The sequence below is a fragment of the Grammomys surdaster genome, unplaced genomic scaffold (genome assembly GCF_004785775.1).
Source record: "Grammomys surdaster isolate TR1022 unplaced genomic scaffold, NIH_TR_1.0 126059, whole genome shotgun sequence".
In the NCBI taxonomy this organism is placed as follows: Eukaryota; Metazoa; Chordata; class Mammalia; order Rodentia; family Muridae; genus Grammomys; species Grammomys surdaster.
In genome coordinates this window covers 551,139-623,227 of record NW_021620869.1, presented here as the reverse complement: position 1 = coordinate 623,227, position 72,089 = coordinate 551,139, and the positions used below count along the sequence as shown (strand labels likewise).

At 34.5% G+C, this 72,089-nt stretch overlaps 1 pseudogene; it reads left to right on the top strand.

Annotated features, from left to right (window-relative positions):
- The first annotated feature begins 12,541 nt into the window (after window positions 1–12,541).
- LOC114610729 lies at window positions 12,542–44,943 on the top strand (annotated as a pseudogene).
- The last annotated feature ends 27,146 nt before the right edge of the window (window positions 44,944–72,089 follow it).

Below are 72,089 nucleotides of genomic sequence, written 5' to 3'. Positions count from 1 at the left end.
ATAGAAACATTCAGGTATTTACATGGTAATATAGTTATGTTATTAACATGAATTACAGCCTATAGAACATTCATTGAATAAAATACAGCTCATAATTTTAAGAACTTAATTAATAGAACAATATTACATTTCCAAGGTTGTATTTGCATAGCTTAACATTTGAGATATTTACTAAAATTTTATCCTGTTTTTCTGAGTGTTAAGATTTCAGTTAATGCATTAATTCATTATGTTTTAGCGTCATGGTTTATGTACTCTACGTGCTCTCCAAATCTATATTTCTATATCTTGCTTTATGGTGTTCAAAGAGAAAATGTAATCATTTTATAGGTTTTTAAATTCTGGTAAGTGCAAACTGTGACTGTTTGCCCAGCAGCTGTAGGATTGGTTGCTACTTCCAACATTGACATAATACTATTGGTCTATTTTCTATTGGAGAGGTACTTTTACCAGGACAGTTTAACAGAGACAGGTTACAGAGAGTACAAGGTAAACATAGGTAAAGATAGAATTAGCCAGAGAATGAGAAGGAGACAGAAGATAAGAACATATTGTCAAAGTTACTATGAGGCCAAGCAGAACAATTCAGTCAGAAGCTGAGAGAAGCTGGGTTGATTTAGTCAGCTTTGCAGGTTAGATTGTATGGAGGCTAGAAGCTTCCAGGCCTAGGCCTAGTGATAGTTAGAAGAGAGAAAGAAGTGCTCTGTGGTCAGCCCAAACTGAGCATTTGTACCGTTTGGATAAGCTCTCATCTCATCACTTCATCTGACGAAATAAAAGCGACATTTACATTTTACAGTTTTGGTTGTTTGATGTCTGTTTATAGAATCAGTTTTCTTGAAGTAGATGTACTATAGTGTTATTGATGTTTCTTATGTTCTTTTTTCTTTGTCTAGACTATGAAAGATAAAGGCAGTATTCATCTTTACTATTAGCAGTTACAAACTATATATTTGGAAAATTACTAATAAATGTGTTTCAAATTAAACACCCCAAGAGAATATATCTTGAAATTTAGCCTACCTTTGTGTTATTAAGAATAAAAAATAACACCAGGGATCAAGAATTGTCCATTTCACTGTCTTTCAATTTTATGTATTTTACTTCTTTTCGTGGGTTAAAGAGGCTCCTCTGTTTCTGTCCTTCTTCCTCTCCACCCAATTCACTATTACTGAAATATGTTGATTGTTATATGTGGTGTTTTAAGTATACTTTATATCCTGTTTTCCATCCATTTTGGAGGTCATTGTGGTGGTTTGAATGAGAAATGTTTTGAAAGATTGAATGTTTGGATTCAGTTGCTGGAGCTGATTGTGGAGGTTTCTGTGCTGTGCCTGCTTAGATTTTTTTAAAATCTGCTTTTAATAAGGCTTCTCAAACACATTGATCCTCCTTCTAGTCCACTGTCCAAAGGTAGTGGAGAAAAGAAGGTAAATAGGACAAAGGGATGTGGATCCGTTGAGAAGTAATTCTTTGGGGTGATCCCAACCTCCATTTGTCTGGGTGCCAGCAGTCTAGCTAAGCAGTGTCAAGATACCAAACACGAATCAGCAGAATCAGCAGCATTGGTACAATCCAGCAGAGACAGCCAGGCCTCCATAAATCAGCCTGAGTTAGCAGTAGCTACCAGATCCAGCCTGGAGGCAAGGAGAAGCTCTTTACCATGCCTATCTCAAGGAAGTGAAGATCAGGGAAGACCAATGAAGCTTTGCAAGGCTAGCTATGTAAGTACCTGTCACTGTCCATTGAGTCCTATTTATACTCTCTCCAAATACCAGGTGTCTTTCCATGGGTCTTGTCTCAGCAAAACACCATGTGAGTCTGCCTTAGCAAGATACCACATGAGTCTGCATCACATGATACAACTTCCACTCAGGGCTACAGCACTGCAAGAGGAAAAAGTCACTAGTCTAGGGCATCAAAGTTGTAGGACTACAACTTTGACATACTTTCACTGTTTCATGGCTGGAGTTGAATTATTTATTTCTCAGCTTCCTGACATGGCCCTTATCCCTGCTTGCTGCCATACCTCCCTGATATTGAAAGAATGTTGAAATTCATAGAGGAGTTTGGGACCCCTCCCCCCCGCATTTGAATTAAGTTTAGCAAGTTCATAAGCTCACAGGTTTCAGGAACTAGCTGGCCACAAGCCAGAAGGCAGGTCAGGTAGGCCATTCCAGGAATTGGCTTACCACAAAGGATAGCAGAACTAAAGATACAGGTTGGCTGAGTTACTCCAGGAAATGGCTGCTTACAATGGTCAGGTTAAGGTCACATTCCTGAATAGAATGTGTACAGGATGTTTCCCACTCCCCATCCTGGTCTGTGACTAGCTGAATAATAGGTTAAAACTTTATACAGGATGTTACTCCCTCCCCACCCTGGTTTGTGACTAGCTGAATAATAGGTTGAAACTTTCCAACTATTTTTATGATGTAGGTTGGAATTTCTCCACTGTCCCCTCCTAGTTTCCCCCTTCACCCTCCCTGGTTTGAGGTTTTCTCCTTTAAATACCATTTGCTCCTGAGCCTCGGGGTCAACACTCCTCCTGGGAGTCTCAGCTTCAGTCGACTGATATCCTGAAATCCGGAAATAAAGCCTTTTGCGGTTTGCATCAAGTTAGGTCTCTTGCATGATTCTGGGTAGTCGGAATCTCCTGTGGCTTGAGTGGGCTTCTCCCCACTCCAGGGGGCCTTACAATATTGATGGACTCTTAGTGTTTGCTCTATTGTGTTGTGTTCTTGCTTCTTTCTGGTGTTACCTCATGATATCCTTGTTGCTTCCTTTTGGAATGGTATTTTATATGCTATTATACATTGTAAATATGTGATTTGGGTTTTTAAGGAAATTGGATACATTGATAGAGATCTTGAGTCTCAAAAGACTTTAGATGTTGAAATATAAAACAGTATTATAAACCACTAACAAGTCTAAATTTAGATTAAATGCGTTTTGCATTATAATATGGCCATGAGCTTGCAGGAGGCAGGGAATAGAACATGGTGATTCAAATGAGAAACAACCCCCATAGTTGAGGTGTTAAACAGTTGGTTCCCAGTGGGTGCCACTGTCTAGAGATATGTAGGTGGTACAGTTTTGTTTAAGGTAGTATGCCACTGGAGTATGCTTTGAGATTATATAGCTTCACTCTATCCTCAGTTGAGTTTCTCTGCTTCCTGATTATAGCTGAGGCTATGATCTCTTATGTTCATATTCTAGCTGCCATGCCTGCCTGCTACCATATCTCCTTGGCATGATAGTAATTATACCTTTGAAACCATAACACCAAATAAACTCTTTCCTCTGTTAGTAGCTTTGATAATGGTACATTATCACAACAGAAATGCAATAGTTCTAGCAATGAATTGGAACAGAAAGATCATCTGTGAAAATATAACCAATTCAGAAATAAGGTGTATGTAGTAGATGATATATTAATGTAGCTGAAGTACTTTCAAATTAAATCATCAAATGCCAATTAGAAGCTGGAAGCTGACTTTGGAAGATAGGAGGATATAGAGGCATCTAAACAAATTTCTGAACTAAAAGTAACCTTAGTGTCTATCAGATTGTAAATATAAAACTGATAAGACAAATAAAACATACTCAGAAATTTGTTTCAAAAGATAATTTATGCTGCATAATTATGCCATGATTTGTATTTTTAATAAATATGTTTGACATGTTCGGTGTTAATTTATTCTACTGGCAAGCTTTTCAGTGTTTAATAATTCAGAATTCTTTTCATGTCTTCTATCTGTCAGACCCTGCCTGTTCTATTCCTGTGAAGAGACAGTATGACCAAGGCAATTGTGGTAGAAAAAGCATTTAATTGGGAACTTACTTGCTTAGAGTTTCAGAGGTTTAGTCAATTATCATCATGGTGGGGGGCGGTGACAGACAGGGAGGTGCTGGAATAGTATCTGAGAATTTACATCCTGATCCACAGGTGAAGAGACTGGTCCTGGTATGGATTTTTGAAACCTTAAAGTCTACCATCAGTCATACACTTCCTTCAAAAAAGCCACACCTACTCCAACATGGTCACACCTCTTAGTTATTGTCATCATTTCAAACAGTTCTACTTCCTGGTGACACAGCATACAAATACATAAACTTATGAGGATCATTCACACTCAAACCATCACAGAGCCTAAGCTAATCACTAAGTTTTAAATAGTAAGGAGGATACTGTCTCATGGAACTTACAGAATGTAATAGTGAAAACAGATGTTTTATTCTCATATATTAATTTTGCTCAGGCTCACAAAGTTAGTTGATGTTTCATTCCATAAAGATTTTCTATAAATGGGGGCACTGGAAAAATACTGAATATAAGAATAAAATTCCTTAAGGTAGCAGATTTGGAATTTTAAAATAAATAAAATATAACATAGTCAAATGTTGACATCTAAGTTCCAGAATAAGAGTTGGATTTCTTCTACTAATAGGTATTTTCTTCAAGGTGTTGGACTTTTACCTATATTCAATGTTATCCTTATGCACAAAAATAAAAATAGGATCCTGATAAGTTGTGTAGAAATTGAAAATAAAATTTATAATTAAAAACAGTTTAATATTTAACAATTAAATATCTGAGTAATTATTGTGAATTTGGTTTTATGCTTACATTATGTTAATTGGGTTCCCAGCATTGTATGAGAATCTGCATGTAAGATGCTAAAGGACCCTGTCCTTTCCCCCAGTTGGTTCAGATTGGTAAATAAAGTTGCAATGCTGGGTAGGGAGTCAGAGGGAGGACTTTAGGATTTTCTGTCAGGCAAATGAGAGGAAGAAGGATTTAGAGCATCCATGCTGGTAAAGGAGTAAGGTCCAGGCTTGAGAGCTGCAGAAGAGAAGGTCCAGGCTTGAGAGCTGCAGAAGAAAAAGCATAGCAATCAGGTAAGTGTTGGGGAAGAGCAGCCAGGCTCTTGCCCTCATCCCGCCCCCATAGGGTCTAGGGCAGCAAAGATGGAATATAGGTTTAATAATAACTCAGGAGTATCAGAGGAGAGGTTTTAGCCACATGGAGGTTTGGGAGTGGCTCAGCCATTGAGCTGTTTAAGGCATGTTAACATATAAGGCTATGTGTGCGTCTTTCATTCTGGAACCTAGAACACTGGGGCAGGTAGCAAGGAGTTCCTGCTGCCACTGCCTGGGTGGTTTGGGTAGGATTAATCACCTACTGCAACAAGTAATTTCAACAATATACCAACATCACAGCACAACATTTTAAACAATTGAGATAAATCAGTAAATATCTCGAATGGAAATTCATGTCATGTTTAACGATTGGTGGAAAATATTTTAAGCTTTCATTTTCCTAATGATGGTTTAAAAGAATGAAAAAATAACAAAGATACAAAAAATTTTAGTTGAGGTTAACAATCAATACATAAGCTTGTATAGAATATAAAACTATGGAGACTGAGGAGAGCAAGGAAAGTCAAGTAAGAATGTAGGGTAGAAGGTGATGGCTTATATTACTAAATGAAATATAGTAAAGGCAAGAAGGCAAGTGATTGATAGGGCAGCATTGGTGGGAACGCACACACTTTGAATCCTGTAAAAGGGAAAGATGTCTAATAACACACACACACACACACACACACACACACACACACACACACATTCAAACATGCTCTTTATGACTTCCTGAAGACAAGTACAAAGAGATTCTGTATTTTTTACAAGAAACTTACAATAAGCATCTATCAATAACGTCACTGTGTAACCAGGATGGTCAGAGTACCTCCACCCTAATTACATGGTATGTTTATTGGTGACAAATGATCCTTCTTATCAATAGTCGTTTCATCTGGAATATTTGCTCTTAAATAATCTATCATCAATATAACTACATATTCTTTTTAACCCCTGGACACTCCTTCCAAATTTAACTCATTTTCTTTGCCTTCAGGCCTGAATTCTCATTTTTCCTCTAAAATAAAGTGGAAATAAAATAAGTTCCCTTAAGCAACATTTTTTCTGTCTTTAAAATTGCTTTGTGAAATATGACTCTTCTCACTATTGGACAAATTTGTTCATTATATGGCTTATTTTGACATTTATCTATTTCTGAATATTGTATAGATACTATGTTTAGAAACTTCTGGATGATTTATATAAATTATTAAATAAATTGTAGCTCAGGACATTTACAATAATGTCAGCAGCAATAATGTTTATGCACTTTACACAGAGATGCAAAATTTCAGGGCCATACAAGAAGTATCACTCCAGGAGACCAACACATTCATCCTAAAGATAATAGAAAAGATAATTTGCCTCTAAAAGACACTGACTGTTCATACTCAGTCCAACTATGTTTAAATATTGCATTTTTCATGCATGTGAACAGAGGTTTCATGTAATGATCTCTGTAGTTCTTATGTGATTTCCTACATTTCTTAAAATACATTGCAATTTATAAAATACTTAATATTTGTATGACACAAGATATGATGATAAGATAGCAGCCTGTGATTGAAGGGAAAAGCAATTATCTTTGCTAGGGATGCTTAAAAGCGTAGTGATATCTGGACATTCTATTTAATCCATTTCCTATGTAAAAACAGAACTGGTCATCAAACCTGATAACCAGACCAAAACTAAGTTCGTGACCAAAATATTTAATTTTCACCCAGATTTCCATGACAACGAGGCTACATGTGTATTGATTTATCTATTTATATTACCTAGATGTCTCCAAAAATCAAATTATCTTCAAATTGGGTTTAGAGACATTTTGAGATTGGTGTGCTTCACAAATATAAAATAGCATCTGTCTTTCAACACAGATGTTGCCAACCTAAAGTTTTATTTTAAATGGACAAGTACAGGAATTGCAAACCTGAAAATCAGACAGCATTGAAAAGAACATACAATTCCAAGCAACTATTTCAATCCATTGCACACAAGATTGTTAATGCATTCAATTGATTTCTATTGCTCTCCAACAAAATTGCTATTCTATTTTACTACCCACTAAGACAGAAAATAAGGTGAATATAGTAAATCTGAAGGAACATTCATTCTACCAATCATACAGTGAATGCTCCACTCAAATTTAGCCTTCCCACCAAAATTTCATATTCATTTAAGTATTCATCCTGATGCAACAAATAAGGTTATTGTTTTTCTGAAAGATAATGTGGTTCACAAACAACTGCATTTTTATTTATAACTGCCATTTTCTAGAAATAATAAAAGAAAAATAATCATTTGTTTAATCATAATATTTATATGTGTGTATATATGCATATAACTATACATTAAAAAAATCAATAAATAGTGATTTTTTTTTTTTTTAGAAAAGACAAATCACCCATATTGGACATAGTTGTTTTGTGGCAAAAATGGGTAAGATTGAATAATGTGAACTGCTCTAACCTCTGATAAAAAAAGACTGCTTTACTTGACTAATTTATTTGGTCACTAGATTTTAGATGTGTAGAGCAGTTTTGTAATTTAATACAAATATGGTTGCATTTTGAAACCATAACTTGAAGGTAACTTGAAGCCTTTCAATTTATTTGCATATTGATTTGTAATAGTAAGTTTTTTCTTAATCCCAGATTCCCAATGTCACATCTGTCATTTCTACTGAAGGAGGATCTCACATCATCCCATAAAGACAAGGTAACCAGTGCGTTAGGGCATAATTGTCATTTGCTATCTCTATTCAGATCCTTCAATATGTGACATTAATACTTATTGTACAGACAAAATTGAAACCATCTCTTCTTGTAGAGGGAAAGGAAGCTTATAAGACTCAGGAAGTAAACAAACCTTTTCATTCAAAGTCAGTGAAAGCTGAAACTGAGACGATTTACAAATTTTCTCTGTAAGCTTAAATAAGCAACAGTCTGTGGGCAGAGGATGCTCTGCTCCAAGCTTGTCCTGTAGAGAGCACCAGGAGGGTAGCTTGGGTGAGTCTTGAGTCATCCATCAACCCCTGCTCGGGTGGGCTTTTAGTTATGCAGTTGCCTTTGAGCCACCCATGTTTCTGCAAGCCAAGCCTTACCCATATCCCTGTAAAGCCAATAACTCACTGTACAGTAAACTAGCTTTGGGTGGAATTAATTATTTGGTCTGTCTTCACTGCCTTATTTACGGAAAGTAGACATTTGTTCAAGTGTCCCCAGGAAAAAAATCAAACAAAAATCAAAGATCTTAACACACACACACACACACACACACACACACACACTTCATTTGAACTTTATCTGAAAATTGAAAATTCTTATTTAGACACTTACTTTCTGTTTCTGTAGAGCCTTACATGTTCTTGCTTCATGGTTGCTTCATGGTTTTATTTCTATTATAATGGCTATGATTTCAAGCATCAGCTTGTTCATTTACTTAGTGATTATAGTCACCTGGAAGGATACCCATAAAACACGCATATGTGTGAATTGGTTGTACCTAGTTGTAGATAGATTTTATTAACACAAGAAAGTGGAATTTTTTGGTTGAGTTAATTCTTTCCTTCAATTATGTGAGCTATTCAAGTACACTGCAATTCAGAGTCAAGCTTCATTGTTTAAACCACCTGATTGTCCTATGGACCATTCCCTAGGACAATCCAAAATGTCTGCAAAGGAGCCATTTATTCTAACTTTTTTAAAAAAAATAAAATTTATGTCTATGGGTAAAACTTACTGCTCCTTATCTTGCTGGAGAGAATAAAGTATGACTCTCACATTTCCATTCAGGCTATAGGAGTAACCATGATTTCTTTGTTGCTGTTGAAATATTAAATTTACATAGATCAGTTAATGACTTCAATCTCTCTTACTGTGTTATTTAAATGGCAGTGACTAAAGTCACTGTCTTTGTGAATTAAGGCACACCAGGTGACCACAGGAGCAGATGAGAAAATTAAACAGGCACACAACTATTATTATCACATTTAAATGCTAGCAATTAAATATTGGGTGGACATTATTGATAAACAAGGTTTACTCTCTTCCATTTTGGATGAAATGTATATTAAGGAATGAGAACATTTAGCATATTACAATGACACAATGGAAAACTAACTTTGATATAATGACTGCCATTAAGATGTACGTCAGTGAAGCTTCCTCTGGATTAGTTTGGCGAGCAATGATGGAATTTTAAGAACAAGATTTCAAAATACAAGACAGACCTGGTGTCCTCCTGTACTTAAGAATATATGTGCTGAGTGATTTTTCAGTAGAATAAATGAAACTGTCAGAAGAATCATCTTTCTGTAATTTCAGACTCTGGAGGGCAATGTAGCAAAGTGAGAATAAAGAGAGCTTCATCAAGTGGAAAACAGGGAAGCAGTGGAAGAAGCTGAGATGGAGATGCTCCAGCTCTGTCTCTGATTGCTATAGGAGCAACTGATACAATGTTACATATTTTACATCTTATTTAAGACAGATAGTGAGACAGATGGCCAACAGGATAGTCTGATGATGACATTTAAGGTATGACTATGATACTCAGAGCTGTTTCTGGTAATTTTTCTTTCCTAAGATTTTGAGAGTCCAGGAACATATGATCAATCCAGCTTTTTCATGTTACAGCCAGAGTAAAATCTTTGAAATCAAATTTGTTCTAAAGAAATTTTGATAAGACTATAAATGTTTAAAATTAAAAAGTAGATTCCCTCAACTTTTTTACTCCCCTAGTAGTTATTCTGAAAGTAAATATTTGAAAGATAAGTGATGTAAGGAAAAATTATTATTTTAATAGATAAATGAAAACCATGATGGAAGTGACATACTGCTTTTTATTATGTCAAAAATATGATATATTCACGTGTCCATACTATTGTAATGATCTCTGGTGAGTTCTGACAATCCTGGACTGTGGATGGATCACAAGGCTTCATTTATTAGTAAGGAAAAAATAACAGAATGGCAAGATCACAGTATAAGTTCTCAATAACATCACTGTTTTAATGTTTCCCTCTATCATTGCTTGAATTGTTATCACACAGTTGTGTGTACTGCTCATTGAAATCCTGTGAGATTTTGCTCGCTCTATTTTAGAAGTGATGAATCTGTCATAGAGAGGTTAAATGATCTCACAGCTGTTCCAGGGATTCCAGATGGTAGCCTAATTCAGTTAAAAAGATCAGTAGCCTTCCCTTATTTCATACCTTTTAGATCACTAATTTTTGTATCTATTGATTCTATAATTTTCTTTTGTCTTGATGAAGATAAAAGGAGGTCTGAATACATACTGAGAACAACTGTGTGGGAATAACATTTATCAAACTTAGCTTATGTTTAGAGAAACGTCCAACAGCCACAGCTATGTTATTTATTTAAAACTGTATTAAAAAAAAAAAACTGTATTACAATAGAGTTAAGCTGTCAAACAATGACTCTATCCTCTCCAGTAGACATCTCACTCATAGTAAAAATGTAGACAACTATTATTAACTATAAATAACCTACAACTGAGGCAGACATTTGGTACAGTGCTGTGGTAACAGTTAGTGTTATATTGCATTTTTCATAGTCATTAAATATTTTATTAGTTGTATGTAATAAGAGACACTAAGCCAAGTTATATGACTTTACATGTCTTAATTTTGACAAATTACATTTTGGATGCCAGATATATTTAAAATGCAAATATGTAGACATTCCCTTCTCTCATTGACCTAAGATATTAAGACTGATGGATGATAATTTTTAAGGAGAGTAATTGAATTATGATAGTCCTTAACAATGGCATACATGTTGAGTGGCAAAGTCTGGATACTGTGCTAGGTAACCAGACATAAAATGATAATTTTCACTAGTTATTATGTTTTAGGATTTTTTCATTTTATCCAGTATAAAGTCCATATATTGCTAAAATTTGTCATCTAAAGTTATCAAATTAATTGTTTATATCTTGACAAAAGTAAATATTAAAGTTTTTCAGAAACACCAACTTACCCAAAACTATTCTAATCTTTCTTCAACTTGTAGTTTGTGTGGTCTTTAAGTTGCTAAATGTAATTTTAGTGTACTAAATAAATGAATATCAATAAATATAGCTAGATCAGAATAGATGTAAATATAAAAGTAACTATTTTGCTGCTTATAATAATTTAATTTGAAATAGTTCCACATAGAATGTTTTAATATCTATCCAAATTAGTTTAAGGTATTCATTAGTAACAGTTGTTGACTTTCTCAAAGAACTAAGACTGGGAAAAATGATTTCTTGGCTGTTTATCTTTTATGCTACCTAAGATAAGTCTTGTTATCAAATATCTGCCTCTTTATTTTACACAATTGCTTCAAAAATCAAAATAAACATAATCGATGTAAAAAATTTTCTTTCTTCTCTTCTAACCTTCCCATATATCCACTCCTTATAGTTTATGGGCTCTTTTTCCACTCGTTACTGCTAGAATACACACACACACACACACACACACACACACGCACACCATACACACATGCATATACACACACAAGCACATATTCCTGACTATAACTTGTTGAGTCTATTTTAGACTGACCATTTATCACTGACAACCAATTGGTGTTTTCTTCCTGGAAAAGGCCACCTCTCCTGCTTCCAGTTTCTTCAGTTGCCTACAGTTCTTTGTGTAGGACTGAGATCTCCTGGGCTTTTCTCTGTCCAGTTTGGCATGTATATTGGTGTCATATTAATTCAGCTTTTATTTGGGCTGTCATGTTGGTGAGAATGTATGGTTTTATCTTTCAATATTACTAAGAGACACAGTCTCATAGGAAACTCCCCAATTATCTGGCTATTAAAATATTTCTCCCCCTTCTTCCACAATGTGCCCTGAGTCTTAGGTGTGGGAGCATTAGGTAAACATATTTTTGGGGACAGGGCTCTACAACTCTGCATTTTAATTGGTTGTGGTTTTCTGAAGTGGTCTGTCCTTGTTGCAAAGAGAAATTTCCTTGATGAGGGGTGAAGGCAGCGCTTATCTGTGGGCATAAGGGCAAACTTTATAGATTGTGGTTAGAGATTATACTGGTTAGTAAATTAGTGATTGTGGATTCTCTTCCAATAACAATGACTTTACTAATACTGAGTGGTTAACTAGGTTTTAGTAGCAGGCATGGACTCCCTCTTTTTGAGTGTGTCTTAAGTCCAATTAGAAAGCTGTTGTATTGCCTAAACTTATGAATTACCACTTAGAAGAGCAGACATACATGCATCTCTCTGTTAAAGCATAATTAAATGTCAACAGTGTCTCCCTGTTTTACTTTGTCTCTGGTCCTTATAAGCCTAGTCCACCATCCTTCCTTTATGCTACAGTGATGACTCATTGACTTTATTCTAATAAGTTATCGTTAAACACTTTTTAAAAATAAAAAAAATAAAAGAAAGCTGTTGATTACCAAGTGTTCCACTACCTTACCCTTAGGGCCGTCATGCCATGCTGGCAATTGATGGGCTTCATTTTTGTCATGTCTGGAGAGGATTGTTGGTTGTCTCCTTTCTTTGGAAACTTCTGTGTAGTAGGAGATATTAGAAAAGAGCGAATCTGGCTGCCTCCTGGCTTAGCAGCCACGTTCCCGCACTAATGCCAGCACCTCTGGTGGGCTGCCTGGCCCCAGCCGGGCGTCCTCATCTCAGCAGACTCTGGAGGGGCCATGCTAGGCCCATGCCACGATCGTCCACCCCACGATTGATCACCACCACAACTCCCATTTCCAGGTAAAATCAAAACTCTTGATGTTTGTAGTTAACCAAACAGATTTATATATCATCAAGTACTCAAATTCCAGGATGCCCACACAATAATTTCAAAGCCAATAGATAATGGTAAGATGCCAACAGATTAGTCAGTATATCCCAAATATCCTAACCTTTTCATATCGTCTCTGCCTAAGGCTGGTTCAAGCCACACTGGTAAACATCAGCTTCCATATCCCCACTGCATTTCTACCTGCATCTCTGTCTCTGCCACCCTTAGTTCTGCCTCCCTTTTCCCTCTCCAATCATAGGCCTACTGAGGCAAATAGATTGGGTAGCGAAATTTCTGCCACACTTCAGATTCTATGAAAGATATTTCTCAGGGGACTGTTCCAGTCAGATAGTTTTCAGGTGAGTTCCAGCTCTATATGAAATTTGAGATTGTAATTTCAATTTCTGTGAAGATCTGGCTAATTATAGTTGCCACCTGGACTACATCCAGAATCAACTGAAGCCTGATCAGCTGGTCACACTTGTGAAGACAATCTTCATTGAATCACTTGCTGTAAGATGTTCCACACTACATCTCGGTCATTTGAAGTCAAAGGACCCTCCCTAAATCTGAGCCATGCCTTACTGTGGCAGCCTGTATAAATGGAGATGGAAGAATGAAAACTTGTATGCTCGTCCTAAATTCATTGGCAATTTTATTTATCCTGTTGCTACAATGTTTTGTTTGCATTAGAATCTGTGTCTCTGAATTATAATATAAAGAAATCAAGCCACATGCACTGAACAACTACTAGAACTTTGACATTTGGGAAGAAGAAAGCTCTTGTCATACTAGGTGTACCACACCTTGCATACTACTCTAATAAATCCCCTTTGCATATGAATTTTATCAGTTCTCTTCCTCCAGAGAATTGTGACTAATAAAATTTTATCGTAATGTTGATGCTGATAGAATTGAATCTGTAAATTACTTTTGTTAGGATAGCAATTTTCACAATATTAATCTTGGCTATCATGATCTTTCTATCTTCTGGTATCTTTTTCAATTTCTTTTTTTCAGAATATTAGTGTTTTCATTGTACAAGACTTTTGCTTCATTGGTTATATTTATTGTAAAATATATTATTTGAGCCTATTGAGAATTGTAAGGCTTCCATAATTTCTTTCTCAGTAGGTTTGTCACTTGTATATATAAAGGCTACTTATTTGAAGGTCATTTTTGTATCCTGCTATTTTCTTAAAATATTTATAAACTGTAAGAGTTTTCTGGTGGTCTCATAAAATGCTGCCACCCACAAATAAAAATATTGTGAATTCTATCTTTCCTATTTGTATCCACTTTATTGCTTTCATTAAGGATGATGTTGGCTGTATGTTTCCTTTATATTGTCTTTATTATGTTGAAGAATAATCCACATATGCCTGTCTCCCCATCATTTATCTTAAGTTGATGCTAGATTTTGTCAAAAGCCTTTTCTAAATTCAGTTTGCAAATGTTATATTGAGAAATTTTGAATATATTCATGAGAAATAGTGACATAATTTTACTTGTTTCAGTTGTGTATTTGCCTCTTATCAATGTTAGTATAATTCTAGAAATGTGCCTTTCTTTTGCATTTTGCAAAATAGTTTCAGGAATATTGACGTGACCCTTTTATTGAATGTTTGATGGAATTACATATTGAATCCCTCTGGTCCTGGGATGTTTTCAGTTGTAAGATTTTTATTTTCTGTGTCTATGTCACTAGATGATATGCTATTTAAAGTATTTATTTCACCTTGATTTAGCTTAGGAAGGCTGGATATGTCTATAAATTCATTCATATTGTTTAGATTTTTATCAGTAGACTATAAGAGGTTTTAAATATTTTTTGTGTGTGATTCTCTGAATTCCTGTGTTTTATATTTCTCTGATTTAATCTCTAATTTTATTGAATTTGCATAATGTCTGTCTTCCATTTGTTTAGTTTGGCTAAAGATTTGTTTTCCTCAAAGTACCAAATATTGTTTTGATATATTTATATTTTATTAGTTTCAGCCCCAATTATGATTATATCTCCTTGACTCTTTTTGTGATGGTGTTAACTGATTTTGTTTTTCTAGACTTCAGGTGTATTGTTGAATTATTAGCTTGAGATATCTTCATTGCTTATTTTGTGTGTGTGTTGGTACATAGGGCTATAAACTTCTCATGTGTTCAAAAGTTTTGTCATGCTGCGGTTTTATTTTTATTAAATTGTGATTTAACATTTAAAATGTTCTTTTTCATTTATTTCTTCACCTAATTTTGGTTCAATGGCTTTTTGTCTTCTCTTATTTTGCTTGATACCTTCCAGGAATTTGTCATCTCTTAGATTTTTCTTTTGTTGTTGATTCATAGATTTAATCCATCTTGGTTGGATATAATGCAGTACAGTATTTCAATATATGCTGTAGTTTGGAGAAAGTCCATAGAATTGCTATAAAGAGCACATATTGTGCAGTGCTCAGATAGAATTTCTATAGTTATACGTAGAATTGTTTTGATATATGATGTCATTTAATGTCTCTGTGTAGCTCTTTTGACAGTGGGATATTAATATCACCTGTTACCATTGTGTTGGAGATTGACCCTTGTTTTAAATTTACTAGAATTTTTTAAAACATTCAGTACTCCTATGTTTGGTGACTATATATTTGGTGAATATCCTGCTACTGGAATTTTCCTTTCACAGGGCTAAAACACCCATCTTTTTCTCTTCTGATTAATTTTTATTTGATGGCAATTAGTTTAAGATATAGAAAATGCTACCCTTGCTTAATTCTTGGGTTTTGGAATAACTTTTCCATACCTTTGCCCCAAATTGGAGTCTATTGTCGGACATGAACTGTCAGCAAAATGATTGGTCTTATTTTCTGATTCAGTTTTGTTGTGATACATTGTTATAAAATTTATTGCTATACCCATAGATTAGTCATCATTCAATTGTCATCAGAAAAGTTTTGTCTGCAGAAGATGATAAGTAAAACGTGGACTCAAAAGTGGACAATGTCAGGAGATTGAGAGATTCTGGTGAACTTAGGCATAATTAGATGTCTTCAACTTATCCTCCCAAAGTTCAGAGATTTCTGTAAAAAGAAGGTGTAAAAATTGTAAGAAAAACAGATGGTAGATAGATCCAAAAGGGGAAAGAATATCCTGCAGATACAAGACAGTTATGAAATCACAGAGACTGTACTCTCAAGATACATACTTTTCTCTACTCCTGGTATAGAGAGCAACGCAGGTGTATATGTATGTGTGATGTAGTAGCTATTTGTTGAGATCATTAGGATGTTGAAAAAGCAGCCCTATTAAAGACAAACAATCATTGTAAATATTGGAAACTGCAGATGTAGGCTGATAAGTCTGTTTGCAGTGATGTGTGCAGTACTACTTGGTATCTAGGTCATTTGAGGTCAGTTGGAGTAAGTAAAATTTCATTCCTGTATAACTCTGTTAAAGATTCCCATAATTATCTGTCATTCCTTCTCAATGTGATATTTTCCATGATGGTCAATAAATGCAGAGCAAAAGCCTTTTGTCAGGGACACAGAGAGGCATAGGGATATTAGATATGAGGTAGGCGTAATAGCACAGGGTCAGACTCATGCAGCAGACTGTTAAGAGAGACAGTGAAAGAAAAAGGAAGAAAGAAGTAGAGAATCCAAATCTTGGCTTGCTCTCAGTTAAATTATTTTAAGAGAAAGTCTTCTATTTTTTTTCCTGACACTAGTGCACTTTGGGTACTGTGAGTTATTACTTATGTATTTGAATGGATGTGCAATCTGTTAATACAAGTCTCTTTACTAGGAAAGTTGAGAGCATCAATATTTTGAAAAATATATATTAATTTATGTAAATTTCTTACCTTTATCATGTTATATTAGGCTTCTTTTCATTTCATGTTCTGGAATTGTTAATTCTAGTGTCTTCTGTAGAGCTGATTTAGTCATCAGGTAGTCCTTATGCCTGTTTGATCACTTAAACTTTTTTTTTATTTTGATTATAGCTGATTATTTTTCTGAGTTGAAATGTCTGAGCTGATCATCTGTGGCTTTTCATAACTTTGGTAGAATATTGGTCTAATACCTCCAGCTTTCATGCTCTCAAGTCATAAATCTGCTGTGAATTTGGTGACCCTGTCTCTGTATGTAAGTTGATTTTTCAGTCTTGTCATTTCCATTGGCCTTTCTTTGTTGTATACATTTAGTATTTTGATTGTTATATGATGTGAGGAGTTTGGTTTTTTTTTGTTTTGTTTTGTTTTTGTCTATTTGGTGTTCTATATATTTTTGGACCTTGTTAAAAACTTCATTCATTAGATTAGGGAAGCTTTGTTTTTCTACTGTATTTTATTGAACATACTTTTCTGTATACTTAGCATGAGTACCCATTTCTTCTTCTGATCTTTATTTTCCATAGGTTTGGCCTCTTACATTATCTCAGAGTTACTACATGTTCTGTCTTCATTTTTAGTTTTTTTTTTAATCAAAGGGATCTGGGAATTAGATTGATTTTTTTTTTAAACAAAGTAAACCAATTCTTCTATTTCGTTCTCAAGACATGACATTCTTTTTTCTATTTCTTCTAATCTGTTGTTGAGGCCTTTCTCTGAAATATTTTGTTTGAACTCAACTGACTAAATGGAACTGACTGACTAGAACTCAGAGGTCTGCATGCCTCTGTCTCCTGGGATTAAAGTGGTGGGATTAAAGAAAAGGACCATCATACCTGGACCTAAACTGCTTTTCTTTACCTGAAACTTCCTCTATACCAGGCTGGCCTTTAACTCAGAGATCAGCTTGCCTCTGTCTTCTGGGATTAAAGGTGTGCCTGTATTCCAGCCAGATCACACAGACCTATAAGATCTTTGGATGTGGTCCCTTTCTAGAGCAGCCATGTTGATGGATTAAAATTCCTCTACACTGATAGTGGTTGGTAAATATTCACAAGAGAGAGTCAAGATAAATTGAATGAAGTGTCACGTGGCTTCTACATTCTCACAAACCATACTCACAAATTCTTATGCTCAGGCAAATGCTCTGCTGTCTTCATTCTTCAAATTATTTGCAATTCTGGCTTGAACCTTAATTTTGAAAGTAAAGTTTACAGGCTGAATTGAGAAACTAAAGAAGTATGTATAATACACTTCATTGTTATTCTTTGTCATTTCAATAACATAGTGTCACAATTGTCTATAAGTATGAACACAGGATCAAGATATAAATAACATGTATGGGCATTAAGTAGATGAAAAGTAGGAAAAATTGATAAAGCTTTGATTAAACTATTTAAACAAAAGGTCTTCGGTTTTCTTTATGTAGCCAAACCTAAAAATTATATCTCTGAAACTTCAATTGTCAAAATTTATGTAGGCTCTAAGTTTGATTTGGATATTTTATTTAAAACAGATATTATATACAAAAGGTAGCATGAATCAGGGTGAAGAAAGACATTTTGAATTTCCTAGATATATGATATGATGCTATTTTATTTGTGTGCAATCCTACTGTAGCTCATTTCTCCTTCTATGGAAATACAAATGAAAATATTAATTAATTTATATGGCCTTATTTATTTGGATTTTGTCCTTAGCAGTTAATGTACTTACAACAATGTATCTACACCATCGTATGTAATATATAAATTACTCTGACATTTTATTACTACATATAGGAAAAAAATATTTATCAAGGTTCAAAATGAAAGAAAAACTATAAATGATTATTAACAAGAAATAGTTCAGTGAATGAAAACTTACATAAGAGAGAAAGCTATTAGACATTAATTTTACAGAATTATGTATGAAGCAAAAATAATATGGATATTAATAGATATGAGAATTATTCATCTAGCCTTAAATTGCTCACTTCATTACAGACAGATTGATTATGAAGTGATGATTCAAACCATAGTTGAAGTGGAAAGGCAAAGTTTTTCCAAAAATTCTAAATAGTTATGAAATAAGTGTTAGTGTTATAATACAATTGGAGATACAATGTATATTATCATAGATTGCATCACATTTCTCTTCCAAAGATGTAAAAAAAGTTGAAGAAACACAGTTTATCATACAAATGTTTCAACAGCATACTTGTGGAATGGATATTAAATTCCAGTAAATTACAGGCTCATGGTGAAAAAAAGAGAGAAATAATAAGAATTAACTAGTGTATAAAATGTGCAATTGTATCAATAAAGTCACTTATAGATATTTATAATTATTCTTTAACTAATAGCAATTATAAGCAAAGCAATACAAATATTAAAGAAGATCGAGTATGAAAAATCATCATGCATATGTGTTTATATTATCTGCATAATTCTCAAGAAAAACAGTACCTTTTATTGGGAAAATATTCACTTAGAGTGATAATAATTGCCTAATGGTGTAAGGCCTAATTCACCTGTGGCTTGATATTCAGTGACTCATCCCTTATATCATGAAGACTATGGTGACCTTGTGATACCAAGGCAGGCTTACCTCAAAGCTAACTGGTCCAGAGCATCATGGATATAATTCTATAAGTTGCTTCATAGTTCTTCCTCTTTTTTTGAGAACTCAGTTGTGTAAACTTGGAGTTTCACAAAATGTAGACATATACCAAGTGTGATGTACACACTGGATGATAAAATTATGTTTATGCCATTTTCTTTTTTTTTTTCTGTTCACTCTATGCTTCTTTTTTTTTTTGAACATGAAATGCTTTTTTATAGCATGTTTTACAAGGGGAGGGGGTAAGAGGGTCCAGGTGGTGGAAAAGTACAAAATCTTCTTGGCCTGTGCCTTGAAACATGTCATGGTCTATATGGTACACTGCCTTGAATTATGATCTACCTGCAGTTCTTCAGAAGAGTGTGTGAACAAGTAAGTGGGCCTCTGTATCTTTCCAGTACCTCTTCTTGCGATCATTTTATTCCATATGCTGTTTTCTCCTCTTCTGATTTGTTTGGTTTAGTTTTATCTTATCATATTATAATTTATTATTACTCGTTAGATATTTGTAGGCAATAGCTTGGGTTACTTAGGGGTTCACCAGCATGAAAGCACAATTAGTAACAGTAATGAAGTTTATGAAATAATAAACAAACAGAGGAAAGAAATGAAGAAAACTGTTCAGTACAAGAAAGTAGAAAAATTAAAGGGATCTGGGCATCTGGGCATCTGGGCTTGAAATGGTTGTTATTCTAGATGTTGGTATCTCCTCTTGCCTTGATGGGTGGGTGTCCTATTCCTTGGTTTCTGTTGCCCCTTTTGAATCTTAGGTACACATGTTGGCTGCAGGGTGGATAATAAGGAGTACTTCTGAGTTCCTCCTTATAGAACTTGTTTCTACTGTTGTGTGCTGATACAAAGGAATGAGGATGGGTTAGAGGGGAGGGAACTGGGAAGGTCCATGTGAGGGAGAAATGTTGCGTCTGCTATAAGGATCTATGGAATCCACAGGGAGGGCAGGAAGAGAGTCTCCCGCAGGTAGTCTGCTACAGGGATAAGGATGAGATGGGGAAATCAGAATCATAGCACATGAAGAAGAATGAAGATAACCTGCTTGATGCCCTGGCCAGTGTGGCCAGTGGGTTTCCATGGACACTGCCTCTTGTGTTGGTGGGTGAGGCAAAGGGATTGAGGAATTTTTACTTAAAGTCTTTGATGCTTCCGGAATGTCTTATCCAATCTGTCAACTTTTGTCAAGTATTCTGACATTTCCCATCCAAATGTCTAACCTTTCTGGAAAATAAGACAATGTACTTAGAAACATGTATTATCTTCTACCGGGCTCTTAGGTTTTTTTTCAGACATATGGTAAACTTTCATTGCTTGGTTTTATTAGAAGAGACACCACAACCTCATCAACCTTGGATGAAGAAAGATTTTACTGGATGACTCCTTGGGCAACTCACTCCAAATACGTTTTCTAGTTTCACCTCATCAGAATGTGCTCTGATGTACACAACTCATATTACTGTAGCTCTTTCAAATATTTAATTTGCATGAATGGCCACTGGATAGTAGAAGCCAGATTATGTCTGTCATTCAAGAAATGTTCTATATTAGTGTCTCCACAGAGCTCACACTTTGAAACATAGTTTGAACGATGATAATGTTAATAGACAGGTCTTTTCAGAGGTGCTTGACTCACGTGGATGAAATTCAAAATGATGGGATCCATTTCTACAGTAAAAGCATCCCAAAGGCAGGTATCATGTACTTTCTATTGCACAAGCCACGGAAGGTATCTTCTCAGGGTATTTGGCTTCTTACCACACTATAAATCTATCTGGGTTTTAAATGTTTTGCATTTGGAGCTTTAAACCTGTGAAAAATACATCTCTGTGGTGAAGCCACACAGTTGTTATTGGTTTTCTTATTGCACCCATTGACTAAGACTGGATCTCATTTCTTATCTACTTTTCAAGAGGAGTTTTATGAAATGTGTTTTTGATATAATAGAGAATACCTCAAAATAGTATCAGTAGAGAATCATACAGACACTAGTAAACAATATATAATCTCTGAGAAAAATAGTTAATGGGGTGTTTTAGAATATTTTGAATAACTGAAAATAAAATAACTTTTTTGAGTATACAAATTTGCACAAAATCTTGTATATTCATTGGTCTAGTTATTTTGTAATTATACTTTTAGATAGTTTGATTTTAAGATCTAAAAGTTGAAACTTATTCAAATTGTTGAATCTAAAAAACTTTTATCCTTTTAAAATTGAAGAGAAACATTTTATTCATTTTCTCTGTATGTTTCCTTCATTGATAGCAAATGGGGCCTGGTTGCTACAGCAACAGATTTATTCTCCAAGTGCAGTTGCTGTTGGACTCTCTTCTGATACTGACTCTGATGGCAACTTCTGCCTTCTGAAAGCCTGACTTTTACAACCACAGCTAATTACAAAACCTGTCTCAATTCCATCCTACTGCCCTAGAGGTTAATGCAAAAGCTTGTAGCACTGAAGAACGTGTGGGTTGTGAGAGCAATTCTAGAGAGGAACAAGGAAAGACAAAGCAATTACATCTTAAATCCTATAGTCAAAATAGTAAACTTTAAATTATCTTGAGCTGAGAGTTTTGTAAACACCTTTGGGGAATGAGGGAAAAAAATCCAGTTTACTCTTTCTCCATTTTTCTTCACTTCTTTTCAACCAAGAATGCTCACAGTCTTGGCTTTCAAGCACATATTTTATCAGCTAAAAATATTACTCTTGAATCAGAAGAGGAAGTTACATTTAAAGTGTTTAGACATTTACTTTCCCAATTAGATTTATCTGCCTATAGATTAACTTTGTAAAAACTTAGTATAAAGTTCCAGATTCCGCTTAATGTGCTGGAATAAATAACTACTGAAAAGATTTGCCTTGGAAATTTTTAAGGCAAGTACAAAATGGTATAAAAGCATAAAGGAGGAGGGGGATGGGATAGGGGTCCTAGGGAGGGAAAATGGGGAAAGAGAATGATATTTCTATTATAAATAAATAAAATATCCAATTAAAAAATTAAAAAAGAACATGCTGAAGTCCTTCCATAAGGCAAATAAAGCAATGCAGATGAACAGCATTGTTACAAAATTCAAATATATTTTAAATCATCTATGTATGTTACAATGACATACCTAGAAGAATTTTTGATTACTTATTTTTAATCAATTTGACATATGTTTGTGAATATTTATGGATACATTTTTCTTTACTTTTATAATTCTAGAAAATGTGTTTTTATGATGATAGCCTCTTTAATATTTTAGCTTTGTTTAAACTTAGCAAGCAATGAAACTTTTCCAATATACTATGCAATACAGTCATTTTTGTTACTTTTAAGGATTACATTTTTGTACTATGTTCTAACTTGCTTACATATTTTTATATTGTTACTTTTATTTCATATGTTCTTACATATTAAGGATTTACTCTATGAAGTTTGTTTCAAGGAGCACATGTACTCTTTAATTGGTAGTTTAGTCTCTGGGAGCTCTGCGTAGGGGGTCTGTTTGGTTGATATTGTTATTCTTCCTATGAGGTTGCAAACTATACATTTCTATATCACTTATAGAATTAATGATAGACATCTCAATCACTTAAAAACAAAAAACCTTTCCTCTTGCGATCAACCTCTTGGTTTTCTACTGCTCTGTAACATTGTCTTGCTAACTTATTTTTGAGAAAATTTCTTCTCGTTTCCCAGGTGATATCTAATTTCCAAGCCCCTGCCAAACATTGCCAGTTATGGTCTGTTATGGAGCCTAACAATAAACCACCTGTTCTTGTTCTCAGTGACTTTTTACATTGCTACTTTCTTTTGTAACCACTATATCAAATCTAAAGTATTATATATTTTCAATGTTGCTAAAATTATTTACTTCAAATATAATTTCAATGTTATAAAATGCTAGATTATGTTTTATACATAGTACAGGTTCTGTTTTTAGGAATATAGAAGGAAGATGCATATTTGAAAAACTTATAATTTCAATATATTTTACAACACAATTTGAATCAAGCTTTGAGTTTTTTGTAATAGGAACTTGGAGAATAATGCCCTAGTAAGACTTGTTTAATCACAAGGTAACAGCGAAGAAGCGGCCTAACGTTTTCAGAGCTTTTCTGTATGAGTCTTTCTATACAGGATGTATCACAACAGAGAACATACTCTTTCAGTCATGTGGATACTTATAGAAATCAAACTTTGAATGTTTTCATACTCCTTCTTTTCCTCTTCTGTTGAATTCTGAGGGGAGAAATTTGATGGTGATATCTCATTTAGAGCAGTATGTTCCAAAACCTCTCAGAGTAGTACCTGGTTGCTGGTTTCTGTATTTGTATGCCTCTGATGCAGGAAGAATCTTCTCTTATGATGGTAGCTGACTAAGACACAAGACTAAGTATAGCTCAGTATCATAGCAGTGACTTTATTGTTACTTTTTTCCTTTTTCTCTATTTTAGACAAGTAGTATTTGGTTTTATTCTAGGTCTCTGGTGTTACTGGCCTTTTATGAGTGTCGACATTTTTCTCTTAACCCAGCTAGTCCCAAAATAATTGAGACTGGACCATTGCATTTATTTAACATGCTTTAAAGTCACAACAATTGAGCAGTATTACTCTGTTTTAATCCTCTTTAATCCTGTTTAATCCTCCTGGCTACCTTCCAGCCAAAACCTCAAGATAATCGAATTTTATGGCTTTCTCTGCTAGAGCTGTTTTCTCATGGTGTCTTCTGGACTCTTTCCCTGTGGCTCATCCCCACATCCTCTCTCCTCTGCAAACTCCCCTGAGTGGGAGGAAGTCCTGCCCTAATCTCTCCCCTGATCAGTCAATGAATGATCAGCTTTTATTTATAAATCAGGAAAGAATTGCGAGCAATGTTTACACAATGTTAAGACAGGAGATATTTGGAAAAAAGATTGCAACCAGATAAGGGTGCACAAAAATCAGCATTCGAATTATCCAGTGTACAGTAGCATTAAGCGTAGATTCTGGACCATCTAATCCTTGGTTCTTGGTCACTGAAGCAGTGTCAGGTGTGGGTTCTATCTTGTGGAGTGGGCCTTATGTCAAATCAGACACACACTTTGGGCTATTATTGCTCTAACATATTTTGCAGACATGGTAGAGCAGATGGAGAACAACAGGAGAACAAGGCCCTCTGAACTCATAGAGACTGAAGTGGCAAGCATAGGGCCTGTCGGGGCCTGCACCAGGTCCTCTGCATATATATTATAGCTTTCAGTTTAGTCTTTTTACGGGCATTCCTGACTGTTTGAATGAGTGCCTTCCCTTGGGGCTCTTCTATTTCTGCTTTTTTGTAATGTGGTGAATATAGGATTTCCATTTTAGCTATTTCAATTTTAATATGCATTTCATTGATTAAATTTACTTACACAGGAATAAGGTAAATTTCTTGGCATTTAAAATTCCCCTGGAAAGATGTTTCCCAGTGCTTGATACAGTCACCTCTGATTACTACAGTTCATTCTATGCTGTCAACAAAACAAAAGGAATGTAACAGAACAAGTCTTGAATAATATATTATATTTGGAGAATTTGTATTATGCATTTAGTAAACACTTGAAAGTGTTTAGAGGTATCTCATTTATGGTTGATCACTCTGAAGTCTCTTATTCTCTGCACACTGCTAATCTCTGTTAATTCCCATCTAGTGCAAGAAGCTTCTTCTTTGATGAGGGTTGAGAGATAACATTGATATATGCGTATACCAGTGCAGTAGGGATTCCTTTAAAAATCATGTCAATTTAGCTGAATATTAGTGTGTCTCTGACTTACTTAACCACAAATTCTTGGGCTCATTGACTGGGCCATGTATGGGTTTCAGCTTATAGAGATTATCTTCAGTCAAATTGAGAATTGGTTGTTTACTCTGATAACATTCGTGCTACTATTCCATCAGTAGACACAGAATGCAACTCAGGTCAATATTTTATCCTTCAGTGGTCAAAACTGAGTTAGACTGATGATCACTATTCTCCAGTAGCATATTTAGCACCTTTCAGCATTCTGAAAGCTAGCCAGTAAGTCAAGTACCGACAAGATTTAGCCATGGTCTGACTCAAGTATATAGTGCTTTCAAAAATAGGGTCTTATTACCAAGTTCTAGGGAATATCCAAGAACAATAGAAATAGTCTGTATCGTTTGGGGAGGGGAGGGTCAATACAGTAATCTCCTGCTATTTTGCCCAATGTATTTATGAGCCTTTTAAATTTTCTGGTGGAGTCTTAGAGCCTTTGTACATACAACCACACAATCTGCAAAGATCTTCTGAATTCTTCCTTTCCTTATTGTACATAACTATCCTTCTTAATTGGTCTTATGGCCCTAGATTAGTTTTCAGTCACTGTGTTTATAAAACAGAAGAGTGAAAAGAATGAACATCTCATTGTTAATCTTGTTCCTGATTTAAGTAGATATGTATTTAAAATTACATTGCTTTATAATTGTCTTATTTTTTGCTGGTTCTTTGGTTTTTGATATCAAGTCAATAATAGCTTCATAAAAAGAATTTGAACGTATTTCTTTATTCTGCTGAATATTTCTCCAACTCTCAGAATTCCTTTGTTGCCTACAGTTCTTTGTGTAAGGATGAGGCCTTGTGATCTTTCCTCTGTTCACTTTATCATGTCTCCTGTTGGTCTCCTTTTTCAGCTCTTATTTAGGCAGATTAATTGCTGGGACTTTATGGGTATAGCTTCTGACATTTCTAGAACAGAGAATATGATAAGAAACTGTTCCTCTGGCTCATTCTATCTTTCTGTACCCTCTTCTGCAATGTTCCCAAGCCTTAGATATGGAAATTGTTTTATAGATGTATTCATTGTGACTATGAATCTGCATTTGAAATGATTGTGGTTTTCTGGAATGCTGTCCATCTTTTGCAGAGACCAGTTTTCTTGATATGGGATGAGGACCACACACATCTGTGTGTAAATGAACAAATACTTAGAACATAGTTAGGGATAAGGAAAGTGTGACTAAGGATCTCTTCTCAGAACCATGATCCTCTAGCCCTAGGTAGTGGGGTAGGTTTCCCTACAGTAACTTCCTACTTATTGACTGGGCCCCTGTCCATATAGTGAACTATTAATTACTAACAAGGTTAGTTTTTTCTAATATAATTAATTTATTTAAACCCTGGTCTTATAATCTATTAGCAACATACCTTTAAAGTGTAATTTGTTCTTTTTCTAAAGTTTTCAAGTAGATCAATAAGTAATTAACATAAGATCTCTCATGTTTGTGACATAAGCCCTTAAGACTGCACACTTTCCTCAAGTTCCATATATTTTCCTTTGTCGCATTTTCATTTTCTTTCAGTTCTAAACACTTTAATTCTTTTGATTTCTCTCTTGACGTAATTTTTGTTCAGTAATTTGTTTCATATCAGTTGCGTTCATACTCATGTTCCTGTTCTTTCTGATATCCAGCTTTTGATTTTTCGTAGTCAGGTGTGATACATGCTATTATTTCAGTTTTCCTATATTTGTGGAGACCTGCTTTGTTCCCAATATGTGGTTAGTTTTGAAGAACATTCCAAGGGCTGCTGAGAAGAAAGTATATTCTTGAATGAATAAATAAAATGTTCTGTAAATGTCTGCTGGAATCACTAGAGTTGTGATTTTAAATAACTTGAAGTCTTAGTTTTTGTCTGTATTATCAGTGTATTGGTGAGAATGGGTTATTGAAGTAACTCAGTATCAACAAGTTAGAGTCAATCTGTGATTTTATATTCAATATCATGCATTTTATGAAACTTAATGCATTTGTGATTGGCATGTAAATGTTTAGACTCATAGCATTATATTGTTGGCTCTTTCCTTCAGTGAGTATATAGTGTTCTTCCTTGTTGACAAATGCTGATTTGCAATCAGTTTTGTCAAGTATCAAAATAGCTACCTTTGTTTGTTTCTTAGTTCCATTTGCTTCAAATAACTTTTCTCAAATTTTCACTTTAAGAGTTTAACAATTGTTGATGGTTACTATGTTTCTTGGAGGCAGCAAAACAGATAGGTCATGTTTTGTAATATAATCTGTTAGTTTATGTCTTTTAATGGAAAATTATGACCATTAATATTGAGTGTTAAACAATGGCTATAAATTCCTGTCATACTCTTGTTGGAGTCTTATTATCTTAGACTTCTTTTGCTTAATTGTTCTGGATATTTAATTTCTTGCATCCTAGGAATATTTTCTTCAGTCTTTCTTCTAGACTATACTGTAGAACTGACTTAGTAGAAACTAAACCTTTAATTCTGTATATATTTATTTAGATTTTTAAAATTAGGCCTTTATATTGACAAAGTGATCCACTTCTCTTACCTTATCCATATTCTGTTTGAACCAATCTGTTAGTGACATGTTTCCATAAGCTTCTTTTTTGAATTTCTTAGATTTTTATTTTGAATTTTATTTTAGTTTGGCTGTTCTTCAGAAGTCCTTTTATGTTATAAAATTATATGTTCATGTCTTGAAATATAGTTATGGCTTTATTCAGATAAAGTGTTTGTGTTTGCACTATCTTAATTTAAGGTAGGTATTTATTGATATAAATGTTGAGTTTCTTGAACATATTTATAATTGCTTCATTCAGCCTACTGTCTTCTGTATCAGCTAAATTGCTCTCTCAGGAGAAACATTGTCTTTACTACTGTTGTTTGTGCCTTTGTGTTGATACTTGGCCCTCTGGATTCAGATTGGTGGTGATGTTTCTTGGTATCTGTTATTGTCTTGTTTCATGAATGTTTAAAGATGTCTTTGCTGTTACCCTAATTTATTAGATTGTGCAGCTTTTAATTCTTGGACCAATTTGGGTTTCACAATTAGACCCCATATGTTACTGGAGTCTAGTGGTGGGTTGGGTGGCTAATAAACAGTCAACTGGGTGGGTGGTCTTACTGGCTATGGGGCTCCCTTGTTGAAGTTCTGTGACTCTGAAGCTCAGGCTCATAAGGATGACTGATAAGACAAGCAAATGGCAGGGAAAGAGTGAGGAGGAGTAAGCTCTCTTTGCTGGTCTCTAATTAATTGGAATTCTAGTTCTGGTTCTAGTGGTCCTGGTATGGGGGTTTCCTGGCTGTAGTTCCAGTTTGGACTCCACAGGTCTCTGTGTCTGAGAAGTGGATGAGGCGTGTATAATTTATTTTACCTTTTTAATTTTATCCCAAAGACACAATTTCCTAGATATCTTTTGCATGCTTCCAAATAAAGGCAAATAACAAAGCATATTATTATATAAACAATTTATTTATAAACACATTGAACAGAGAATAAGATATATCACACTCCTGAGTTGTTGATATTGTCATTATTAACATGAACTTATCTGGATTGAATTCTGAGGAGTGTCATTTTAAATTTGAACAAATGTGAAAAGACTAAGTAGTTTTAAGTGTGTTATTTGTATTATATATATATCTGTGTAAATGAGTGTGTGTGGTATATATATGCACGTAGGTGCAGGTGGCCTTTTAAACCAGTAGGTGTTGGATTCTCTAAGTTGGAGTTACAGGCAGTCATGAGCTATGTTTCATGGGCACTGGAAATTTTTTTTTTTAGCATGTTTTACAAGGGGAGGGGGTAAGAGGGTCCAGGTGGTGGAAAAGTACAAAATCTTCTTGGCCTGTGCCTTGAAACATGTCATGGTCTATATGGTACACTGCCTTGGAAATTTTATCTTGGTCTTCTCCAAGATCAATCAATGATAGATATCTCAATAGTAGAGCCACTTTGCCTGCCTGAGTTAAGTATTATTTGTAACTCTGTAAACTCATGATACCAATAGACAAGCATGCTATTATGTGAGCTGATAACTTTTAATACTGCCAGAGATCTTTACAATAAAATAAGCATATGGAGAAATAAAATCATAAGCCTTATGAAAGTACAGTACAGAGTTTCTTTTGACTGAACTATTGTAATGATTTCTATTTTAGAGCTATTTCAGATAACCTTTTTACCTTTATATTGTATTCTTGTTGTTCTGTGAGAAAACAAGCCATTTTATTTACTAATCAAGTTTTCCATTAGTTAGAGCCAAAGTATTTATTTTTTACAATTTTACTTATTTTTTAATTGAAATAATATTGGATTCTCTTTCCCTTTCCTGTCATTTACAGAAACTGTTTAGACTACTGTATTGTTTAGATTTCACAGGTACAGATTTCCTATCGTAGAATGCATGGAAGATACTATCGTTTGGCAGACAATCATAGAGTTTGATATTTTGATTTGAAACTTTAAGCTCTCACATGTCAATAACAGTATAGAGGTAGAATACATAACTGACATCTGAAGAGCCTAATTAAATATCTCAAAGCTCAGAACCTTACAGCCAGTCAGGGCATCACCACAGGTGCTAGGAAGATGTGACAATATTGCTCACATCCTTCTTTTTTTCTTTAATAACTTGTGATTATATTTATGCCACTTCAAAAAAAAACCTCTATGAGGCTCATTCAGACTTAAGTCTTACCTTTATATGAAACAGAATTATTAAAGTAGCATATACACATTTTTGTATAACATAGATGTGTCATTCAATATTGAGTCTACCTAGCTTTATATAAAAGCAACAGTTGAGGATTATAACCAGCTCCTGGCAGTCATCTTTTGTTCACATTATTAATTCATCAGTGGTCAGATCTTCTTAGTTAATTGTCCAAAATATACACTGAAAAAAAAAAAGACAGAGTCATTTTAAAGTGATGCTGGGAAAATCTATATGCAAACCTGCAGAACCAAACTATATATTTTTCACCCTGTATATAAAATGAATAGCTGTGTCCATTACCTACGTTAAGTGTCTGAGCTAACAGATTTTTTTATACTGAAAATAGATTTTTTTCTCATATAATAATCTCTATCACAGTTTCTCCTCCTGCCATTCCTCCCATCTCCTTCCTATTCCCTTCTTCCTCAGATTCACTCCACCTCCATTTCCTCTTCTGAAAATAGCAGATCTCTAAGAGACAACAACCAAGCAGGAAACAAGAAGCAAGGAGACAAAGCAAAAGCCTCATATCCCAACAGGAAGAAAAGTTCCAAGAGTGGGCAAAGAGTCAGAGGCATACCTGCTCCAACTGTCAGGAGTCCCACAAAACCACCAAGCTAACTGCCATAGCATATAGTTGGAGGATTTGGTCTAGACTCATGCAGACCCTGTACTTGCCACTTCAGTCTCTGCAAGCTCAAGTAAGGCCTGCTTAGTTGAGTTTTTAGGCCATATTCTCCTGGTGTCCTCTATCTTTTCTGACTCCTACAATCTTTCCAGGCCTTCTTCAATGGGATTCCCTGATCTTCATGGGAGAAGGAATGAATCTAGGTCTTCAAATTGGACTCTCTGTATAATATCTTCCTGCAGGTCTCTGTACCCACTCCTTTCTAGGTGATGACTGGACAAGGCACTCATCTATGAGTATCAAGTAAAATAACTTCATTCTTCTTGAGCGTCCCTATCTCTGCCTGGAAATTCTGCTTTCCCTTTCCTGCCCAGCTATTGGTCATCAGCTTGTTATTAATACCAATCAGATAAAATCCTAGATTGCCTTAGACTGGTGAAGAAGGAACAAATATTTATAAAATATGAAACAGGTGATGGGTGATGGACTGCTAGCTCTTTGCTGGTAAAGAATTAACATTTGAATACACAGTGATACGCCTTCACACAGTATATCCCAACAAAATGCTTTGGGTTTCTTATTGTTAGCCTGTTGTTGGCTATGTTTGCTGTGAACACCTTTATTATGTGAAGGTACGCCAATTATATCCTGAATACTTTCATTAATTTTGTCACAAAGATATATTGGGTCTTGTCATATAACTTTTGTTTATTTAATGAGATTAACATCAAGTTTTTCTTTCTGTTTGCTTATATGGTGGTTTACATTTATTGATTTATGTATGTTGAACCATTCCTGTGTATCTGAGATGAAGCCTACTTGATCATGGTGGATGGTCCTTTTGACCTGTACTTCGATTTGGTTTGTAAGTATTTTATTGAGAATTTTCCTTTCCTTTCCTTTTTTTTTTTTTTTGCTTTTTAAAATTTTTTTAAATTGAATATTTTATTTATTTACATTTCAGATATTATCCTCTTTCTCCATTTCCTGCCTCCCTAGAAACTTCCTATCCCATGCCCCCTCCTCCTGCTTCTATGAGGGTGTGCACCAATCCACCCACACACTCACACCTTTCCTCCCTCAAACTCCCCCACACTGGGCATCCAGCCTTCACATCCAGCCCAAGGACCTCCTCTCCCACCTATGCCTAACAAGGCCATCAACCCCTACATATACAGCTGAAGCCATGGGTTCCTCCCTATGTGCTCCCAGGCTGGTGTTTTTAGGTCCTGGGAGCTCTGGTTGGTTGGTACTGTTGCTCTCCCCATGGGGCCCCATTCAGTCTTCTCTCTAACTCTTCCATTGGGAACCCCATGATCAGTTCAATGGCTAGCTGTGAGCATCTGCCTTTGTATGTGTCAGCTCTGACAAAGCATCTAAGGAGACAGCTATATCAGGTTCCTGTCAGTATGCATTTCCTGGCATCCACAACAATGTTTGCCTTTGGTGACTGCACATAGGATGGATGCCCAGCTGGGGAAGTCTCCTTCAGTTTCTGTTCCACACTTTGTCTCCATATTTGCTCCTGTGAGTATTTTGATAGGCCTTCTAAGAAGGACCAAAGTACCCACACTTCGGTCTTCTTTCTTCATGAGCTTCATGTGGTCTGTGAGTTGTATCTTGGGTATTGCAAGCTTTTGGACAAATAACCACTTATCAGTAAGTGCATACCATGTGTGTTCTTTTGTGATTGGGCTACCTCACTCAGGATGATATTTTCTAATTCCATCCATTTGCCTAAGAATTTCATGAATTCATTGTTTTTAATAGCTGAGTAATACTCAATTGTGTATATGTACCCCATTTTCTGTATCCAATCCTCTGTTGAAGGACATCTGGGTTCTTTCCAGTTATTGGATATTATAAATAAGGCTGCTATGAACATAGTGGAGCATGTATCCTTGTTTATGTTGGAGCATCTTCTGGGTATATCCCCAGAAGTGGTATAGCTGGGTCCTCATGTAATGCTATGTCCAATTTTCTGAATAACCACCAGACTGATTTCCAAAGTGGTTGTACCAGCTTGCAATCTCACCAACAATGGAGGAATGTTCCTCTTTCTCTATATCCTTGTCAGCATCTTCTATCACCTGAGTTTTTGATCTTAGCCATTCTGACTTGTGTTGTTTTGATTTACATTTGCATGATGACTAAGGATGTTGAACATTTCTTTAGGTGCTTCTTGGTCACTTGAGTTTTCTCAGTTGAGAATTCTTTGTTTAGCTCTGTAGGCCATTTTTAATAGGGTTATTTGATTGTCTGGAGTCAATTTCTTGAGATCTTTTTGTATCTTGGATATTAGCCCTCTATCAGTGTAGGACTGGTAAAGATCATTTCCCAATCTGTAGGTTGCCATTTTGTCCTATTGACAATGTCCTTTGCTTTACAGAAGCTTTGTAATTTTATGAGGTCCCATATGTCAATTCTTTATCTTAGAGCATAAGCCATTGTTGTTCTGTTCAGTAACTTTTCCACTGTGCCCAAGTATTCAAGTCTCTTCCCTACCTTCTTTTCTATTAGTTTCAGGGTATCTGGTTTTATATGAATATCCTTTATCCACTTGGACTTGAGCTTTGTTCAAGGAGATAAGAATGGATCGATTTGCATTCTTCTACATGCAACTTCCAGTACCATTTGTTAAAAATGCTGTCTTTTTTCCACTGGATGGTTTTAGCTCCTTTGTCAAAGTTCAAGTGACCATAAGTGTGTGAGTTCATTTTTGTGTCTTCAATTCTATTCCATTGATCTTCCTGCCTGTCTCTGTATCAATACCATTCAGTTTTTAATCACTATTGTTCTGTAGTACAGCTTGAGGTCAGGGATGGTGATTCCCCCAGAAGTTCTTTTATTGTTGAGAATAGTTTTGCTATACTGGGTTTTTTGTTATTGCAAATGAATTTGCAAGTTGTTCTTTCTATCTCTATGAAGAATTGAGTTGGGATTTTAATGGGGATTGCATTGAATCTGCAGATTGCTTTCGCCGAGATGGCCATATTTACTATATTAATCCTGCCAATCCATGAGCATGGGAAATGTTTCCATCTTCTGAGATCTAGTTTGATTTCTTTCTTCAGAGACTTTAAGTTCTTGTTACAGATCTTTCACTTGCTTGCTTAGATTCACACCAAGGTATTTTATATTATTTCTGACTATTGTGAAGGGTGTCATTTCCTTAATTTCTTTCTCAGCCTGTTTATCCTTCAAGTAGAGGAAGGCTACTGATTTGTTTGAGTTGATTTTATATCCAGCCACTTTGCTGAAGTTGTTCATCAGGATTAGGAATTCTTTGGTGGAAGTTTTGGGGTCACTTAAGTACACTATCATATCATCTGCAAATAGTGAGATTTTTTTTAAAATAATTTATTTTTTCTCAAATTGTAATTCATTCACATAGGGGTTATAAACACAGAAAGGCAGGATGTGGGGAAGGGACTGACACTGGAGTGTGGATGTTCAGGGGGAATACAGATATCTTTCAGAACCGGGTATCGGCTGGGTGAAGGTTCAGGGGACAAGTCACTATGACTCTGCCTATGACTAGCTCGTCCTTATCTAAGTTGGTATTGTCTGCCATGCTACCTATTTACAAGGTCTATGACTACTCAGGCTTGTAAATTTTCTCTGACATTCGATCTGAATTCTTGCTTAGGCTGCGAGGCTAAGCACTGCAAGGGAATATAAATAAAAGATAAAAATATCTCTCTGGGTTCCCTGAGGGTCAAGCCTGACTGCATAGGGGTTGATGTCAAAAGTATCCCCTCTCCAGGAAAAAGACATCAGGATGGGTATGGCACTCATGCCTCACTGGTCAACGACAGGGGGACTGTAGCCATTACAAGGTCCCCTTCAAGTACTGGAGGTCAGGCCTCTATCCCCGCCTTCGCAAGATTAGAATTGCCACAACCCTTCTATATTTAGAGAAGGGAGATGTCAGGGGCAGCCCTGCTTATACACTGAAGGCCTAAAATCAGCCATGGGCCTAAAATCAGCAATAGGCCTGTCATACATGTATACTAACAGCAAGTCTTGGGTCTCAGTGGAAAAACATTGAAACAGATGGCTATAAGCTAATGTAGACAGGCAGCTTTTGGGGAAAAATAGTGAGATTTTGACTTTTTCCTTTCCTATTTGTATCCCTTTGATCTCCTTTTGTTTTCTAATTGCTCTGGCTAGGACTTCCAGTACTACATTGAACAGGTAGGAATAGAGTAGGCAGCTTTGTCTAATTACTGATTTTAGTGGAATTACTTCAAGTTTCTCTCCATTTAGTTTGATGTTGGCTACTGGTTTGCTGTATATTGCTTTTACTATGTTTAGGTATGGACCTTGAATTCCTGTTCTTTCCAGGACTTTTACCATGAAGGGATGTTGAGTTTTGTCAAATGCTTTCTCAGCATCTTGTGATATTATCATGTGTTTTTTTTCCCCCTTTGAGTTTGTTTATATAATGGATTACATTGATGGATTTCCATATATTGAACCATCGCTGCATTCCTGGGATAAAGCCCATTTGTTCATGATGGATGATTGCTTTGATGTGTTTTTTAATTCAGTTTGCAAGAATTTTATTGAGTATTTTTGCATCTATATTCATAAGGCAGATTGGTCTGAAGTTCCCTTCTTTGTTGGGTCTTTGTGGGGTTTAGGTATGACTATAATTGTGGCTTCATAGAATGAATTGAGTAATGTTCCTTCTGTTTTTATTTTGTAGAATAGTTTAAAGATAATTAGTATTAGGTCTTCTTTGAAGGTTTGATAGAATTCTGCACTAAAACCACCCAGTCCTGTGTTTTTTGTGTGTGTAGACTTTAACGACTGCTTCTCTTTCTTTCGGGGTTATGGGACTGTTTAGATGGTTTATCTGCTCCTGATTTAACTTTGGTAACTGGTTTCTGTCTAGAAAATTGTCTATTTCATCCAGATTTTCCAATTTTGTTGCGTATAGTCTTTTGTCATAGGATCTGATTATTTTTTTTTTTAATTTCCTCAGTGTCTGTTGTTACGTTCCCTGTTTAGTTTTGATTTTATAAATTTGGATACTGTTTCTGTGCCCTCTGGTTAGTCTGTCTAAGGGTTTATCTATCTTGTTGATTTTCTCAAGGAACAAGCTCCTGGTTTTGTTGATACTTTACATAGTTCTTTTTGTTTCTACTTGGTTGATTTCAGCCCTGAGTTTGACTGTTTCCTGCTGCCTACTCCTCTTGGGTGTATTTGCTTCTTTTTGTTCTAGAGCTTTCAGGTGTGCTGTCACCTGAAAAAAAAAAAAGCATACTAGTGTATGCTTTCCTGTTTCTTTTTGTAGGCACTCAGAGCTATGAGTTTTCCTCTTAGTACTGCTTTCATTGTTTCCCACAAGTTTTGGTATGATGTATCCTCATTTACATTAAATTCTAAAAAGTCTTTAATTTCTTGATTTCTTCCTTGACCAAGTTATCATTGAATAGAGTGTTGTTCAGTTTCTAGGTATATGTGAGCTTTCCATTGTTTTTGTTTTTATTATTATTGAAGACCAGCCTGTATCCATGTTGATCTGATAGGATGTAAGGGATAATTTCAATCATTTTGTATCTGTTGAGGCCTGTTTCCTGACCAATTATATGGTCTATTTTGGAGAAGGTACCATGAAGTGATGAGAAAAAAGTATATTATTTTGTTTTAGGATGAAATGTTTTATAGATTTCTGTTAAATCCATTTGGTTCATAACTTCTGTTAATTTTATTTTGTCTCTGTTTAGTTTCTGTTTCTATGATCTGTCCATTTCTGAGGGTGGGGTGTTCAAGTTCCCCACTATTATTGTGTGAGGTGCAATATATGCTTTGAGCTTCAGTATTTTTTTTTTTTATTAATGTGGGTGTCCTCCTTACATTTGGAGCATAGATATTTAAAATTAAGAGTTTATCTTAGTAGTTTTTTCCTTTGATGAGTATGAAGTGTTCTTTCTTATATTTTTTGATAACTTTTGGTTGGAAACGGATTTTATTCGATAGTAGAATGGGTACTCCAGCTTGTTTCTTGGGACAATTTGCTTGGAAAATTATTTTCTAGCCTTTTACTCTGAGGTAGTACCTGTCTTTGTCACTGAGATGTGTTTCCTGTATGCAACAAAATGTTAGGTCCTGTTTATGTATTTAATTTGTTAGTCCATGTCTTTTTATTGGGAATTGAGTCCATTGGTGTTAAGAGATATTAAGGAAAAATGACTGTTGCTTCCTGTTATTTTTGTTGTTAGAAGTGGAACTATTTTTGTGTGGCTATCTTCTTTTGGGTTTGTCGGAAGATCACTTTCTTGCCTTTTCTAAGTTGTAGTTTTCTTCCTTGTGTTGGAGTTTTTATCTATTATCCTTTGTAAGGCTGGAATTGTGGAAAGATATTATGTAAATTTGGTTTAATCATGGAATATCTTAGTTTCCCCTATAGATGGAGAATTTTTCTTTTGATGAGTATGTCTTGTCCTTCCCTATCTCTTCTGATTAATTTTGGTTTGAAGTCTATTTTGTTAAATGTTAAAATAGTTTCATCCAGTTTACTGTTTAGGTACAAGATTGGAATATCTTTTTCCATCATCGGACCCTGAGATAACACCTATCTTGTTAAGGTATTTTTCTTTAATGAAGCAAAAGGATGGATCCTGTTTTCTAATCCAGTCTGTTTGTCTCTTCATTTTATTGTGGAATTGAGACCATTGATGTTAAGAATTATTAATGAACAGTATGTGTTGATTCCCATTACTGTTTTTTTTTTTCTGGTGTGGGAGCTGTCTTCTTTGATTTGCTTATCTTATATTATTTACTCCTTGTGTTTTCTTGGGTGTTGTTTTCTTCTTAAGGTTAAAGTTCATACCAAAAGTAATGCTTATGATTTAAATTGCTTTGGAAATTAAATTTAAGTCATATAAATAACTGAAGAAATATGTCTAAAAGTAAGTATGAACAGCTTTTTAAATTAAAAATGGTTATTTTATAATAAAATATAAAGCATCATTCATATAATCAAAACACTGAGAATACTATCTAAAAAAATATTCTCATGTTTATTAATCTCTACTCTAATGTTGGCTTCTCTATCATATTATATTTACTCATAAGGTAGCTAAGGTTAATAGATAATGAAAAGTTAATTTTCTGATTTAATATTGTGTTGTAATAAATTGGTGCTAAATTGCTACTATAAAATTGTATGTACCATACTTTTATAAATAGAAAACACCTGCATCTGAGGACAGAAAGAAATGATTTCTCTGTATTGTCTTTAAACATTTTAGTATAGTGTTTGTCAAATGGTTTGTTTGATTAGCAATTTGGAGGGAGAGTTTATAAACATGGGAAATTTGTAAAAAATAGAACCCTTAAAGTGCTAAAATGTCTGTCTTTTTTTTTCCCTCTCTGTGTTTCATTCAAACTCAGGAGAGTAAAATTGAAACAATGAAAATTGTTTTATTTTTATATAATTCACAGAAGCTTAAGCTTCTGCAATTCTCCATTTACAATATAGATCTAGACCCTCCTCTAGTACCCCACAAAAGAAGGGAGGAACGTTTGTAGGAGTCTGAGGGAATGGAGAACACCAAGAGAAAATGGTTCACCAAATCAACCAAGCAGGATTTACATGGGCTCATAGAGACTAAAGTGGCAATCACAGGGCCTGCCTGCACGGTCCTCTGCACACATGTTATAGCCATTAGCTTGTTGATTTTGTGGAATGCCTAACAATCAGAACAAATAGTTCTCCTGCTCTTTTGCCTGCTCTTAGAACTCTTTTGCTCCTATTGGATTGCATTGTGCAGCCTCAATATGAGGGGTTTTGCCTTGTCTTATTGTATCTTGTTTTGTCCTGTTTGGTTGTTGTCTCTTGGAGTTCTGCTCTTTTCTGAAGAGGGATTGGATTTGGAGGAGAGGGAAGGTACAGGGAGAAGCTAGAAAGAGTAGAGGGAAGGGAAAATGTGGGTGGTATGTATTGTATGAAAGAAGAATCATTTTTCAATAGAAAATAATTTAAAAATACATTGTATTATATATTTCTAAGAGATGACAGTATTATCTTTAAATATTTTTCTCCAACCCAATCCATACTTCACCAGAGACTGTATGTGAATGTCTTACTTCTCATAATAAGCAACATAGTTCATTTATGCTAGAACAGAATGATAAAAGTTGTAGATTGGAATATCTCAACTCACCACAATGTAAACACTAGCTCACACTCAGAAGAATAATTCAGATGTGTTTTAGTTGTGAGTGTGAAAATGTATAGAATAATTATACTTAGCTACACTTTGAAACATAAAAGGAATGACAATTACAGATTTAACTGTTTTTAATTTACTGAACAGAAGGATTTAATTTTCTGGTACAATCTTTATAATGCTTTTGCTCCTGAATTTTAACTAAGCTTTTTTTAGTGATCATTCAATATTTACTATATATATTTATCATCATATTTATCCAACTATGAACCACAAATATTCAGAAAAAATTTACTTCTACTATATAGGCATAGAAAGTTTATCACAATTTTCTGAACAAAACAGTATATCAAATATGAAGCATGTACAATGTATTATGCAAGTCTTTATGTATAAAAATGTAAAGTTTAGAAATAAAAAGCTAAGGATTTAAACAAGGTTCACAAAAATAGTTGCCAATACATATGCCTTGAGTATGGATTTATACATTCTAATTGTTTTAAGACTATATCATAATTATAATATCTATCAAAAGTATCAAAATGTAATGTTCATATTTCTAAATATTTTAAAGAGATATTAAGCACTATAAAAAGTTTGACACTTGAAAAATTCATAAGCACCGAATTAATATGTGGTTATAAACCTCTTTATAAAAGATTTCGCTGTATATTTTAGCTCTTTTAAATATTCTTCTAGAATCATTTGAAAAGCTAATAACTATTTAATTATGATAAATAACAGAAAATAATTAATGCATATTCTACTGTGAAATGTGAGAGTAAATTATTTTATCATTATAAAAACTTCTCAGCTTTCAAATATTAGGTTAACAAAATCAGACATTACTCTGACATTACTCTTTTCTGTAAGAAAGACTCTTATGAAGCAGTAACTCATATACTTACCAATTTCTTTGGTTTAAGACTTAAATAATATAAAGCTTAATTATGAAGTTTATATATTATTTTACTCTCTAGAAAATCAAACAAAAACTATACCAAAACATTAGTTTTAAAAAATAATCAGGCCCAGATTGATTTTTAATCCTGAACATAGTTGACTGTATTTGGAAAAATTAGTTTGTTGTAACTAATGCTTGATTTATTATTTATAAGGGAAAGAAGGTATACAATGGGTCAAAGGCTTTTACTTTTAATGATTAGCTTCATTTTATTACTTCTTATGAGAAGATACTACAACTATAGTGCGATGGTTAAATGGCTCCTATAGGCTCAAGTATTTTAATTCTCGATGGCAGTTGGTGCAACTCTTTGGGACAAATTAGAAGATGTAGCCTAGTTGGGGGAGCTGTGCCAATTGAGATTTAAGAAGCCCATGCCATTCTCAGTAAATCTCTGTCTCTGTATATCTCTGTCTCTCTCTGTGTCTCTGATTATCAGTCTCTTTGTTTCTGTGTCTCTGTCTGTCTCTGTCTCAATCTCTGTCTCTGCCTCTGTCTCTCTCTCTCCAGGTTGTTGTTTTAACCTGAAACTTCTCACCTCCTGCTCCAGTTCCTGAAGTATATACTGCTCCAGTTCCTGAAATATAAAAGTTAAATATATGCTTTTTCTAAAAAACAAATAAGTAATTTATAAGGGTGTATATTTCACTTCTCATTATTACAGGAAGCAAATAAAACATAATAGCCTCACTATTAGCAAGCCCGACTTTGCTCGTGTGTCGAGTTGATGACAATTAGATATTCCTATTATAATTATGAATTAGTAATTAATAGAAGAAAAAATAGTTTGGTCTGCAACATAAAATTCAATTATATGGGTCTAAAATTCAGTGGCCACTTACAAGAACGAATGCCCCAATCCTGTCACTATCAACCCTTGAAGAAACAGAAGGAAAATACATTTTAATAACTTCTTTATTATTTTTCAGAATTTTATACATGAGTACCGCATCTACCTGCATCTACATTACTCTCCTCCTCCATTTCATTCTGACTGTTTTATGTCCCCTACCTCCTCCCTAATTCATGGTCTCTATTATCGGTAGACTCTTAAGACACACACACCCCCTACTGAGTCTATCAAACATTTCATATATGTACCCATGCACACATTTGTGTAGGAATACACTGATAGTTTCTAATTTTATCCAATACCTTCGTACATACATAACTTATTTTAGTTTTACTATTGAATAACTTTATGACAACTGCCAATGTTATAAAAATCCTAGCTGTATAATAGTTGTATAAGAAATTATATAATGATTAAATGCAAACCTAAAATGTATAAATTAACAATTGTTAAATCAAAATAACCATAAATTTTCTGAATTTAAGTGGACCATTATTAAACATATATAAACAACATATATTTTCCTAAGTTCGCTTTTCACAATAATACTTTAACATGGACTAGGAAAACTTGGTAAAGCAAAGTAGAAAACAAAATTTCTTTTTACATGTTGAAGAATGTGCAAATGTCAAAGAACTAGCCAGTGGCTTTAGGAGGAAGGATGATGCTTAGTTGGGAGAAACGTGTAACAAGGCCCAACAGCTAAGGCAAGATTAGTTTGATCTGATAAAATATCACTAAATGTTTAATAACAAAAATATTCAATGGTCATAGAATAAGGTACCACCATCTTAAACATTTTGATCATTCTTTTAAACAATTAGATCTGGAAAATAGAGGGAAAAATTTGATTTACACTTATTTATTTTTTTAATATATATATAATATATATATATATAACATATATATATTATATAATATATATAACTTATTTTTTTCAAATTGTAATTTATGCTCATTTACATAGGGGTTATAAACACCAAAAGGCAGGATGTGGAGAAGAGAATTTACACTTATATGCTTAGAAATATTTGCATTTCATTGACCTTGATGGCTACTGAGAACCATAGATAAGTAAATGAATTGGAACTGCAAAGGAACATTTAGTTGGGAGATGAAGCACAAGGATGTAGGCACGTTCTTGAAGCTATCAGTTATGAGTAATTAGCTTCACATGAAGGTACAAGTATAACTTGGGCTATCTCAAAGGAGCCTCTCAAGGTCATTGCTGCAATTATGCAGAATCTCCATAGTGAATGAATACAGGCACTATAGTTAGAGTCTCAGATTTGTGTTCCATCCTTACAATTGACCTCTGTACTATCCTAAGCAAAGCACCAATTTTCTATATGTTATAACCCCAAAGATACAATTGACATAATCATAACAAAAGCTGTGCTAGATTTCAGAGCACACTTAAAATACCTGCAAAGTCTATGCATCAGTATACATAATAGCTTATCTTAAATACATATTACTGTTTTCAACAGATATATAAATTTATATATAAATAATATATATACATATTATATATATATTCCATACCATATGCTTCTATATTTTCTGTACTTCCTTTTATAGACGGTTTTAGACAAATTTACTTACCAATTTTTACAGATTTTACAATGTTTGCTTAAATCTAAAGGAGTTTTGTACTTATAACACAGATTAAAACCCAGTATTTTTACCTGTTCTAATTATTTAGAATTTCTTCACACTCAATTGAGTCAATAACTGAGTAATTTCCTTTGGTAATAGACTTAATTAATCACAGAACTTCTGTCTGCTAATGTCTCATTAACAATAAATTTTGGAGAATTTATTGTTTTCCGGGAATTTAGATGATGAATGTATATGTCAAAATGACATTACTTTTATCCTCTTAATTAAGTTGATACTTATTTTTATTTTAAATGTACAGTAGCTGTAACAGTCAGAAAGGAATATCATAAATGTACCAACAATATAAAAATTGATATTTTTAATAATAGTACCCTACTTTAAGTGAAGGAAAAAATATACTGATAAACAGAAACTTGTCTATTTCTCAATTCATGTTAAACAAATCCTAAATTATGCAAGCTTTGGCAAAGATACTCTCTTTATAAAGAGACTTTCCTTATGGCTAGTATTTTCATCAATGATTTCCAAAATATATGCTTTAGTTTCTAATTGCATTCTATAGATTTCAAAGTATCTTTGAATTATGCAAATGTGCTCAAATTAAGTGAAGAATGTGATGAAATCCACTGAGTCCTCTGTTCAGAGAGTAATATAACGCATCTAATGGTCTTTGATATTTTTCCAATATTTGTTATATAAATTGCTTCTATGTAAAATTTAAGAAATTTATATCTAAAGTTAACAGACATATTTAGGTCATATTTACCAGAATTTTAGTGTGATCCATGGTCAGATTAAGTTTATATCATGTTTTAACTTACAGGAGCTTATCTACATTATAAATCATTACATTTTACAACCACTTGTTGGTTATCATGCTCTGGTGAATATTTTGAATATTTTCTTTCATTTAATCCTAACAAATATATGTCAGATATTTATTGAATACTTATTCAAATAATTTATGAAGAAAATAATTTAATCTTGAAAAAGTAAATAAATATATCTTAGTTTCAAATTTAAAGCTGGTAGTACTAGGTTTCAGGTTCTACAAATTGAAGATACAACAAAGGTAATGAATGCTATTCCATGATACCATTTCTTAGACTTTTGTCTTTTGCTTCTAATATTTCTGATCATGGAAACAGTGTAAAAGAAACATAGTGATCTATAGTTATGTATCTATGCAATTGTACATTTTAGGACAGGAGTGAGCATGTGCAGCATGCCCACGTTTGGTCACAAAGTTATCAAAGACAGGTTTTACAAAAATTCCCATAGTGGCAATGTGCTTTCCTAAGTTAAGTGGCTGTACCCTTATCAGGGAGTTTATGAAAACAACTTATTGTCACCTTCCTTTTATAGCCACAATTAGCATTGGCACACAGGTAAATCATCTTCTTCCCCATCCCCCAATTCTCACCACTGTCTGCTGCCTTAGAAATCTACTAAAGTCTGTCTTCCTCCTTAGCAGAAGTCCTATTTGAGAGTCACATTCTTGTTTGAACAATCACAGCTTTCTGAACACATTTCTATGTTATCGTTTTTAATTGACATACTCAGTGTCGAATTCAGTGCTGACATATCTCTTTACATTCTCTCCTTTCATGACCACAGAAGACATTTTACCATGTAAGCTAAAACAGAGAAAATGACGATAATCATTAACATTCTACAATTGTATATGCACATTTAGAAAAGGTTTTATATGTGTAATATGTATAAATATTATTGTATATACATATAAATATTATTGTCTATATGTATACATAAATATTGTATATATGCATATAAGTATATAGGTGTACATGTGTATATGTATGTGTATATGTGTACATGTATACACATGTACATGTGTATATGTATATATATGTATACATACATAAGTATATATTTTATTGTATTTTTGTACTGATGTATTGTTAAAAGTACATACTGAAAAAAGGGCAGGATAGACTGACGGCTTTATGTTCTTGTACATATATTTCACACACACACACACACACACACACACATGGCGTATTTTCTAGCATACTATTTTCTAATATACTGTTAATAAAAACAGTATATTTACCTACCATCTCCCAAAGATTTTCCTTGCCAAAATCCATTGCCCTTTTTTGTAGACAGATAATCAAGTAGCAATTGGAGAGGAGAAGAATGACATTGAAGCAGATTTCCAGCATCAAGGGCTTTAAAGAACTGCAGAAAGTTTTCAAACAGTCCGGAGTTGAAGAGCAATGCAAAGTGAGATTTGCTGTCTACCTACCACCACAGGCTAAGAGTGTGAAGTCCTCTGTACTCTAACGGCTGTTGGATTCATTTGCACAGAACAAAATTTCATATCAAATTTTCTATGTCAGCCATCTGCCTCAGAACACGGCATTGTCTTCATGGCTTTGGATACCAGCCCCTGTAGCTGCAATACTAAAGGAGATGACAGCTGGGACTTCTGCACAGGTGCCGTGCTCTACATGACAACCACTGAAATCCTCCTCGGAAAACTAATGACAGAATGCACTCTTATGTAACAGAGACGCTTCCCTGCTTTGTAAATGCTAATTTTCTAGTGCACCCACAAAGGGTGACTATTTTTTGTCACTCCATGGGAAGTGGGAGCTCTGGTTTGTCCCTTGAAAAACACTAGAAATATACAATCATGTCAATATTTGGTACAACTTCCAGCCCAGCACTCTGTCTTCCAGATTCCAGGAGGCACTTAGTGGATATTTGGGACCAGATCAAAGTAAATGGAAAGTGTATAGCATTATCTGTCTCATGATCTCCTGTTTCCAGATAGATGTATTAACTGATCAAGGAAAAAATGACGGGTTTTGTTCAAAGGATCAGTTAATTGCTGATAACTCCAAGGCTGCCTACAGGAAAGAACACTCCTCTTCCTTTTATGCTACCAGAGGCCTATGATCATGAATTGTTCTTCACTGCAACTTTCATTGCTAACTACATCAGTGAACATGCAAAATATCTGAATGCATAAAAAACTTCAGTCAAGAAAACATCACCAGGATCTTAATAAACAGAATTGTTGAGAGGAAAAAAAAAGGGTTGTGAAACTTTGGATTTCTTCTCAAAAAACCATTTTTTTTCTGCAGTTTGATCACTTTTCTGAATAAATTTATCAAGCCTTCAAAGAACTTCAGTATAGTCATTAGAGAACCTTTCTAAAATATATAAAAGGAATTCAAGTGGAGTCAGGAATTCAAGTGTATAATGGTGGACACAGTATTGCAACTTATGACATTGAGTAAAATCTTTAGTGCCAGGAAGGAAATATATCTTGTTGAATCATTGGCCAAAGAGGCCCCATAGATTCCTCCAAAGATCACAGGAAATTGCCAAAGTTATTTGTTACTTTCAGTAACCTGATTACAAAGCGATGTCACTAAAGACACAAATTAACTAGTTATTAGACGTAGAGAAATCAGTCTGGTGCCCAACTAAAGTTTCAACACTAGTGAGTACAATTCATGGTGCTGGAAGGTACTTTGTATGCTATCAGATATAACTGTTTATGTTACTTAGCTAGAAACTGTGACTTACAACATTGGCCTGTCTGCAAGAAATGCTGCTACAAGTGGGATAAATGTTATATGGTAATAACCAGCCACCTTATACTTGTATTTAAGGCCCACTCCATGACATTGAAACCTTGACTGATAATACTAAAGTAGCCAAGAACTTAGACCAGATAGGCCATAGGCCATTATGGGGAAACTTACTATTCTGATAAATTAACAAAGCAACAAAATAACTCCTAATGACATATTACTATATCCATAGAGAAGATCTTCACTGACTCCTTATCAGAGATGCTTCTTACAGTACAGAGTAATTAACACAGAGACCCAATGTGCAGAGAGAGAGACTTAGCTCTAACTGAGATGCTTTTACCAAACCCTTCCCCTCAGGAGGCCAGATCTCCCTATAAGAAGGTGACTCATAAAGATTGTGCGAGCCAGAGGTATCAGATGGATCCAAAGTGAGAGCATCATCCAGATACAAGAGGATGGATACACATATTAACTGACAGAGACCGTGACAGCATGTGCAAGAGCTGCAAAGCTTAAAACCAGAAAAGCCCGGCATGGTGTAGGGGAAATGAACACAAAGTCCCACTTCTAACCAAGGAGCTGTTTGCTATTGAAATCAGCTGCCAAAGAGAAATATCAGTCTTTTTTCCCCCAGTGGAATTTCACTAGGCAAATTAACCAGAATCCAGAGTGGTCCTCATGTTCAGGAATAGTGGGTCATCACAAATTTACTTCATTGTGTATATGTGTGTGTGTGTGTGTGTGTGTGTGTGTGTGTGTTCACTTTTGTTTTACTTTATGTTTCCATTTATTTATTTGTTTGTTTAAGACTGGGTTATGTGTGTGTGTGTGTGTAGCCCTGGTTGTCCTGGAACTCACTGTAGAGACCAATATGGCCTTGAGCTCATAGAGATCCACCAGCCTCTGCCTCTTGAGGGCTAAAAGTAAAGGCATATACCATAACAGACCAACTTACTTTTTATTTTTATTTATTTATTTATTTATTTATTTATTTATCTATTTATTTTGTGGGTTTTTTTGTTTTGTGAAAGCGAGAGAGTGAGACAGATAGATAGAATATTGTACAGGAGGGAGGTGGGGGGATATGAGAGAAGTTGGGGGAGAAGAAAGTATATGATCAAAAGACATTGCATAAAAAATTAAACGGAGTATAAATTAATCTTCAAATACCTGTGATATGTAAACAACTAATTCATTTTAAGTTTGACAATAAGAATTTTTTAAGATGTGTTAACCAAATAACACATAAAACAAAGCAAACTAGTGCATTCCCCTATAGAATCTGGCAAATGTCATTTGAATTAACATTATATCTATACAAAACTTATCTACTTATTCACTTTTTATAAAAAATAGTTTATTAATTTAAGATGACACCAAGCGATCATTGAGCAAATAAATAATACATAAAATAGGCTCTCTGTAATTCAATAGTGCCCAGGGTTACCTATATACCATATATACATACCATATATATATACACACACACACATATATAACTTACATATATACCACACACACACACACACACGCACACACACACGCACGCGCACACACACACACACACACACACATATATATCTCTTTGCAAGTGATTGTGGTTGAGATGAAGTGTATATGATCTAGATAAAATGTCATCCTCAAAATGATAAATTAGTTTACATTAAAACGTTTCCTCTCATTATTGGTTACTGACTTTTAAAATTCTTGTTTGTTTTTGCTATTTGAAGCAAACATTTCCATCTGCCATTTCCAGATATGGGATTAAATTGCTAATTAGAGTGGCTGAAATCCACATTCTATTTAGAAGAACTGTAAGCAGAGTGTTTGTTGCAGCCTCTTTCCCAAGTCTCTGACTGATGACTCTTGCCCATGTTTCTTCACCTGAGATCTCTAAAATGACTATAAAGATAATAAGAAATAAATTATTCAATGAAAGCTCCACTAAATAAGAAAATGTTAAATAAACTAACTGCATCAGCATTTCTTACCTGCAACAAAAAATATAGTATTTTTCTAAAATACAGTTGCATTATTATATCACAGTTTGAGTGCTGTTCCTCATTTGTTTATAGATATAGGAAAACTAAAGGTTATGGTTCATGTTCAATAGGGGTGTAGATTTGGATTCAACACTCACTGAAATCCTGATGGACAAAGCACCAGGAAATATAGGTAATAATTGTAGTTGTGATAGTTACTCTTGATTATCAGTTTGATGGGATTTTGACTCTGTGGAAACAAACCTACAATCATGTCAGTGAGAGATCTTTTAGACTATAGTAGTTGAGGTGGGTGGTATCTTTCTATGACCTGAGGTCATGGAACACATAGAGAGCAGAAAGTGAGCTGAGTTAGAGCATCCATATCTGATTCTGAAAGGTAGATGCTTTATGACCAGCAACCTCCCATTCTTCTGCTGTGATTTTCCTATTGTAATGGATAATCCCACCAAATTATGAGCCGGAATGACCCCTTCATTACTAAGGATGCTTAGGAGTTCTTTTGTTAAGTGATATTGTCTTGTCATAAATACAACCGGAGACAGGAATCAAGTGGTTAAGTGTTTTCAGATGAACTGATAATGGAACAAAAGCAAAACATCAATTAAGAAATGTAAAATAAATTCCTAGGATACAAATAACGTTGTATATACTTTAATAATTGTTCAGACCTTGAAGTTCAGTGCTATGTGGAAGAAATGATAAAGTAGTCTAGGGAGGAATAACTATTGGAATTGTAAATGTACTCTTTGCTGATAGTATCAGGTCAGGTATTTAGAAACCCACAATATAACTTGTGGCAATCTCCCTGATACAATTTCTTAGTTTAACCCCTATATTTGGGAGCAACATAAGAGTATTTGCTTAATATGAATTACTTATGGAACTAATAACAGATATGCTGTGGCATATTCTTAGTGCTTATTTCCTGTTAAATTATTGTTCCTAGTGTGGTGATGTTACTGAAATACAAACAAAAAGGTTTTTCTTTAATCAAAACCTTAAGCCATTATGACAGTCATTTAGAGAATGTTTTTTAAATTCAAATGAGTCTTGATATTATTGTATACATACATAAGGAGCAATAATACTTTGTTTTAAAATCCTTGCATATGGCTCAGACTCCACTAAAACAAAGGACAAATTAATGTCATTAAGTGCAAGACATAGCGAATTGTACTGTATGTGGAGGGAGTACAATTTACAAGAACAATTTAATGGTAAAAATCCAGATGACATCAGAATGATGTCGGAGGACTATGGAGACATTTGGCAGATATTTCATCAGGCGGCCTACATAGTGATGCTTTACTAATCCAAATGTCAGAAAGGGTAAAAGAGAGTGGAAAGGAAACATCATTTATCGGGCCTTTTCTATACCATGAGTTTCAATGGCTCCTCTAAATACACTATATTGTTATACAATTAGCTTTAACAGAACTTGAAAAAAAAGTGTTTGTATTAAAATTGTTCAAAAGTAGAAACAGAATATGCCTTCTCATCTCAAAAAAAATCAGTGTTTAATGTTGTGTCTTACCAACTCAAATGATTTACTTAAGGGTGGGGGGATCTCTCAAAGGTTTATCAGGCCTTTCTGGTTTTAGTTAATTCTGGATATTAGTCAAATTGACAACCAAGAATAGCTATCACATTCTGTGTAAGGCACTTTTAATACTGGATATATATCTCAAAACCAGGATAAATCTCATAAGTGATCTAAATATGCTAGTATGAAGATACATCGCAACTTGACAGTTACAAAACAAAGCTGGTTGAAATAAAATAGTGAAGTAACAGTATCTTTTACTTTTTAAGGTACTTAAATTGTGCTAACCATTTATCTGTATCATTTCTTAAAATTCCTAAAACTAACTCATGAAAAGAGCATTGTTATTTTTATTTATATATAATGAAACAGACCATTTACTGTAAAACTTAAGTCTATAATAAACCTAATAATTTTATGTGGACTGCCAAAATCTTGAAACAGTTTCATTTATTTTCACTCCTTTTTCTTCATGCATTTCTTTCCACTTTCCTGTATTTATGACTAATGATCAACTCTCTGAAGTTTAAAGTAAATGGAAAAAGTAATTGAAAAACAGATGTGCTTACAAAATATGATTAGAGATTATTTTCTGGAGACGAAAAAATTGAGATCACCGACTCTCATAATCAAGTAATTTAAATCTTGTACTACTTTTGGAATAAGCAATATGTGCTGACTATAGAGAAAGAGGTCTTCTGGATGTGATGACCAAACAGATATATAGATGTTTAAGTCTAAAACATAATATGACTCTATTGGGAAATTTTCAAGTACTTTTTGGATTTATAAAATGATATGTTTTCAGAAATTAAATTGATATCCACAGAAATTAAAGAGCTTTTTTTATAAATAATGATGGTTTAAAGCTGATTTTAACTTTTAGTTTAAAAGTGATCTTATCTAGAGAAAAGACAGAATGATTTTAAAATGTTCTATGTGATTCTAAAATGAAATCTTAATGCTGTGATAAATTAGCTAAATAGAATTTTGACAGTGTCATATGAAATAGGCACATTTTACAAGCCAGAAGATCTCTTAGGCAGAGATAAGATTTGTTTTTATCTATTTTGGAAGTCTTCATTCCAAAGATATGATGTAAGTAGTATAAGTGAATAAAAAATTTATACACTCATATATATGCATGAAAGAACTATAAACCATCTTGAGGAAATTAGATATTGTCATCCATGACCATGAAGACTCTATGTTCTAGAGGAGTTTGGAGTACATCATCTTAAATAACTTAAGCTAGACATGGAGAAGAAAAACCACTTTGATCTTAATTACACATACAATCTTTAAAATTAATATCACTATGCTGCAGTAGTCTCTGTAGACACAGCTATGAGGATGAAGGAACAGAGAGACAGGGATACCAGTGCACACACTCCCTTTGTGGGACAGTATTATTGGTGTCTCTATTTTCATAAAATTCAGGTTTGCAATTATCTTAACCAGCAGATAGCAGAATAGAGTGTTAGGAGTCATGTTTTAAATCTTCAAAAAGGTAATATATAATTAAATATAAAATACAATGCCCACACACCTGAGAGGCCACAAGCCATACAGTGCAGAAACAGAAGTGGCACTGGGAAACTGTGAACATGACAATTTATATGCTCTAGACAGTCTGGAAGGGGTGTTAGCTGGAGATTATTCATGGATGTATATGCTTCTGGTTTTATTCCAACAAGCAACCATGGTCCACTTAGTCTAAATAAAAACAGAGAGTTCTCATCATTTCTTTGATTTCGTTCTGGTTTATAAAAGGAAACAGGGATGCAATTTATTCAGAACCTGTCTGCCAGTGTGCTGTCATTGTGCCGGCTTCTTGCTTGTAACTACTCAAGAGCGTTGATCTGTTCAAAGCAAGCTGTCAATATATTTATCTACTTGCTTGCTTGTTCCTTCCTACACATTACCCTATGTCATTCTGCTACTTACAGGCAAATGTTATGCTTTTCATGTTTAATAGTTATAGCTGCCTGTTTTTTTCTCTGTGTCTAGGGGCAAGTGTAAGGTTGATGAAATGAAATGTTTGACAAGTTCTGAGTCAAAAGAGCAATGTTAATTCAGGCTAAGCCATCACTGACAGCAAGAGAGGCATGAAAACACTCACATAAGCAGCATTAGTTTTTAAAGAAACACTCAGTACTTTTCATGTGTGAAGACCATGTAAATATTCATTAAAATAAATTTGGATGTTACATTTTTGGAATTTTTAATACTTTGAGAGAAAATAAGAATTATTTTTCTAAGAAAAATAAATAAATAATTAACACCAAGGTCTCTATTTGTTAAATGTATTTTCTATGATTGTAAGACTAAATTAATGTAGCAATACAAGGAATAATTCATTTTCATTATATGTGGTAAAACTGGATACTATCATCACAAATAACTGAAGATGATTAGCATTTATATTTAAATGTATATTTTCATTGAGTAGATGTCTTTATATCATGTAAATCCCTGAAAAGACATGTAATTAATGATTTTAAAATACTTAAAAGGTATATATATCCATATATACACAAGCAGAAACACAACCCAAAGACGTGTACATAAATATATCCAAAAATGGCATGATAGGATATGCTTGAATTTAATTGTATATACAGTATATTTAATTATATATATATATATATATATATATATATATATATATATATATATGAATAGGATATTCATGCTTGAATTTAATTATATATTAAGATCTTTACTGGTCAAATGGCATACAATATCAAATTCATTAAGGAAGAAATCTTTGGAGTTTTCAGTTATCGGAGGGAATTCTTTCTAGAAATTTTTCATGGGAAACTACTGATGTTCTTCTTGTTACACAGTTATTGTTGGACAGAATAACTCAGGTTATTAAATCATCCAATCAGTGTTGGACACAACACTTATCTATCAGAATACTTATATCTGTATTATCATTTCAAAGAACAATTTTGTATATAGTGAATTATGTACAAAATTCTAGGTAATTGTGAAAAGTTTTACATGAAATAGTAAATATAATTCTTTTTCTAAGGATGTATGAATAGTGTTAGGAGATTAATTTTGTTACTTTTCAAGCTGTTGAAGATGGTAGTTTTATTATTGGGGTAAATATTTTATGTAAGGCTAAGTTATGGCAGAGAGGTAGAGTAAGCTAAATATTTGAGAATAATGCAAAGAATGTGTAGAGAGGGTTGGCTTTTGTGAATAGGTAGTGAAACATTGTCTCAAGGAGGAAAAAGATAAACACAAGTCAGCTAATTCCTATATTTTATTCCTTTATGGTTGTGCTCTTAATAAGGTCCCATGTCTTATCCCATCTTTTCATTTTGAAAACTAACACAAAGAGTGTGCTTTGAAAGAAGTTTATTCGATTTGGCATAAGAGGCTAAAAACATCAAAAGAAGATCTATACTTCAGATAACATACTTTGAACAACATGCTTTGAACAACTCTCAAAATGTGTACAGATTTTTTTAAAGTGTTAAGTTAAAAGAAAAATTTCCTGTCAAATAAAACTGGTGCTTATAGAAGTTAAAATAAATGACAAAACACCATGATGGTCTGAGTGGTTAAAAAAAATTGCAAAGCAGCATCTCATCTCAGAGCCTAGAGAGTACGACACGCAGCACTCAGTTGGCTAGTTTACAAACTCTGATGCTAGGCACAAATTTACAGCCTCTCTCCCCCATTAGTTAGTTGTACATCTGACTGTAATACCAGAGGCCAATTTAAATGTCCATGTCTTAAGATTACTGATAGATAGCCTTGTCTTGTTTAGAGTAAAACATTGATCAGATTCAGCCTCTAGGGCCACTGAATATCTCATGCTAGTGAATACATTTGCTGACATTGTTCTTAACAAGGTAAATATGCACTCTAAAAGTCAAGGTAAAAATGAGTTTGAAACACAAAGAAGTTTGTTTCAGTAGGCTTATTAGAAGCCATGGCCCATGAGAATGCAGAGGCCCTTTATTGTCTAATTTACCATTTTGTATCCTATACTATTAAGGGAAATTTGCATTAACAACACATCGACTGTAAGTTTCAGAAAAAAATTAATCAAACAAGAGTATAAAAGAATGACAGGTCCAGATACCTGGTGATAAGTAATTACAGGGAAAAAAAGGAAATTAAGCTACCAACATCAGCTTTCTTACTGTTGTTGCTAGTTCTTACTGTTTCTTACTGTTTCTTACTGTTGTTGCTATTTTATCATTTGTTTATTTAGGTGATGTGTGTGTGTGTGTACATACACATAGATGTCAGAAGCCCACATTCTCTATAGCTCTCTATTTCATTTTTTAAAGACAGAATCTCACAATGAGCACCAAATTAACCAAATATAGAAAGCAGATAAGACAATACATTTTCAGGATCCTTCTGTTTCTGGTGCCCCAACTTAAACATCTTCTTAGTGTTAGCATTGCAGTCTCTTTTATTATATTGAGGGGGGGGGAGGAGTGGGAGGAGAGGGGGAAGGGATGGAGGGGAAAGGAAGAGGGAAAGAAAGACTGAGAGTGAGAGAGAGGAAGCGGGGTAGGGAGGGGAGATTTGAGTAATGCTTTGGATTTTTGTCTATTACAAAACAATCGTGCTGTGTGAGGCCATGATAAACTGAAACTCACTATGTAGCCTACACTGTCGCCGAACCCCCAAACTGCCAGACTCAACCACCACAGTGTTGAGATTGCAGGTATGTATCACCAAACAAACATCAGTACAGAATATACAGCTATCAGAAACTTAAACACTGAAAACACAATAACTCTACACTACCTGTGAAAAGCATCCTTATTCTAAAACAGCAGAAATTTTAACAACTACGTGAAATACTTGAAGTTAAGTTTTATATAGTTCACTACAAAAAGGAAATTCTATTAAATCCATGTATTTTCTATAAAAATGAAACATGTCAAAATTTTATGCATATTTCCTTCCCAGTTTATAGACTCATGCAGTCTCATAAAGAAAGACTTGCTAATGACTACAAAAATAGCACATATATTTTATACTTTAAGCACCAATTCTACTTAGTTTTTTTTTTTTAATTAGGAGAAAATTCAAAAGGTTATCCTCAATTCCAAAAGACTAAAACAATGAATATTCCAGTAAAAATAGGTTAAATAGTTATGTTCTATCAATGTAATGGAAACTATGTGATCACAAAGGAACTATAGAGACATCTCTGTGTAACAATAGAAGTGATGATGAAAATATTAATCAAATAAAACTTTATGATAAGAGTATTAATCTACTTTATTACTATATTTAAGGTGCATGAATTTGAAATAGTATCTGTGATGGCTATTCCTGATTGTCAACTTGACTACCTCTGGAATGAACTATAGTCCAGAAATGGAGGGTACGCCTGTGATCCAGATCTTGAGGTATAGTGGCCATGAAAAGCTTAGGTCCCAGGCAAGGTACTACAACTTTTAATCCCAGGAAACAGAGGTAAGCAGATCTTTGAGTTCAAGGCCAGTCTGAGACAGAACAAGTTCTAAATCTAGGCGTGGTGGTACACATATTTATTCTGGGCCATACCTTCTGCTGGAGGCCTACATAAGGACATTGGAAGAAGTAAGACTCACCTGTTTGCAATGTTCGCACATCTGTTCGAACCTACTTCTTCAGGATTCCAGCTTATATCGAAGTTCAGCTAAAACACCTCATGGGACTGAGCAACTATCTGATTCTTGAACTTCCCATTCACAGCTGCCCATTGTTGGGTTAATTAGACTGCAGTATGTAAGTCATTCCAATAATTTCCCTTAATACATATAGAGACATTCCATATGTTCTGTGACTCTAGAAAATCCTGACTAACACAGTATCCCACATAAATTTATACTATTTTACTTCTATTAGAATAACAATAAAAGTAAGAAAAATGCAAAAAAAATTATGAAGCTTTGAAGGAAATAGTTTGAAGGAAATATGAATTTATAATATAAAAAAATCATCTTGAGTCATTGCTGAAATCATATATTATAAAAATACTAAGCATACTCAGCAGGTTGTGTAAGGACCCACGAAGAGGACCCCCAACTCAAGTCCCGATCAGCGTGCACCCAAGGAGACACGAAAGACTGACTTAATGCAAATGGCAAAAGGCAGTTTACTAACAAGGGCCCTCGGATCGAAACTCATCCCCCGCAGGGGAGAGAATTTCGATGAAGACTCCAGGAAGTTTAGAACTTTTATAGGGGGAGGCACAACGGGGAAGGGAAAAGTGGGAAATTCTGGCGCGGTTACATATAATTGGATATTTCAAACATCAGCACTTTGCGTAAGCAATCATTTTGACAGGTTGGATGACCCACTATTTTTGACCATGAAACCTCAGACCTTCTAGGATAAACACCAGGTGGCCCATTACTCACTTGGGCATGTTTAGACTGGTCAAGATATGTCTTTGCTTGTTTCTACATTTTTGGTCACCTTGTCCCTAGAGGGGCTTGATATTTTTATTATGGCTATTCTCAGCAAGCTCAGCAAGCCGTCCGACGGTCTTTGCTAAGTTGTTTTTAATTTTTACTCTCACAGTTGTATTAATTGGTTTATGCATCTATTTACATATATGGCAATAAAAATCAAAAGAAAAGTGGAGGCTTTGGATTTGCATGGGGATGGAGGAGAGCATTGGAGAGGTCAGTGCAAAGGAGCATGTCAAAGGTTGGAAGGAAGAATGGAAAGGAGGAAATGATTTGATTATAAAGGTTTTAAAAAGTTGAAAATTATCTTGCTTTTGAGATGTGACCAATTTCACGAAAGTACTTATACAATTACAAACTTGATTTAGTTTATAAATCAATCTTTAGATAGCAATAGATGAATAAAATGTAGTAACCTCATAGTTTCTCAGTGGATTTAAAGCAGAAATGGTGGTGTTATACCTACTCTTTGTTATGTGAACTCATCTGAGAAATCACAGTGATAATAAGGTGTGTTTTCTCTTGTAATATAAAAATTGAGAAACTATGGTAGACTCCTCTGAAATGATAGAACTTTGAGTTTGAATTAGTGTATTGAGAAGCACACAGTGATATTTCCACATTGTCATGTGGAAAAGAGTCACACAAATATGACCACTGCAGTGCAGGCTCATGGCCAATGCTCATGGCCAATGGTCAAGGCAAATGCAGTATATGCTCACAACTGTGAAAACTAAACACTGCCCTTGCTAATTTTCAAGGGACATCAGATTAGTCATGAGAAGTTCTGAACCATTTACTTGGATTAGCTACCTCATAATTTTAAGGTTGGAATCTTACCTAATGTTAAGAAACTCTCCTATAACTTACGGTAAAATGTTTTTAGGATGTGCCCACCTCCGTAATTTCCTTTCTATATGAGAAAATAGGTTTGAAATTTCATTAAAAGTAGTTTTTCTTATAGCAAAGAAAAAGTATCTTTAGGACTGAATGGAAGAATACAATCAAACATAGATTTAAAAAGCAATGTTCCATTTTGGAGCACTTAAAAATAAATTAATTGGGTTTTTTGTTTGTTTTGTTTTGTTTGTAGTAGTTGTTATTAGAAAAAGAAGTAGCACACATAAATAAGCACTTTACCTGGTACTAAATGGGAAGAGGCAATCATCACATGGCCAGTGACTTTGTCACGCCATTCGTTATACCAACCATGCTACACCAGAGGACCTCTGCAGGCATGATGCTATTGTGCACTGTGTAAGCTTATCCCTGTGTTTTTTGAATGCTGATTTCTCTGCACTCAAGTCTGGTTTTGGTTCAGACATGGTATTATAATGCTATGTCAAGAGTCTCCCGTCTCAAGTTTGTATAGACAATGCTTACCATTGATTCTCTGCTTTGTCAATAAAAGCTGATCACCCAATGGCTTGGGCAAAGGAGAGAATAGGGCAGGACTTCTTCCAGCCTGGCGTCAGAAAGAGAGAGGAGTAAGAGACTGAATCACAAGAAGGAAGGGAGGGGACATTATGAGAGTTCAGCTGGAGGATGGAAGCCCTAAATGCAATCATTATGTGTTGTTGTTGTTGTTGTTGTTTTGTTTTGTTTTGGCTGGGAGGTAGCCAGATTAGTTTAGAGGATTACAATTAATTGAATGGCTTCCCAGGTATTGCCGTCTTGATTAAATAATTCTTGTTCTCTTTTTGTCATTATTAAGGCATTGTCTAAAATAAAACAGCTGTTGTATTAATTTATTGCCTATATTTATATTTAAAAATTGCTATTGCAGATCTATCAGGCACATAAAATTTTAACTTAGAAACTAATTTCCCTGAGTCAGTACTCCTCCTCTAAGCGCTATCTCTGGAATGCTTACTGTGGTATTTGATTAGTACCTGTGCTTTAGATGCAAATGTGGGTAATATAGTGTATTGATTTATTCTAAAAGGTATATAAATACTTGTACACCCTTATCTTGTCACACAATCAAGTTTCCTTACTGCAGACTTTTTCTTCACAGAGGCACCTGTTTTCCTATGTCAAGATTTCAGCAACTACAAAAGCTTTAAAGCTGGCTGTAATGTCAAACAGGATGTATTCATTTTCCTCCAATTACCTCTCCATTGATTTCCATTTAAGTATCTCAGCTTCTCCATTGACTCGCTTTGAGTGTGATGAAATAGTGGGTGGTCTTTGATGCCTGTTTATTCTTTTTCCCTTTTCATTAATAAATTAAAATTTTATTCTAAGCACTGATAAATAAAAAAATAACACCCAGTAGTATTAGACAGACCAAAAGTGTGTACATCTCAATGAACTTCCATAAAAAACAAACAAACAAACAAAAACCATTCTGCATCCTGAAGCTTCTCACTGGAATTTCAACTTTCATTGTCAATTCCGTTTTTATACACTTACCCAATAATTTTTTTTGAGAGTTCCCTTATTCCAATGATTGATCCTATGCATATAGTTCAGTTAAGACTTTATGTTTTTACTTTTCTTTAGTTTTTGAGATTATGATATAATTATAACCTTTCACACTTGGTTTTCTTCCCCCAAACACTACCATATAAATTGAGACTATCATGAAAACTGGTGTTAGGATTTTATAATAGCTTGTACAGGCAATAAAACAGGAAAAGGACTCAAGTTGTCCTGTTCTTTGTTGCTCCCAGGCTCCACCACACAATTCTATCATTTGTTTGTTTTAGAAATATGCTTTAAAACGTTGCCTGTACAACAAGGCATGCTCGTTTGACTGATAAGGTCCTCCATAGGATATTACATTTGAACTCTTGTTCTTCCGTCAGTGAGCTGTTGAGGCAGGATTACAAGGTGAGGTCTTATTGGAGGAGGTTTGTCACTGGCATTGGGATTTGAGTTTTCAAAAGCCCAAGATGGGCCAAACCTAGTCTCCCTCTCTCTAAACCTACCTGAGGATCAGGATGTAAACTCGCAGCTACTGCTCCAGAGCCATGCCTGCTGGCCTGCCTTTATGTTACTGGCATCATGATCATGGACCAATTCTTTGAAACTGTAAGCAATTCCCTAGTTAACTGATTCCTTTCATAAGTTTCCTTGGTCATGACATTTTTGTCACAGCAGCTAAAATACATGATTGTAGTAAACATTATTAAAAATCCTGGCATGGGTTTTTCCCCCAACCTTAGACCATTCATGTTCCTGGATAAGAGACATACACAGCATTTATAATTTTAAATATTCCTTAGGCAGTTCAATAGCTGGGCAACTGCCTACCATCCATGCTGTTAGAAGTTACCTTTCTATCAATAATCTCGTTATTATTTACTATATTTCATCTGGGCTGCACTTAGCTCCAATTAGAAGGCTCTCTGAGCCCCATTCCCTTGGCCCTTAGCCCATGGTGACTTTTCTCTCACTCCTGCACACTCTTCTATCTCATGGCTACTTCTCTCTTCTTTCTTGTGGTGCTTTTTCTGCAAGTCCATGAAACCTAAACATCACCTATGTCTCCTCTGCCCAGCTGTTGGTTGTTGGCATTTTTGTTCACCAGTCAAAATTAACCTGGGGGCAGAGTACCAGGGGCTACTTGCAGACTTCAGGAATTGAAGGCCCACTTAGCATTAACAATAGACAGTAAAAGAGAAAACCTCAACACCTACAAACATTTTTTTTGTTGTTTTTTTGCAGACTATTTATTTCATTGGTTCCAATGAGGCAAATTAATGCTTCCAGTTTGCCACTCACACTGATCAAGAAAAGTAGAAGTCATAGGAACACATTGCAGATAGACCTTCACATAAATGTTACTAACTATGATGCCAGATGAAACTAACCTTGCTAATTTCGTTGCTATTATTGTTGTTGGTATTCTAGATCACTCAATATAATCATAAAGATTCTTAATAATGGAAGAAGTAATGTAAAAAGTAATGGAAGAAAGGAAACAGTAAAAGACGGAATTGAGAATTCTGTACTGTTGCCTTTGGAAGACACGATGCAAAGAATGTGGATGGCCCATAAAAGGAGAAAAATAAAATTATGGAAATACTTTCTTTACTAGCACCCACAGAGGGAATGTGACCCTGTGATACTTTGTCTTTGGTGGTAGAAAATGTTTCATATTCCTTACTTTCAAAATGATAGTATAGAAGCATAATGCTTGAAACTAAAATTTTGTGGTACTCTGTTACAGCACAATAGGAAACAGAAACAATATTCTTGTGGTTTAGCCCCACACAGTTTGTATACTCAACTCATAAATTATATTATTGAAATTCATTCTAAAGGTCTGTTCAGAGACTGTCAAGTGTTGGGTTCATTATGTATCTCTTTACGTTGGGAATTTTGCCTTGATTTGGCTCTATTTTATGTAATTATACTAGGATGTAAATATAGGCTATATTAGAAGGGAATTTGTTAAAATTGGAGAGCTAATAAACAGTCTGAAGGCAAGATACATTATATAAGACTAGAATGTTTTTTTACAAACCATAAGTTAGATATTTTAAACATACAAAATATAATTTTAGTAAGGAAAAAATATTGACATTTTACCAAGAATGTCCTGTTAATTATAGCTTTCAATCTCATAGTGTCTCATCAGATACTGTGATATCAAAGAAAATGTCTAAAAGCCAGTAAGTCTCCTCAATTTACTAAATACTGAAAGAACTTTCAAAAATGTTTCTAGCCATACTGGTTTTTCTTTTCTTTCAAGTTACTCTCATGATTTCAAAGACCTGCTGATTCTAAAACAAATGTCTGGTAGCATAGAATAAAATTTTAATAAGGCTGTGATGCATTTATATTCAGTCAATAATTTTGCTTTTTAAAAACAACCTCTATTCATAAAGTCACAGTGACTTTGGAATAACAAAGTTTTAATGTTACTGTAGGGCTGTTTTGACTGGCCTATCAAACACACACACACACACACACACATACACACACACACACAGACATACACACACACTCTAAATAGTATCAAAACTTACATGTTCATATTACATTATCATTTTTGCAACTTTCGAATCACTTTTTTGGCTGATAAATTAAGATTTACTAGGCACAGTTAATATGAGGATAGGGAATAATAGAAAGGCATTTTAATTTGTGCTATTTCTACTATAAAGTTTAATCTTTGAAAGTAAACCTTATTTATGAAGGGCGATATCATAAGCTCTTCTGATGTCAACATGCTTTTTGAACATTTATATTTAGACCCTAGATTTGTGCTATTCTCAATCTTGTTCAGAGAAACATCTTTTTGCTTAATGTAGAGTCCCACAACTGGATCCAAGTGGTTAAAGTGAGTGGAAAGAAATAGTTATGAGTGCTCAGCTATAAATAGTTCCTATAAATCAACCTCTCTCATCCAGATATCATATGTTCTATGTATTATATGGCTGATGCACATGTGTTAGTTGTGCTTACCTGTATAAGATGAAGCCACTCAAAATTCTAACAGTGGAGTGCTCCCCAAGCGCCACTCCACTCACTGCAACTGAGGAGCTACTGATAATTGATGGCGACCAATGGAGAGAGTGTCTGATTTTGGGAGGGGAGATCCACATGTTCCAAGGTGGTCTCATACACATGGGCATTTGGGTAGCACTAATTAGACACAGGAGGATAACAGCAGCCACAATAATAAGTAAGACATGAAGTTTGTAGGAAGATGGATTGGTGAGTCACAGCGAAGTTCAAGGGAAAGAGTGGGAGAAGATAAAATCAAAATACAATGTGCACATGAATGAAATCTTCAATGAATAAAAATGTAGGTAAAATAAATATTACGTCACCTTGAACATAGACACATGTGGCACACATTATCTCAATACCTCTTCAAAATATATTATGTAATAACTTATTACCCCAAGGAATAGTTATTATGGATTGATATAACTTGTATACAATTGTGTACATAACACTACTGCTTAAAATTATAATATTTGAGTCATTGGGGGAAGATATTGCACTGTGAATGAGAAAGTCATTTAACCTTTTCCCATAAAGAATAAAGTCCCATATTTTAGGGAACTGACAAGCATATAATTTATAGTATCTTTGTTGTATTATTCATTTATAGATACAAACTCTTGCTACAGAACATAGCCTTGCCTTGAACTCATGAAAAATTCCTGGCTTGGCCTCATAGGTTTTGGAATTATGGACATGAGTCATCCCACAGGAACTATTGTTTTGTTTTTCTTGAGACAAGGTCTCACTGTGAAGTCAGTGACTGGCCTAGGACTCACTGTGTACACCAGGTAGACCTTGAACTGACAGAGATCCATCTGCTTCCACCTCCTAAGTGCTGGGATTCAATGTATGTTCTACAGTGACCAATCATAGTCTATTCCTGACTAGGTGCCACTAAAGATATATTTGACATTTGCAATAACACTGTAGGAAAATCTAAATTGTCTATATGGTTTCAATTAGATTGCTTAGTCAAAAACTAGAACAGTCCTGAATAACACACATATATATAGGCATACACCTTTGCTGTTACAAATTGTGTTAATTTATGTGTAGTATCCCCAAGCAGCATATAATTTTAAGTACTTAGTTAGGATCACAAGTAAACATAGGTTCTGCTCTATGTAGTCTGTGCATTTCTCTAAATAGTAAGACAACACATACAGTATTTATGGAGAAATGTCCTTTCCAAATTTAACAGACAAAATACATACACTTCATACTAATTTTTCCTTTCTTTATAAGCACAGATTTTTATTTTTTGTTCAAAGCAAAATACAAATTTGCCTTTTAGTGAAAGTTAATTTAAAACTTGCTTCACTTCATTGAATTATATGTAACCTTCCCATCTTTCTTAAAGTAGAAGAGGTAATTCATCATTAAAGTGCAACCTTAATTTTTTCTTTTTCATTTTTAGATACTTTTCCCCCAAAAGGTTGATATTAAGAAATCAAAAATGGGGCTGGAGAGATGACTCAGCAGTTAAGAACATTGACTGTTTTTCCAAAGGACCAGGGATCAATTCACAGCAACCACATGGCAGGTCACAGCTGTCTGTAACTCCTAGACATGTAGTCAAAGCACTGATTCACATAAAATAAAAATGAATAAATTATGAAAAACATGTAAAAAAGAATTGAAAAATGCTTGAGAAGATATATATCTATATCTAAACTAGTATAAACATTCAAAATGAATACAAGTTTCAAAACATAGCATGGCACCCTATTAAAATATTCAATTTTATCTTTTTATATGTCTGCCAAAATAAATTTTATACGACTTCAAAATCAAGTATTTTCTTTCAAGCTTCAGATATTATAAACACTTTTAATCAACTTAGCACATTTGCAGATTGCAATTAAATATGGATGTATTCTAGACTAAAACGAATAAAATGGCCGTTTAGACTTTGTCTACAATTGTAGTAAGATGTAAGAATGGCTAGTTTATGTATCTGTAGAAGAGAGTCCATTTGGTCTGAAGCACCTGAATCTTTTTTTTTTAATTTATTTTTCTCAAATCGTAATTCATTCACACAGGGGTTATAAACACAGAAAGGCAAGATGTGGGGAAGGAAATGACACTGGAGTGTGGGAGTTCAGGGGGAATACAGATATCATCAGAACCGGGTATCTGCTGGGTGAAGGTTCAGGGGACAAGTCATTATGACTCTGCCTGTGACTCACTTGTCCTTATCTGAGTTGGTATTGTCTGCCAAGGCTACCTATTTAAAAGGTCTATGACTACTCAGGCTTGTAGATTTCCACAAAAGCTGCCTGTTTACATTAGCTTATAGCCATCTGTTTCAATGTTTTTCCACTGAGACCCAAAACTTGATGCTAATATACATGTATGACAGGCCTATTGCTGATTTTAGGCCTATGGTTGATTTTAAGCCTTCAGTGTGTAAGCAGGGCTGCCCCTGACATCTCCTCCCTTCTCGAAGTATAGATGGGCTGTGGCGAATCTAATCTTGCAAGGGCGGGGATAGAGGCCTGACCTCCAGTAATAGAAGGGAACCTTGTAATGGCTCCAGTACCCCTGTGGTTGTCCAGTGAGGCATGAGGGCCATACCCATCCTGATGTCTTTTTCCTGGAGAGGGGATACTTTTGACATCAACCCTTATGCAGTCAGGCTTGTCCCTCAGGGAACCCAAAGAGATATTTTTATCTTTTATTTATATTCCCTTGCAGTGCTTAGCCTCGCAGCCTAAGCAAGAATTCAGATCGCCTGTCAGAGGGGGTTCTGGGTGGCCCCTCTCTGCTTGGTCTAGGGGCAGAAGTCCCCTCTTTTAGGTTGGGTGAAGCACCTGACTCTTGTTAGGCTAAATGTTTTCAGTTTGACACAAATAGGGGAAGAAAGAGTCACAAAGGAGAAAATGCCTCCACAAGTATAGTCTGAATGCTAGTCTGTGGGCATTGGTTTGATTAATGATTGATGTGGGAGGTGCTAGTCTATTCTTGGTGATATCACCCCTGGGATGCTGGTTTTGGATGGTATGATTGAGCAAACTGAACTAGGAATGGATAGAAATCCAGGCAGCAGTGTCTTCTGCCTGAACGTTCCTGCTCTGCCTGAGTTGGCTTCCTGACTTCTTTAGATGTTTGACTGTGATGTGGAATTGTAAACAGAAATGGACCCTATAGTCTCCAAGGCACTTTTGGTCACAGCATTAAAAACCTTAATAGAGCTATGGATGACCTCAGCTCATAAGTGATTGCTGAGGTTACAGAACCTGAAGAAGAGATTAACTGTGTGGAAGAAACTCCTTTGAAATGATAAGATTATTTGGACAATTATAGAAAATTTACCAGACTACAAAAGTGTACCTAAAATATTTACATTAATTGTACTTGGTCTAGTACATTTTAAGAAATTTAAAAAGTTTAAATGATAAATAAAAATGATATCTCATTGGTAGTTAGATTTCCAAATAATGGGATAATGTATGCAGTATGGGATAATGCGCCTTCCAATATTTACATAGTCTGATTGAAGCAGATGTCACACAATAGTGGGGTTTTTCTTTCCTAAAAGCACAAAAGAAGTCAATACTTGTATTATTGTGTATTTATATAGAGTAGGTATTGAAAAAACATTTGAAAAATAAGACTAAAATACCATGGGTGTAATCGGTTACTAGATATTTTATATCAGTTAATATTTCACAGAATTTATTTAGAGTCTTTTTCTACTTGCTTTTTACTCATATGTTTTCTTATATATTGATGTTATTATAAGAGGAAATATTAAAGCATAAAGGAAGGGAAAGACTTGTGGACAGTGGTGTATATAAGAGAGGTGGTGATGAATTGACTCAGATGCTAATGCTGCCAAGCCAGACGACCTGCCATCAGTCCTTTGGACATAGATGGAGAAAGAGCATTGCTGCCCACAGATTGTCTTCCTACCCCTGTGTCTGTGCTGTGCCATGTACACTCAAACTCACAAACAAATAAGAAATTTAATAAAGAGATTTAAACAATGAAAAGAAAAAGGACATCTATAAATAGGAGGATATTAAGTATAAATAACAAAAACAGGGAGGGACAAATAAGAAGTCTATGAAATAGTCAGCTGCAGCTGTGACTTTGGTCCCAGAGCTCAGAGATTCTGTAAAGAGAGTTTAGCACATAAATCAGTAAATATGAATGTGCTAAGGAGTTTTGTTCACTATTAATATTCCAAAGGTCTATAATGATTTTTTAATATATGAAATACATTAAAGACTATGTGTGTTTTAGATAAAAAATTCCAAAAATTTCATGTAGGATGTCCATGTTTAAAACTTGAATTTTTCATTGTTGTGAATGTAATTTTCTCTAAATAAATACAGATATATTTTTAAATCTATATTAATTTTCAGTTTCTTCTTAAGAAAAATTGCATATATTAACAAATATGAAATGGAAAAATAAAGTTTATAAATATGTTTAATTTTTATTATAATAAAATGTTCTCATGTATTATCCTTAGTAGATGTTTCTTTTGGCATAATTTTTTCCTTTATTTATTCTTGAAAATGCTAATTTTCATAGTTGACAATTATATTATGATACTGTCTCTGGTATTTTTGGAAATGTTACAAAAACTGATGCTTAAATTCACATAAATACAGGGATATTTTTGCTAATGTTTGTTAGGCTGTATTTTTATTCTAGCACAATTTTCATTCAGTTGTTCCCCTGAAAGAAAGCACATTGAAAAGAAAATTATATGTCATTATATAAAAGTTTATAGAAAAAATATCTCAAGCTAGTTTCATGCAAGCAAATACTTTTGTAGGTGACCTAAGTTAGTTTAGAGCTAAACTCAACAGTCGAAAATATTAAAATTATTTTTATTTATTTATTTTATCTTATACATGTGTGAGAGTTTTTTTCTGCACATAAATCTGTGTGCAGTATGCATGCCTGGTACCCACAGAGGTGAAAAGAAAGTAACAGATGCTCTAGAAACGGAGTTTTGGATGGTTATGAGCTGTCACATGGATGCCGGAAATGAGCCCCAATGTCCTCTGTAAGGGCTCTTTGTGCCATTACTCTAGCCCCTCCGAAAACTGTTAAGTGTATAGTGAATCTCAGAAGTGAAAGTTTCATCTTCCAGTACAGGAAAAGGGCAAACATGGTTTATTGGACAAGTCCAAAGAATGTAGATCACTAAGTGGTGCAGTGTGAATCACGGAGTTAAGACAATTCCATGGATCCAATCTCTTTCATAAACACATATTTTTCCTGTGTGTAAAGACACTAGAGTTTTCATTCTCATTAATTTTTGCAAGATACCCTAAATTTCACAAATTCTTCTTGCTTCTCTACATCTTACATTGTTGTTTAATATTTTTCATTTCCATGATTTAAAATAAAATAAACTTCAGTTTATGTACTGCAAATTTAGTCCATGACAAAAAGTAGAGACATATTACTAATGTTGTTATTAATCATAATATAACTTCCTGATTGACTCTAATTATGACAATATTGTGAATATTGAGAAAACCTTGATAGCTTAAATGAATAAATTGAAGATCAAATAAACTTCAAGTTAGGTATGGGAGGACTTAGAGGGAAGAAAGAGAAGGGGAAAGCAATGTAATTATATTGTATCTCAAGAAAAATAGAAATAATGAAAACAATTTAAAATCATATATTTTTAATTATCTCAATATTTTTAGTTTCTAATTCATAGCATAGGTTTTGGTTGATCTTTTTACTTTAGAGAGTTTGTATCAGAGAGTTGTAGAGGATATTTTTTGTCCAATTCCTATTCTGTACATGAACATACTTATGTTCAATCATGTTAAAAGTATTGATCCTTACAAACAATGTTTAGTAGCTGAAGAGATAGTTCAGGATGAGGAGCATTTGAAGAGAACTATAGTTTACTTCCTGTACCCAACTTGGGCAGTTGTGTACCATCACCTTGTGTTTCTAGCTCCAAGGGAATACAATACCTTCTACTTTCTGTGGGTACCCTTACACAATCACACAATCCTCTCTCTCTCTCTCTCTCTCTCTCTCTTTCTCTCTCTCTCTCCCTCCCTCCCTCCCTCCCTCTCTCCCTCCCTCCCTCCCTCCCACCCACCCTCCTTTCCCCCCTCACACACACACACCATGCACATAAATAAGAGTACAATAAATATATTGGAAGAAAGTGCTCAATTAATGACTGATAGAAAAGTCAGTTAACATACCAGGCTTCTCTTCCTTGATTGACACAATGTAAGTTCACGTTGTAAGAACACCCAAGGTAAGTAACATAAAATCACTTCTATTTTTTGCCTTTTCTCATTGACTGTCACATTATTGATGTTCTCTGGATCAGTACTTAAAAAGAAATCAATCAAACAATATTTTGTCATCATCTTTTGGGTACCCAATACTGACTGACACTGATGACTGAAAATTAAAGAGAAATAAATGAACAACAAATAAAGTGATGTATGAGAGACATACAAACAGAATGTGAGGGTGCAGGATGAGGACATAGGAAAACTAACGGAATCAGTAATAAAAGCCTTCAGTAATAGATACTGCATTCCTACTTAATCTCCTTTATGTGTCCAGATAAGATTGATTGAAGCTGGAACAGCTAGAGAGTCTTTAAATTTTAAATGTAAAGACTCAGGTTATGTAGTATGATAAAGATATTTGTAATTATTTCCAGAAGGTGTATAAAAGGTAATCAATTACATGTCTCTTAATCAAAAAGTCATATATACTTCTAAACTCAGTATGAAAGGGCTGTCCATTCATTTACATGCTACTGTACACAGGACTCAAGCAATATTTTTTTTTCACAAGTTGATCTGCCAGGCCCTTGAAAAGTTCAATGTAAGACATCAGAATTTGAATTTTTTTTCCAGTGACAGAAACAAGGAAATCATACATTCATAATCCCACTCTAGAGAGATTGAATGTAGGTCCTTTAAAGTCTCTCCAATATGTTTACAAGTTACTCATATTCTGTTTAATTTTATGACTTAAAATGTGTGTAAATTATTTCTACAACAAACTATCAATCTTAAAAATGAAAGAATCTAATAAATCAGAAGATAAAATAGGGTTTTATGGTAATGGGTAAGTATTGAGAATAAAGTGCATATCCATGTATAATCCTGAGTGATAAAAAATGTTAATCTAAGGTAGTCACTTAACTATGGCTTAAACAAAATTTATTACTGATTTTTAACCTTTAAAATAAAACCAGAAATGTTTAAAAATTAACTTTTACAATGAAAGACAAAATGATTTACATTATGAAAAGTTGTAGTGCAATGAACTCTAAACCTGATGACAGGCTTGTAAAGGCAGTAAAAGTGATTTGTGAAGGAAAGATAAACTTAGAAACAGGTATAGACTTGGTAAGTGCTTCCCAAGGAAATTATCAGGATAAATAAATGCATTACAATATACTTCGAATATAATGAGTCATCTGGCTCATAAAAGAGTGAACCTGAATTTCTCCATTGTAACCTATGTTCAAAAGCTAATAAAGAATTATGATAATTTAAAAGCTAGTTAAGAAATATGATAATCAAACATGTTATGGCTTTGATATGTGCTCAGTACCCCACAGGCTTATGGGTTGGTAATATGACCCCAATTCTCCCCAAGTATGGGAGAATTTAGAAGTGATTTTACTTCCATCACTTACATTTTACTTACATTGAGTTAAGATTTACTCATTGCAAAGTAATTAAGTTATTCTGGTCACTGCTTTTTGAAAGGATTAATGTAGTTATGGCAAGGGCCTTGTTAGTATTCTCAGAGGGGGTTTCTATAAAGCATTTTGACTCATTCCCTGCATTTTAGAAACACCATATGAGCATCCTTCCCCCCAACACACACATAAATAATATAATGACGTTCATCGTGATGGAAATCAGTCTAATGATCCACAAACAGAACCTTAGCAATGGAAGCATCCATTGAAGGATAAACAAACCCGTTCTTTCCTCAAGTACTGAGATTTATGTACTTTATTTAATTGAATTAATGAGTATTTGTACCCATTAGGAAGGAAATATCAGAGTAATAATAATTCTGGAACATATTTTCATGTCTCAAAATAACTACATCTGTATTATAAATAAATAAAATATCCAATAAAAATGAATGAAAAAAATAACTACACTGATTTTATTATCAAATTCTGGTTTTATTGACAATCTTTAGTAAAAGATCGGATTAAAGTCACATTTAATTAATGCTTACTTCATAAAATGTCACCTACAACACAAACACAAACACACACACACAAACACACACACAAATATACATATAGTCATGTTATGATTTGAATGTGAACTACATCATTATTTTATCATTAGATCAGAATGAAGATATCAGGGATTCAAACCTATGAAGATGTGGTCGAAATGAATCTTTTTTAATCATATGTTTTATTTTTTTCATGTGAAAGTTCTTTTTTCCAAGTGATTATGAAACTGATGAACACACACACATGCACACACACACACAAATATACAGAAAAAAAGTAAATCATGCATAAAATGCATTGAATTATTAATTTTGGAGTCAGCGGAGTAAAGTATAATTTGCATGCTGTCCTATTATTCCCACTGCCCTAAAATGGTGAAGTTTCTTTAAAAGATTAATTTGAAGGATATATCATTAGTGCTTAAATTTGCAATGTGGCAGGATCATTCTTGGTCCAGTTGTACATGGCCCAAGGACCCAGAATACCAGAAATCACACTTAACCAAACCTGACTTGGTACAGTGGTTCTAAGTCCTTTGTCCACAATAATAAAGACTAATGGTGGAGATTTTTGTGGAGAAAATGAAACAGAATAGGCAATGAAGCAGAATGAGGTTTTGTTAAAACCAACTGAGAAATGAGAGAAGTTGATGAGACTGGAGGGGATTCAGGAAAACAAAACAAAAATCATTGCACTTCACTGTGTAGAAATTTTTATAGAGCTGTTTCAGAAACTGAGCCACGTCTGTGGGGATCATTAGGATAGTGCTTAGTTCGCTTGTCTAGCATAGGACAATGTTGCAGACCCACATACTCTATGTGTACCCTCCTGGACTAGATAGGAAGATGATCATGTGAAGTGGGAACTTAAGGGTTCTTTGGAGAGTTAGATTTTTTTTTTTCTGAGGGAAATATGTGAAAAAACTTTTCCTTAAAGTGGACACAGATGAAAGCTTAAGGCAGACTGGTGAAGGAATGTGTGGCTGAAGCAAATACAGGAGAGAGTCTGTTTTGCTAAAGCAAGCATGTGAAATGAGATGTGATAAAAGATTCTTTACTAATGACACACCTTTATTGGTCCACCTTACTTCGTGTAGTTGAGCTGCATTTCTCAGGACTCCATAGAGAAAAATGCACCAAAAAACTCTGGTGGTGTGCTGCAGTTTGTTGCCACTTCCAAGGACTCAGGCTGATGGGATGCATATGCTGAGACAAGACCGGTGCTGAGGCATGGTACGTGGAGGACACGTCATGTTTGGATGGTATATATAGGACTCCACAGAGTGACAGAGACAGAGCTTGGCTTACTGGTACAATTAGCTGTGCAATGCTTGTGGGTCATGAGTCTTCACTGATCTTTGCTTCCCTGAGAGAGACACAGCCAAGAACTTCTTCTGATGTTCCGATTGGTCCTTTCTGCTGACTCGAACTGAGCCTGAGGCCTGGCTGTCTCTGCTAGGTCGTGTCACCACTGTTGCTAACCTGACCTTACCTAACTGGACTGTTGTTATATCCTTGAGGTGTTTGTGAGTGGATTGACCTGCCGCTGCCTGGTAACTTGTGAGCTGAACTGCTGATTTCCAGACAACACATATGGGAGTTGCTCCAAAGAACCTTTTATGAAAGGTCCACTTCCGCCAATATCCTTTCTTTTTCACTACCTCTGGTGGGTGGTGGGCTACAAGAAGGTTAAAGTGTTTAAGAACCATCATTAAAATAGGATTAAAAAAATAAAGTTACAATCATGCACTGCTCATTTTTTCTTTTTTTGCCCACTCTCATTGAGTGTAGACTTTTCCCTCTGTCCATCTCTGATTCCTGGTTTGTTAGGTACTGAGCCTAACTATCTGATCATTGTTACTCACTCACCTGACCTGGCTATCCTCCAGTCTTGAAGATATCTCAAGTTTTGTCAATTATACTAAGCGGTCTTTGTCTTTACAGATGCAAGAATTAGCTACAGTTGTTTATAGTTAACTTCAAGTGTACAAGATGGTTCGAGGTGTCTATCTGAATTAGGTAAAGGCTTTCCTAAAAGCTATCTGTTAAAATCAGCTTCACTATAAAAAATATCTGTAAAGGGTTAACAGTGTGCACATCACATATTGGAAGAGGGTATGAAAGGACAACTTAAGGAAGCTAACTAGTTGCATGACCAGCACTGTCCTTGCCTCTTGGAACCTGTCTGGCAATTATCAAGCCTGTTTGGCTATGCCATACCTGACAGTAAGCTCTGATTCATATTTCTAATGTTTCTGGCTTCACCACTCCAACCTCTTCACCACTCCTGCCATTTCCTTTTAAGTTTATGATCTATCACCAACTTAACTTGTGAGCAGTTTGTAGTTGTCACCATGGACCCTTTTTATTTCAGAAATTTAATTCTTGCCTCAAGAAATAATCAAAAGTAAAGGCAAGCAGCACTTAATTAATGAGATCTTACTAATTATCCATAATGAGTTAAATGGAACAACTAATATTATATATCACATTATATTAATTATATTATATATAAGTATATTGCAAAAGGTTGAAAATAAATAATGCAGTCTAAGACTCATGCAATACAATTTATAAAAGGATGGCTGAAAGATCTTCATCTAAAAGAGTAACTTCAGAAAGAAATGACACAAGAAAACTTGAAAGGATGTTATCAGATATTTGCATCTTAAAATAGAGATGAGAATTTTCACTTAACTGTCTAAATGGCTTTTCACTATGTAAAACTAAATTGAAGAGCTAAATTTATCATTTATACATGACAAAATACCCTAATATTCAAATTGGACTTTCTGGCATGCTGATAGTTTTTTTTTTAACTTAAACTAAAATAGTTGTAGAAATAAATATTTATCATTATAAAAAGCATAGATTTTTTTAAAACTATA